Below are 72089 nucleotides of genomic sequence, written 5' to 3' on the forward strand. Positions count from 1 at the left end.
CTCGTCAAACGAAATTATACTTAATAATTATTTACAGCAATTATTTAAGAATTGCATTATTTGTTAAATTTGGCACCGATATCTAGCATTGCATTTAAATGGACCGGGGCGAAAGAGTTAAAGTCGTGTCGAGTCTATTTTCAAATTGCCCCCCTTAACTATCGAATTGCCCACCTGTGGGGCATGGGCCCCACGTTGGGAAACACCGGGATAGAGCATCAAACTGGGATGCAGAGGACCCAGGTTCAAAACCCCAAGCTCGCTAGCTTGAGTGTGGGCTTATCTGGTTTGAGCAAAAAGCTCACCAGCTTGGGTCAAAGGTTGCTAACTCGAGCAAGGGGTTACTCAAACTGCTGAAGGCCCACAGTTATGGCACATGTGAGAAAGCAATCAATGAACAATTAAGGTGTCTCAAGAAAAAACTGATGATTGATGCTTCTCATCTCTCTCCGTTCCTGTCTGTCTGTCCCTATCTATCCCTCTCTCTGACTCTCTCTCTCTGTCCCTGAAAAGAAACAAACAAATAAACAAAAACAGGTAAGTTTTTTTCCTAGGTTCTAGGTATGAGAGAAGGAGATAAAGAGAAACTTGCATTGTAATCAAAATAGTCCAACTCTTGATATTGTTGATGGCTACATGAATTCATAAATGTATTGAAAGCATTGAAATATATGCTTAAAATGAGTGCATCTTATATGTACTTTAGTTTTACCTCAATAAATGTAATTTTAAAACATAAGGTGATTTTTTTACATAATACATATATATATATAATACTCCCAATTGTTAGTTGCCAAAATTTATAATAGTCTTCTTGCTTTTTCTTGTTACTTTTTTATTATTGTTATCAATGTATTTTCTTTTTACAATAATACATTTTTACTATGAATTTCAATTTTTTATTCCATTTACAATGAGTGTTTAGATTTAATTCCAGGGTTTAATAGTTTCCTCAATCTTTGTTAACCATATTTTTATCAAGGTGTAATTGATATACATAACATATTTCTCAACTTCAATATCTTGATTCAATTTTTTGTTAGTTAAAAATAATTTTCAATAATAAAAACAATAACAAAAATAACTAAAATTTATTGTCAGGTACCAAAATATTTATTTTGCATTTCTGTTCTAACACAAAAGAATAAAATACATAAGAATTAATTTAAGAAAGGATGTAGAGGAATTACGCATTGAGACTACAAAACATTATTGAAAGAGATTGAAAAAGACACAAATAAATAAAAAGAAGTTCCATGTTTATGGATTGGAAGAATCAACATGATTTAAATGTGCATATTACCCAAAGCAATACACAGATTTGTTTTTAAGATTTTATTTATTGATTTTAGAGAGAGGAGAGAAAGGCAGGGAAGAGGAGGAGTGGGAACCATCAACTCGTAGTTATTTCTTGTATGCGTTCTGACTGGACAGGCCTGTGGTTTTGAACAAACAACCTCAGTGTTCCAGGTCAAAGCTTTATCTACATTTTATTCACAGGTCAATCAGCAATATACAGATTTAATGCACTTCCCATCAAAATCCCAATGAAATTGTTTAAAGAAATAGAACGAAAAATCATCAGATATCTATGGAGCTACAAAAGACATCTAAGAGCCCAGGTTAAATAGCATATTGCTCACTGATATCCATGATTTCTTAGTCTGTTCTATTGTTTCATAACATTAGTGAGTTTTTTAGAATTCTGTACTTTATTATTTTTTAATTTTATGGTGCTATACTTGACATAGTATATTATTTTCAGATGTACAACATAATGATTAGATATTTGTATATACTATTAAATAATTGCAACAATAAGTCTAGTTAACTTCTATTATATTACATAACATACATAGTTACACAATTTTTGTGTGTGATAAGAACTTTTTTTTTTTTTTTGCATTTTTCCAAAGCTGGAAACGGGGAGGCAGTCAGATAAACTCCCGCATGCGCCCGACCGGGATCCACCCGGCATGCCCATCAGGGGGCGATGCTCTGCCCCTCTGGGGCGTCTCTCTGTTGCATCCAGAGCCATTCTAGCACCTGAGGCATAGGCCACAGAGCCATCCTCAGCACCCGGGCCATCTTTGCTACAATGGAGCCTCGGCTGAGGGAGGAGAAGAGAGAGACAGAAAGGAAGGAGAGGGGGAGGGGTGGAGAAGCAGATGGGCGCTTCTCCTGTGTGCCCTGGCTGGGAATCGAACCTGGAACTCCTGCACGCCAGGCCTGTGCTCTACCATTGAGCTAACCGGCCAGTGCAAGAACTTTTAATTTGATTATTATTGTCTTGTTTACAAAAGTTTCAGCACTAAAATAGCATGAAATTCTGTCTCATTGGTCTAATAATGTCTGATATAAGGGAAGGATTAAAGAAATAAATGAATGAGTAAATATAAGCTGTGATATAGTGTCTATATATTTAATACTTCTGATAAAAGTATCAATATGTTTTATAATCTTTATAGTTGTGCCATATCACAAGTAGAAATTATATCTTTCTGTTTTTACTTATATGATTATTTCTTATCACTTTGTCTTATTTTTAGGAAAAAACTGTTTAGTTATTTAATTAATTACTTATATTTAAATCCATTTTTATCATATCTATAAAATAAAGTCTACATAAGTGACATCTGTAGGCATTAATAGGAATTGAAAGAGAATTTTCACAAATTTTGTCTGATTATTAGAAAACTAAAAGTCTTTTCTGCTTCCAGTATCAGCCTGAGCCAACCTTCAAACCTGCCACCCAACTTCAGACAGTAAAGTAAGAATAAACACATTAAACAAAGTCAGTTTTTTTTTTGTTTTGTTTTGTTTTTTTGTATTTTTCTGAAGCTGGAAATGGGGAGAGACAGTCAGACAGACTCCCACATGCGCCCGACCAGGATCCACCCGGCACTCCCACCAGGAGCGACGCTCTGCCCACCAGGGGGCGATGCTCTGCCCCTCCAGGACGTTGCTTTGCCGCGACCAGAGCCACTCTAGCTCCTGGGGCAGAGGCCAAGGAGCCATCCCCAGCGCCCGGGCCATCTTTGCTCCAATGGAGCCTTGGCTGCAGGAGGGAAAGAGAGAGACAGAGAGGAAGGGGGGGTGGAGAAGCAAATGGGCGCTTCTCCTATGTGCCCTGGCTGGGAATCGAACCCGGGTCCCCCGCACGCCAGGCCGACGCTCTACCGCTGAGCCAACCGGCCAGGGCCAAAGTCAGTTTTCAAACAGAAGTTTCAACCTGTTTTAGCTTTGAGCACCAATGGATCTCTCATTTCCAATAGTGCCTTGGAATACATTCATTTTAAAGAAATTCTGCATTTGTGATTCTAGCTAATCTCTCATTACCTTTTCTAGTACCATACCAAAGGAATAGTGTTAACAACATAGTCCTCCACAAGGCTAATGTTGGCTTTAAAGTTTTTTTCAGTTTTATTATCCAATAATGTTGTAGAAAGTCTGAGTATTTTCAGAGCTTGGATTTTTAGATTCTCAGTTTCTAAATTACTTTGAACTAATAAATTTTCTACAGAAAAGGAATAAATTTTGAATAATCTGATATGGAAAATCATGCAAACTATGACTTGAAATATTAGAAATGAAATATTGTCCTATACATTCCACTGTAAAATTATAGTATTCATTTAATTAAGATTGTATCATATTTTACAGTTTATATTTCTCATTTGATTATCACCTAAACCTGTGAACAGAGATTTTGTGAAATAAGACATTTAAAAAAGTGGTTTAGACCTATGGAGAAGCAAGTTGTCTCTAATCTTCATGTTTATTACATCAAAATACACTTGTTCCTCTTGACATTGAATGGTGATTTTGCAGTTTAGGTCCTCTGGAAACACATATCAGGATAAAGTGTGAACCATAAGCTATTTACCAAAAATAAATGTGTGAAAGAAAGGGAGAAATAGAATCAGGCATAGGAAGAATCTGAATGGGATGCTAACAGGCAACCTGGCTCAGAGAAAATTAGGACTCATCCAGGTGTCCCAGGTTGGGCCTTTTACCCGCACCTCCTTCAGCCTTCCTAAATGGCTGGACTTCAGGATAGCCAGTTCTCCAGCTGAGGCATACCCCAAGGGAGATGCTGCTGCAGACTGTAGGCTGAATACATTCCCAAGCCAGTAGGCAGCCCATCCTTCCCAGAAGGGTCATTTGGACAGTGGAACTCAATGTCTAACACAGATGTAAACGGAAACTGATTATTTCTTAATTCTCTTCAATATTTCCTATTTTCCACATCCCCAAAATGGGCTCTTGGGGAGAAAGTAAATCTCCTGGAAGTGACTCTAATTACATGTAAACCCTATAAAGACTCAGAATCTAAAAATGATAGATACAAATAAAAAACCTATTTAGAAACCAACTGCCATAGCTGGTCTTCATTTTTGATAATGAACACTTCCTAATCCCTTAATATAATTTAGTTAGCACACTGAACAATTCCTATTATTTGACTTGCTGCCATGTTTTATTGTAATTTTTAAAAAACTTTTGTGTCTTTAAAAGTTCTTGGGGGTTGAATACCATGTCTTACTCAGTTTTGTAAGGCTACAGTAATGTCTAGCACTTGAAAAGTGCTAAATGTTTTATTTTTTTTGAGTGAGAAGTGGGGAGGCAGAGTAACAGACTCCCACATGTGCCCCCACTGGGGATCCACCCGGCAAGATCCCTATTGGTGTATGCTCTGCCTAACTGGGTCTGATGTTCTGTTGCTTGGCAACCAAGCTATTTTAGTGCCTGAGGGAGGTCATAGAGCCGTCCTCAGTAGCCATGGCTACAGGAGAGGAAGAGAGAGATCTAGAAAGAGAGAAGGGTTGGGGAGGGATGGAGAAGCACATGATTGCTTCTTCTGTCTGCCTGGATAGGCAGTCGAACCCAGAATGTCCATATGCTGTGCCAACGCTCTACTACGAAGCCAACTGGCCAGGGCCTTCTAAACGTTTTCTGAATGCATGTCTAAATTTTACATCCTTCTTTCTCTACAATCCTAACATTAGGATTTCTCATTTAATCTTTTTCTTCTTGGCTGTATAAAAGGTATAGTGAAACCCAGAAATAAAAAAAATCAATAATTAAAATAAAATTATTTGTGTAATTTCACATAGAGGTGTCATAAACTAGGTAGTTCATAGATACTCAAACAATAAAGTAAACCACTTAGTAATAAAATTTCAAGTATTTCAACATAAGTAATTTCTATTAATTCTTTATTCTCCCAGAGTGTATCTTTATATTTAGCTGTAGACAACAGATTATAAGAAGCAATAATAAATGGAACCAAATTATCACATTTCTCCTTAAAGAAGGAAGAAGAAGAATATCTGAAAAATATAAAAGTGAAAACTATATATATTATTAAAACAAACAGTAAATTAGAGTAATATGAATCACATGAAAACTTAATATGAAGGTTTAAATTTGCTACTAACCTGGAATCAGGCCAATTTTCATTTTCCTGTCTCAACATATATACTATTTCTAGATTATTTTTACAGCCTAAACCTGAGGTATGTCTTTAATTTTATCCATTTTATTTTTATTATACTACTCGTTAGTTTTCATATTCTGACGTGTATGGCACACGTCAGACTTCTTTGATGTATAACTTTACCTCCTTGTCTCTCTGGTCATCTGTGTTGGGTTTTTTTTGTTTATTTTTGTTTTATTTATTTATGATTTTAATTTGTGTTTACATAGATTCAAGTGTGTCACCAAATATATCTCCCCCCACCCCCTTATTCCCCTCAGCTCCCCCCATGCCTCCTTCCTCCAATGTCTTCCTCCCTTCCCTCCAGGATTTGCTGTCCTGCTCTCTATAACAGAGAACTATATGAATTCATATGTAGATAGGACATGAATAGACCTGGAAACTATTATGCTAAATGAAATAAGCCAGACAGAGAAAGAAATTATATCATACGACCTCAGTTATTCTTAATTTCCAGATCTTGGCTATTATAAACAATGCTGCCATACACATGGGGGTGCATTTTTTCCTTTGAACAAGTAATTTGATATTCATAGGATATATTCCTAAATGTGGGATAGCTGGGTCAAAAGGCAGTTCGATTTTTAATTTTTTGAGGAATCTCCATACTGTTTTTCACAATTGCTGCAGCAGTCATCATTCCCACCAGCAGTGCAGGAGGGTTCCCTTTTCTCCACATCCTCGCCAGCACTTATTATGTGTTGTTTTGCTAATAAGCGCAATTCTGACTGGTGTGAAGTGTTATCTCATTGTGGTTTTAATTTGCATTTCTCTGATGATTAGTGATGTTGAGAATTTTTTCATATGCCTACTGGCCATCTGTATGTCCTCTTTGGAGAATTGTCTATTTATTTCTTTTGCTCATTTTTTGATTGAATTGTTTATCTTCCTGGTGTTGAGTTTTACAAGTTCTTCATAAATTTAGGTTATTAACCCTTTATCAGAGGTATTGGCAAATAAATTCTCCCATTGTGTGGGTTGTCTTTTTATATTGTTAATGGTATCTTTTGCTGTGCAAAAGCTGTTTAGTTTCATATAGTCCCATTTGTTCATCCTGTCCTTTATTTCACTTGCCCATGGAGATAATTCAGCAAAAATATTGCTACAAGAGATATCAAAGAGTTTACTGACTATGTTTTCTTCCAAGATGTTTATGGTTTCATGACTTACATTTAAGTCTTTTATCCATTTTGAGTTTACTTTTGTGAATGGTGTAAATTGATGATTCAGTTTCATTTTTTTGTAAGTACCTGTCCAATTTTTCCAAAACCATTTGTTAAAGAGACTGTCTTTACTCCATTGTATGCTCTTACCTCCTTTGTCAAATATCAATTGTCCATAAGGCTGTGGGTTTATTCCTGGGTTCTCTGTTCTGTTCCATTGATCTGTATGCCTGTTACTATGCCAGTACCAAGATGCTTTGAGTAGGATGGCCTTGTAGTATAATTTGATATCAGGAAGTGTGATACCACCCACTTTATTATTCATTTTCAGGATTGCTGAGGCTGTTTTTGTTCTTTTTTGGTTCCATATAAATTTTGGAATATTTGTTCTATATCTTAGAAGTATGTCATTGGTATTTTAATAAGAACTGCATTGAATTTATAAATTGCTTAGGGTAATACAGGCATATTGATGATATTTATTCTTCCTAACCATGAACACAGTATATGCTTCCATTTGTTTGTATCTTCCTTGATTTCTTTTATCAATGTTTTATAATTTTCTGAGTACAAGTCTTTAAGCTCCTTGGTTAAATTTACTCCTAGGTACTTTTTTTTTTGTAATAGTGAAGGGAATTGTTTTCTTAATTTCTCTTTCAGACACTTCATTGTTGGTCTATAATAATGCCACTAATTTCTGCATATTGATTTTATATCCTGCTACCGGCTGAATTCATTTATCAGGTCCAGTAATTTTTTTGATGGAGACTTTAAGGTTTTCTACATACAGTATCATATCATCAACAAATAATGATAATTTTACTTCTTTTTTTCTAATTTAGAAGCCTTTTATTTCTTCTTATCTGATTGCTGTGGCTAGGTCTTCCAGACTATATTGAATAAATGTGGTGTTAGGGGGCACCCTGCTTTGTTTCTAATTTTAAGCAGATTTCTTTTTTTAATTTTTGCCCATTTATTATGTTGGTTTTGGGTTTGTCATAGATGGCCTTTATCATGTTGAGGTATGATCCCTGTATCCCCACACTGCTGTGAGATTTGATCATAAATGGGTGCTGGAATTTATCCAATGCTTTTTCTTCATTTATTGATATTATCATGTGATTTTTATCCTTTCTTCTGTTTGTGTGTTGAATCACATTGGTTGATTTGCGGGTATCGTACAAGCCTTGTCTCCCCAGAATAAATCCCACCTGATCATGATGTATGATTTTTTTCCTGTATTGCTGAATCCTGTTTGCTAATATATTGTTGAGAATTTTAGCATCTATGTCCATCATGGATATTGTTATATGCTTTTCTTTCTTTGTAGTGTTTTTGCCTGGTTATGGAATCAGTATAATGCTCATCTCACAAAAAGAGTTTGGAAGTCCTCCCTCCTCCTAAATTTCTTGAAATAGCTTGAGAAAGATAGGAGTTATTTTTTTATTGAATATTTAGTAAAATTTTCTGTAAAGCTATCAGGCCCAAGAGTTTTTTCTTTTTTTTCTTTTTTTTCTTTTTTTTTTTTTTTTGCACTTTTCCAAAGCTAGATACGGGGAGGCAGTCAGACAGACTTCCGCGTGTTCCCGACCGGGATCCACCTGGCATGCCCACTAGGGGGCGATGCTCTGCCCCTCTGGGGCATCACTCTGTTGCATCCAGAGCTATCCTAGCACCTGAGGCAGAGGCCACAAAGCCATCCTCAGTGCCCGGGCAAACTTTGCTTCAATGTAGCCTTGGCTGCAGGAGGGGAAGAGAGAGACAGAGGAGGAAGGAGAGAGGGAGGGGTGGAGAAGCAGATGGGTGCTTCTCCTGTGTGCCTTGGCCGGGAATCGAACCCAGGACTCCTGCACGCCAGGTCGACACTCCACCACTGAGCCAATCGGCCAGGGCCCAGGAGTTTTGTTTCTTGGGAGTTTTTGATAACTGTTTTAATCACATTTGATGAAATCAATCTGTTTAGGTTTTCTGATTCTTCTATATTGATTTTTGAAAGATATGTTTTGAGGAATTTGTCCATTTCTCTTTGAGGAATTTGTCTAATTTTATGTCTTCATAGTATTTTCTTACAATCCTTTGTATTTCTGCTGTGTCAGTTGTTACTTCTCCTCTCTTATTTCTAATTTTATTTATCTGAGTCCTCTTCTCTTTTTTTCTTGTTAAAGGTTCATCTATCTTGTTAACTTTTTAAAATAACCAGCTCTTGGTTTAATTGATCCTTCTGTATTGTTTATTTTAGCCTCTATGTCATTTATTTGCACTCTGATTTTTATTATTTCCTTTTTTCTACTTCTTCTGGGTTTTACTTGTGGTTCTTTTTCTAGTTTTTTTAGATGCAGGGTTATAATGTTTATTTGAGCTTTTTCTAGCTTCTTAAGGTATGCCTGTAGTGCTATGAACTTCCCTCTCAGTGCTGCTTTTACTGTGTTCCATAATTTTGAGTTGTATGTTTGTTTTTATTTGCTTCAAGGATTTTTTTTTTATTTTTACCTTGACCTCATTGTTAAGACACTGGTTATTTAATGACATGTTATTTAGTTTCCAAGTGTTTCAGTATTTTTCATTTTTTCTATTGTAGTTGAATTCTAATTTCATGACTTTGTAATCCAAGAAGATGTTTAATATTATTTCAATCTTCTTAAACTGATTGAGACTCATTTTGTGTCCTAACATGTGGTCTATCCTATAGAATGTACCATGAGAACTTGAAAAGAATGTATATTCTGCTGCTTTGGGGTAAAATGTTCTGAAGATGTCTATTAAATCAAGTTGATCTAGTGTGTCAAGTCTGCTGTTTCTTTGTTAATTTTTTTCTTGAGAACCTATCCAGTGATATCAGTGGGGTATTAAATTCCTTACTATTATAGTATTGCTATTGATCTCGCCCTTTATGCCCATCAAAATCTGCTTTATACATTTAGGTGCTCCTATATTAGTTGCATAGATATTTATAATGGTTATATCATCCTGTTTGGTTGCTCCCTTTATCATTATGTAGTGATATTTTTTATCCCTTACTATAATCTTTGTTTCAAAGTCTATTTTGTCTAATATAACTATTACTACCCTAGCTTTTTTTTTTCATTTCCATTTGCATGAAATATTTTTTTCCATCCCTTTACTTTAAGTCTATGTGTATCTTTTGTTTTGAGGTTGGACCCATACATAGATAGCATATGTATGGGTCCTGTTTTCTTATCCACACAGCTACCTTATGCCTTCTGATTGTAGCATTTAATCCATTTGCATTTAAGGTTTATTATTTACATGCAGTTGTTTATTGACATTTTATTCTTTAAATTCACTTTCCTCTTTTACTAGATTTTTCTCCCCTTTGTTCTGTTTACAGCAGGCCTCTTAATATTTCTTGTAGCCTTGGTTTAGTTGTAATGAATTCCTTAAATTTTTTTTTTTTTTTTTGTCTTGGAAGCATTTTATTTGTCCTACAATTTTAAATGATATTCTTGCTGGATAGAGAAGGCTTGGTTGTAGGCTTTTGTTTTGCATTACTTTGAATATTTCTTGCAATTCCTTTATGGCCTCTAATGTTTCTGTTGAGAAGTCAGATGTCATCCTTTTAGGGGCTCCTCTGGAGGTAATAAACTGCTTTTCTCTTACAGCATTTAATATTCTTTCTTTTTGTATTTTAATTATGATGTGTCTTGGTGTTGGCCTTTTTGGGTTCATCCTTAATGAAACTCTCTGTGCTTCTTAAACTTGTGTGACTTTTTTCTTCATCTATTTAAGGAAGTTTTTAGCTATGATTTTTTTCAATCAAATTCTTTATTCCTTGTTCTTTCTCTTCTCCTTCAGGAACTCCTGAAGGAGATGTTATTTCTCTTCATGTTCTTATAGAGCTCTCTTAGAGTTTCCTCAGACTTTTTGAGCTATTTTCTTTTTGCTGTCTGTTTCTGTTCTTTCATTTATCTTGTCCTTTACCTCACTAAAGCTATCCCAGCTTTATCCCTACTGGTTTTAATTTCTTCATCTTCCAGTGTGGTCTTCATTTCTGATATTGTATTTGTCATTTTTGACAGATTCTTTTTTATTATCTCAATGTCCTTTTTAATAATGCTATCTCTTTATTTAGATGTTCATTATGTCCATCCATTATTGCTCTAAGATCTTTGAGCATTCTAGCAATCACTATTTTAAACTCTGCATCTCTTAATATGGTTATTTCCATCTCATTTAAATCTTTTTCTGGGAATTTCTCTTGTTAAATCATTTGGGTTGCATTTCTCTCTTCCCATTTTGTCTGTGTATAAGAAGGCTGTGGATACAGGAATCTGGTGGGTGTGGCCTCTGTGTTCTCTGTGTGTGGTTTGTCTGCTGGCCTGCCACCATTTCTGTGGCTGGCACGGGTGTTGCTGGCACTGGCCCCTGTGGCAATCACTGCGACTTTTGCCTCACCTCCATGGGTTGGTCTTTGTTCGTGTGCTCAGGCTGCAAGCCTTGGCCAGCCCAGACTCCTCACTACCCCCAAGGGTGGGACTGTGTTTGTGTGCCTGGGCTGCAAACCTTGGCAGGTCCCCAGCCTTCACCCCACCCCTGTGGGCTGGACTGAGCTCATGGCCAGCCACAAGTCTCAGCCAGTTCCCCAGCTTTTGCCTTGCACTATGGGAGGAACTGCAGGTGGTACAACTCTCACACACCTGGCCAGCAGCCACGAGTCGTACCACTTTTATGTGACCCTTCTGCTGCCATGGCCACCCTTGGCTTTCACCCCTGCTGGGTGGGACTGCACTCACACCCAGCCTCAGTCATGGCTGGACCTGGCTTCCACCCCTGCAGGCAGGACTTTGCTTGCACCTGTTCCACAGTGTGGCCAGCCCTCGCCTTTGGCCCCTTTGATGGGACCGTATTTTTGTGTCCCACTGCCACCTGCCCTCTGGCGAGCGCTCTGCAGTGCAGTGGTGGCAATGCAGCTCAGATCTTGGTACTCAATACTGTATCACTGATGGCTCCCTGCTTCTAAGCGATTCTTTGCTCTGACTGCAGCAGGAGAGCATCTGTTGGTGACCTGCTTCCCTATGCTGGTATTGCTGGTTCCAAGAAAAATATTCACTTTAGATTTGGGGAGTGACTTGGCCCAGGAGTTAGGGTGGCTGTCCCTCAAGGTGTTTCTTCCTGTGACTTCTAGATTGCACTCTCTTCTTGTTACTCCAGTCCTCTAAGGTCTCCCCATCTCTCTGAGCCCCAGGTGAGTGGCTGTGAAAGAGGCATTCTGTGCAGACCCTTTAAGTTGAATCCTGGGTCTGAGAAACCTGTCTCTTTCTTTCAAACAGTATCCTGGCTTGTTTCCCAGCTAAATACTGTCTGTATGCCTCTTCTAGGCTCTGGGGTTGCAGGCTGGGACTTCATTCCTAAGGCCCAGGACCCTCCTCTCTATGATAAACTCACCTTTTGCCACAGAAGTCCCTCCAGGCTGCTGCATTCTCCCAGGAGCTGGGTAGCCCTCTCTGCATTTCCACTTTTCCTATCAGTCTTAGTGTGGCTTCTTCAGTGATCCTTGGTTAAAGAGTGCTCTTAGTTTAAGTCCAAAGTTGGTGTTTCAAGATGATTGTTCTTAAAATTAAGTTGTAATCCACTTTGGTTCTGGGAGGTAGAAGTTGGTATGTCCACTTACTCCTTCGCCACCTTGCCACCCTGCCCCTATATCAAGTTAATATTCAAATTGATGAGTTATCTAAATTCAATCTCATAGTAGTTGACATTTTAAATTTTTCACTCAATATTAAGTTTGTGAGATGCATTGATGTTAAAATGTTTAGCTGGATTCTGTTTTTGATAATATGAATATATCAAAATTTACTTTGACATTGTTCCATTGTTGGGCATTTGGTTTCTTTCCAGTTCTTGGCTACAATTATCAAAACTGCTTTGAATACCTTTTGCATGTATATCATAGGTCAGTCATCCAAGAACTACTGTAATTATACACACACACACACACACACAAAATTGAATTGTAGAAATATGTATTATTAGATGTATTATATAATGCAAAGCTGTTTTCCAAAATGATTATAATATCTTACCCTTCCAGCAGCAGAGTATGAGAGACTTATTGCTCTATATCTCTGCCACAGTTTGTGACAAATGGACTATAGATCCTGCCAACTTAACACTGTAATATATTAGATGGTATATCCTTGTGGTTTTAGCCTTTATTTATGGATAAATAATCACTGAGTATCTTTGTTTTTTGTCTATAACAAGTTGTCTGCTAATGAGATTTGCTCACCTTCTATTGGTTGTTTATATTTAACTTATTCATTTTTAGTGCTTCTTTAACTATATGAACAATAACAGTGGAGAACAAAATTTTTGCTGCATCCAGAAAAACATTTGTTCTTACCTAACTTGAGTATGCTCATTTCAAATCTGACATTTGTTTTTCTCTGTAAGCTATAGATTTTTTGCAATTCAAAATTTTATGTTGGACTGTAAGTGGTAACACCTAGCTGGCTGAGAAGACTACTGATATCATGACAGTAAACAAAGTGTTTGTTTTCGGAAAAAAAGTCCACAAAAATTTGTTCCTGCTTCCTGAAATGGGATACTTTAGCTGACGTATGAGGCTAATAACTCAGCTGCTTTCTTTGATAGGCCCAAATCTATTACTAAGTCATTCAATTCAGGATGGCTAAACTACTGAGTGGTTAATGACTGCTTGGCATCAGAAGAAGACCCTTCAGATTCTACAACCATTTCCTTATGCATCTTATCAAAATATACTTGATCACCATGTTCACTTTCTTCATCCTTAGAAGAAATATAACCATTGCAAACTGGAACTGGGAGTGTCTCCGAGTGTGGGATAGGTCGTATTGCTGAAGGAATATTAGGATATGCAATCATATGCTGTTTTTTCTTGCTGATGCCCATTGTATAGATCAGACAGAAATAACAGTCACTGCTGTGGTCCTTAGGTTCATGCCAAACCATGGGAATACCAAAAGGCATTCCTTTGCATTTTCCTTTTGTCCAGTCACAAAACATTTCCTCACAATTATGACACACAGTATGAGGAGCCCAATTCTTGTCTTGATCACCAAGGGGAACTTGAAAATAGGCAATATATGCATGTGTCACAAATGATGAAATATTGCACCTTTGATGTTGAAGTGTGTAACAGCCACATATATAACAGAATGTGTAAGGACTATTCTTATATTTATGCCTACTTGAAGAAGCCATGAATCAATCTTAAAACAAAATAAGAGGGTGTTTTTATCTGATAATAATTTTGTACATTTAAACACAACTACAATTTTGTAAAAGTGATGTTTGTGAAACAGTAATTGCCTTGTGGTTATGTTCAATCCTAGAGTTGTTGCCCTTTAACTCCAATTTAAAAACCAATGCATGCCATTAACTATAACAAAAAGAAATTACAATTGCATAAAAACTAGAGCATGCACCAAAAAAAAGATTTCGGATTTGGAATCAGCGATGCAGGAATATATAGAAAAAGTTTTAAAACCTCATGCAACAGAAAATGAAAAAAAAAAGTTGTTCCCCAGTGTACATCATTTTTTATAGAATATGTTTAAAATATATATTTCCAATTTATTAAAATGCTTTTTAATTCAATTAATGTTATTTTTAGAAAAATACAATTTTTTAATTTTAGGTTAGTAAAACATCAATTTATGTTTCTTCAAGATTAGTAATATTCTTTATATTTCTTTATATTTTTCTTAATTTATTGATTGATTAATTTTAGAGAGAGGAGAAGGATGAGGAAAAAAAGAGAGATGAATTTGTTGATTTACCTATTTATTTAGGCATTGGTTTATTCTTGTACATGCCCTGACCTAGGATCATACCTCCATTCAAACTTGGCATATTGGGATGATACTCTGTCTAACCAACTGAGCTACCCAGTCAAAGTGATTATGTTTTTTAAAGAAGTTTTATTTTCTCTCAAGATTTTAAATGATTTTCTTTTTTTATAAAATATTGACAGTTTTTTCTTTTAAATTTACATATTTGTCTAAATGTATTAATTTATTATTTTTAGCTATATGGATATCAGTATTACTAGAACATATTATTTGCAAATTTATTGTGGCTGATTATACTTATAAAAGATGATTTTAACAACATCCTCTCTCCTGTATGATTTTTTTTTAATTTAGAAAATATAATTTAATAAGATGACATTGGTCCATCAGAATACATAGTTTTAAGACAAACTTTTCTGTAGCCTTTGAACTGTTGATTGCATTGTAGACCCATCACCAAAGTCAAATCATTTTCAGCATCACCATATATTTGTCCCTCTTTACTGTCATCCCTCCTCCATTCCCTGCCTCTGGTAAGCACTCCACCATATGATTTTTTAAAAATAATTTTATTGATTTTTATAATTTTTAAATTGATTTTTGAGAGTAAGAAAAGAGAGAGAGAGAAAGAGAAACATGATTTGCTTTCCACTTATTTATGTGCTCATTGTTTGATTTTTGTATGCACCTTGAACAGGATCAAAACTGCAACCTTGTCATATCTAGTCAATGCTCTAATCAACTGAGCTACCCAGCCAGGACTCTAGTCATGCCTCAAAATGTGTGCTCTACATTTTCTCACCTTGAATCTGGGTGAACTTGCAGCTGTTTGATCAATAAAGTATGGCAGTCATGATGCTTTGTGTCTTCAGAAACTGAAAGATCAGAAATATAGCTTCTATCTTGTGCTTTTAAACACATAAGGTTGGAGTCTTGAGCCCCAGGGTGCTATGTAAAAAATCTTTTACCTTAAGGCTATCAGGCTGAGAGAAAGCCACTTGGAGAAACTACATGTACATATTTAAATTGATAATCTTAGTCTTTGAGTCACCCCAGCCCCCCAAAAAACCAATGAGAGAACAAACATGGGTTCTATAGTTAGTTCCGTTAATTCTTTTATTTCTTACTTCATTTCTATCACACATTTAAAAAATTAATTTAGTTTTTTTAAAAAACTTTTATTTTTTTCTTTTCATTTTTAAACAACTTTACAGAGATATAATTCATATACTAATAAATTTACCCCTTTAAAATACTTTTTATTTTCATATATTTTTAAGATGATCTTTACAAATTTCTATAACATGTGGATTTAAAATTTAAATCAGAGTACTTTACATCTTGAAATAAAGTTAAGAACAGTTACCATCTTTATAATATTGAGATATTTTATTTAAAAATAACACATATATTATAGTTATTATTTAAATTTTTATTTATATTTCTTATTAGAGGGTTTTCATTTTTTTCTAACACCATAGATTAATATTCTTCTTTTTCTTTCTTTTCTTTCCTTTCTTTCTCTCTTCCTTTTTTCCTTCTTTCTTTCTTCCTTTTTTCATTCTTTCATTTATTCTTTACTTTGTATAACTTTTAAATTTGTTTTTTTAGTTGAGAATATATTTTTTACAAGTAATTTTAGGTTCATAACACAATTAAAGGGTGAGACAGAGATTTCCCATATATTATCTGCCCCTACACAAATATAACCTCTCTCATTATCAATATCCACCACCAGAATGGTACATTTTATAAAACCAATGAGCCTATGTTGTTACATAATAATCACTTAAGTCCACAATTTAGAATATGGCTTACTCTTGCTATTTTATACATTCCCTGGGTTTGGACTAATGTATAATATGTATATATAATTTTGGTATCACATATAATTATAGAATATTTTTGCTATCCTAAAATCCTCCATGTACTACACATGAATCTTTACTTTTTTTATCTCTGGCAATTGCTAGTTTTTTTTACTGTTTCATAGTTTTCCCTTTGCTAGAATGTCATATTGTTAGAATCCTACAGTTGTAATAATTTCAGATGAGTTCTTTTATTTAGTATGTATGCATTAAAGGTTCCTCCATGGTTGTATGTGGCTTGGGAACTCATTTGATATTAGTGCTGAATAATATTTGATTATCTGAATGTATCAGCTTATTTATTCACTTGTCTACTGAAGGTCATTTTGGTTGTTTCTAAGTTTTGGCAGTTGTAAATAAAGATATTATAAACATTTATGTGAAGATTTTTGTGTAGAAATATTTTCAACCCATTTGGGTGATTCTAAAGGGTGTGATTGCTGGATTGCTGGATTATATGGCAAGAGTAAATTTAGCTAAATAAGAAATGAAAAATTACCTTCTACAGTGGCCATGACATTTTGCATTTCCATCTAAAATTAATGAAACTTTTTATTACTCTATATCTTTTGGTATTGTTAATGGTTTGAATTTTAGCTATTCTAAAGATGTGGTGGTATCCTACTGTTTTAATTTGCATTTCTCTGATGAAATATGATGTGGGATATCTTTTCATATTATTTGCCATCTATACCTCTACTTTGGTGAGGTGTTGGTTAAACATTTTTTTCACATTTTTAATTGAAGTTTTTTGTTTTCTTATTGTTCAATTTTAAGAATGCTTTGTATATTTGGGATAGTGATGCTTTATCAAATGTACTTTTAAATTTGTTTTTTTCTCCATCTATGGCTTGTTTTCTCTTTCTCTTTACAGTGTCTTTCACAGCACAGGTATTTTTAATTTTAATGAAGTCCAGTGTATAAATTATTTATTCTATACTTTGCCTCTCTATGTTCTAGGGCCATGATGGTAAACTTTTTTTTATAAAAACAGCCCACTTTTGCAGTGCTGGTCAACCTGGTCCTTCCCGCCCACTAGTGGGTGTTCCAGCTTTCATGGTGGGCGGTAGTGGAGCAACCAAACAGTGCCACAATTGGCCCACCCTGAAAGCTGGACTGCCCACTAGTGGGCGGGAGGGACCAGGTTGACCAACACTGCAAAAGTGGGCTTTTTTTTTAAATCATTTTATTTTCAGCTTCCAACATTTTTTTTTTTTTTTACAGAGACAGAGAGAGAGTCAGAGAGAGGGATAGATAGGGACAGATAGACAGGAACAGAGAGAGATGAGAAGCCTCAATCATCAGTTTTTTGTTGGGACACCTTATTTGTTCATTGATAGCTTTCTCATATATGCCTTGACCGCAGGCCTTCAGCAGACCGAGTAACCCCTTGCTCAAGCCAGCGACCTTGGGTACTGGTGAGCTTTTTGCTCAAACCAGATGAGCCTGCGCTCAAGCTGGCAACCTCGGGGTCTTGAACCTGGGTCCTCTGCATGCCTTTCCGACGTTCTATCCAGTGCGCCACTGCCTGGTCAGGCACGTGAGTAGTTTTTATAAAAAGATTCACCATCACGGTTCTAGGGCAACAATTTGCCCAGTGGTTTTATGTCTCTGATGAATTTCAAACAGTTTCTATTTTTCACTGATTTCTGATTTCACTGACTACTACCAACCTTCTTACATGCTGGACTGAAAACTAAAAGTCAATTTATTTACTTTTATTGACAAATTTTAGCATTCCATTTTATGGATATCAGATCCCAGAAGATTTCAGAGAGAGACAGACAGACAGACAGGGACAAACAGGCAGGAAGGGAGAGATTAAAGAAGCATCAACATATTGTTGTGGCACCTTAGTTGTTCATTGATTGATTCTCATGCTCAAAGTTTTCATGATTAGATCATTTCAATGCATAAGGCCCTCAGCTTGCCTTAGAGAAATATTTAAGCATTATTGTTTTTTAATTGACACATCAAAGTGAATTATCTATAGATATACTGACTTTGTAAATTTTTCACTGTTTTCTCTTCTAGATTAAAAATTTAGAAATGACTGACCAATATTAGGTTAAATATTAGAACAAAAGTATTACTTAGTCTAGGGTAATTTTGTATCTCCCCAAAGCGCATTTAGTAATGACTGTTCTAAATATAGCAAAAAGGTTGAGATATTGTTTAGTCTAAATTAAAAATAATGAATTGGTCAGTACCCACATACTTTTCTTCCTGTATTCTGTGTAATATAGTCTTGGCCATAGGTTTATATTTTGGCCAAAGGATATAATAGGAACTAATAATGTATGTGACTTCCAGGCCTACTCACAAAATTCCTTCGATGATAATATCATACTTGTTCTCTTTTTCTTATCTGCAACATGTTTGGGGTCCAGCTGTTTAAGATGGAATGGCACAAGGATGGGAAAATGATGAATCCTGGAGATATTGCTTGAAGAGCCATGAAGAGAGTCAAGCAACCTGAAATGAATGAGGATATAAATAGGAAATTAACTTGAATTTGATGAGTTAAAAAGGGATTTTGAGGTTTATTTATCAAGAAAAAATAGTCTGACCTAATCTAATACTTAGACCATGAAAATGCATGAAGCAATCAAATGTTTAAAAAATGGTAAGACAAACAAAATATGGCAAGCAGGAACAATAAACAAACAACCCTTAAATTCTCAACTATTTTGGTAAGGAAATTTTACTGCACTGCCATAATGGAAATGATGTATTCCAATAAATTTGATGTCCTCTTGGGTATAATACCAACCTGAGGGCACCTGACTTATCATTTCTGATGGAATTTTGGACACTTGGAAAAAGCAGTAGCATGGCTGAGAGACAAACCATGCCTAGTCTCTATGACATCTATTTATTAATATATGCCCATTCAGTGGTAGGGTGGTTGGAAAAAAAGCTTACTGATATCCACAGAGTAAGCAATGTTGTTGATATAAATGCCTCCTTTCAGAATGTTCAGGGAATATTTACTAGTGGAGTTCATATCCTCCTAATTTGGGCTTCATGCCTCCAGATGTGCCCACATTTACACTTTAGTGAAATTTAACACCTATTTTGTAGTGAGTCGCTCAGAAACACAAGTCCTTGGTGTGTTGTAATCATCTACTCAGTTTCTAGCAGTGACAAGACAGACGCTACTTTTTAAAAGGAGTATATTAACTTGCTGAGGAGAGAATGGCTCTGCTCCACAACCGCAGACCCTCTGCTATGATTGTAATTCTCCCATTGAGTTTGCCACAGATCAATAAAGTATCTCTATTTTTCACAGTCACTCTGCACATTTTCTGTTCTCTATCTGTCAGCTCTTTCCAACTCCTGAAACCTGTTTCTTCTGCCCTATGGGATTCATCATTCATTAACAGTAAAACACTTTAGATTCTTAGTCAATTCTTCAAGCACTTCTCTTACTTTCCTCCTTCAATGAAATAAAAAGACAAAAAACAAAACAAAACAAAACAAAAGAACACCTGGCTCTTCCAGAGGACATCGCTTGCCCTGCAGCATTCTAACTTTTTTCTCACAAGCACTGGTACAGGACCCTACAACTGGAGTGAATGTGTGGAAAAAAATGGGAAGAGGGTAAATACCATTTTTGCTCCTCTGTCAATTTTGAAATTTCCCTTCTCTGCTGCTCATTAGTACCCTAAAGTGGTTTCTGTATGTCAGAAGGTCATCGACCTTTATTGTATCTATCTCCCAACCCCTGGAACATTCCCCTTTGCTCTTTACAGTATTAATGTTGGTTCATAGTCATTCTTGCCAAACACATTTCTGTCTTAATTCTCTACTCATTTTGTCTTCCACTCTCCATTAAACACTAATTTTACCTCTCTATATATACCTTGCATCTTTACAGAGCATTCACTTCAATGCCTCAGTATCGATATTCTTTGATCACATCAACATATATAAAAATTTTACCACCATATTTTTATTACCTCTCAAATATCTGATTTTTAACTTCTATTATTAGCCATGTTAAATTTCTTTTGATGCCTGACCTGTGGTGGCGCAGTGGATAAAGCATCAACCTGGAATGCTGACGTCGCTGGTTCAAAACCCTGGGGTTACCTGGTCAAGGCACATATGGGAGTTGATGCTTCCTGCTCCTCCCCTCTTCTCTCTCTCTCTCTGCTCCTTCTCTCCTCTCTAAAATGAATAAATAAAGTCTTAAAAAAAAAGAAGCCTCAACTCTTAGTTGCAGCATCTTTAAAAAAAAATTTTTTTTGATAATATTTAATCATTTATTTGATATATCCTTGATCACTTTATTCATTATAAATATATGACTCCAGTCAGCTGAAAAATTAATTTCTATTAATGTTTTTTGAAATCTGACTTAAATTTATTTTTCAAGATTTTAAAAATAATCATGGAGATTACATTTATTTGGTATACAGACTGGCTCAATCATTAAATTACACTTCTGAATCACATGACTAATACATTTGGGGAAAAGAAATGACTTTCCTTCAGATATTAATTTTGTTTAAAAAATGAGAATTCATCATCAATAATGAAGTTAGAGGCAATTAAAAAGAATAAAAACTTTGAATCAAATTAGGGTTATAACTAGTTTCACTGATTTTTAGTGTCTACCTAATGAAGAAGCATGAAAAATGAATGTTTGTTCTTACTGATATCTTAGGTTCTGAATGCAAATAAAGGAGTCACTTATCCAGCTTTTATGGCTGAACTGCACAGTTGCATACTCAACAGATGGCCAACTGAGAAGCTCACAGCTGCTCTTGAGAAGATGTCTAAACAAAAAACTGAAAAAAAAAAAAATTTTGTGTGAACTTACCCACTATAGATTAGGAAAAGATTAGTGGCTGATTGGTTATCTATTCTCCTGCCTTTAATGGAAGATACCTTGTAAAGAGAGAGAGGTGACCCAATAAAATCTTTTTGTAAACACGAGAATGAGAGATCTTCGCAAAGACACTGTAGTTATGTTTTGGTGGGTCTATCTTTAAACAAAAAATGCTTTAGCACAGAGGTCGGAAACCTATGGCTCGCAAGGCAGATGTGGCTCTTTTGATGGCTGCATCTGGCTCGGAGACAAATCTTTAATAAAAAAAATAATAACATTAAAAATATAAAACATTCTCATGTATTACAATCCATTCATTTCCTACCACTCATGTTCATGGTTGTGGGTGGCTGGAGCCAATCACAGCTGCCCTCTGGGACAACACCAAATTTTTATTGGATAATGCATAACATACACTGGTTGTTATATGGCTCTCATGGAATTACATTAAAAAATATGTGGCGTTCATGGCTCTCTCAGCCAAAAAGTTTCCCAACTCCTGCTTTAGCAGAAGGAACTTAGCTTGTTGAAAAATACTTGTGGTAAAGAAATCTGAAATCTATCAATTTGTGGGATATGACTTCATAAAAAAAATCACATACTTTGTAACTAACAGAGTATAAAAAGAAGTTTTGTGACCATAATGCTTCCTTACGTGCAAGTGATAGCTGCACATATTCTCTTAGAGACCTTGTTTGTTAATCTTCACCTGAGCCTATCCTAATGTGACAAGAAAAAACCTAGAAAGCTGCAAGTTAAGTGGTCCCAAATTCTCCCTCATATGCCTATGTTGTTCAGTTATGTATGCACATGAAATTAATAGAAGGCTTAATATTAAATAAGATCACTGATCAGCATCTGATTTGACAATCTAGTCATTTGTGTTAGCTCACATTGTTGCTGAGAGAATTATACTTCAGAACCTTGAGGCATAATAACTAAAACAAAAGAGAGATGAAAAATATGAGAATCTGATGTTCTTTGCCTTATCTCAATCATGCTGAGATAAATCTGCCCAATTTTTATAGCTGTTAATATAATTTAACTTTCTGTTTAATTATTAGCCCCTGAAAATAAAGCTTTCAACAATATGATTCAGAATAGTTTTATAGATCTTGTTCTGTTTAAATCTTTTAGGAAATATATGTTCTGGAAGATCACTTGGGTCTAAGAGCCAAACCTACTGGTAGAAAATGAAGTAAGCTAAAATCTGTAACAAATTATATAGCAATTTTTTTCTTTTTTTCTTTTTTCTTTATTTTATTTTTTAATTAATTGTGTTTACATAGATTCTAGGGTCACCGCAAATGCATCCCCCCTCCCCCCCATTTCCCTCAACATCTCCATTGCCCCCCTCCCTACAGTGCCCTCCACCTTCCCTTCAGGTTTATCCCATCCTATCACCCCCTTTGCCCTCTGTTCTCTTTTACTCTGGTTCGTTTGATCCCTCCTGTCTCAATTCCGTTCCTCAGTTCTCATTATTCCTTGGATTCCTCAAATGAGTTAGGTCATATGATATTTTTCTTTCTCTGCCTGGCTAATTTCACTCAATAGTTTCCAGGTCCCTCCATATTGTTACAAAAGGTAATATTTCCTTCTTTTTTATAGCCCCATAATATTCCATTGTATATATTATTTATATATCTCACTGCTTTTTTTTTTTTGTATTTTTCTGAAGTTGGAAATGGGGAGGCAGTCAGACAGACTCCCACATGTGCCCGACCGGGATCCACCCGGCACACCCACCAGGGGGCGATGCTCTGCCCATCTGGGGCATCGCTCTGCTGCAATCAGAGCCATTCTAGCACCTGAGGCAGAGGCCACAGAGCCATCCTCAGTGCCTGGGCCAACTTTGCTCCAATGGAGCCTTGGCTGTGGGAGGGGAAGAGAGAGACAGAGAGGAAGAAGGGGGGAGGGGTGGAGAAGCAAATGGGCGCTTCTCCTGTGTGCCCTGGCCAGGAATCGAAGCTGGGACTCCTGCATGTCAGGCTGAAGCTCTACTACTGAGTGAACTGGCCAGGGCCTGTCCCACTGCTTTTTAATCCATTTGTCCACTGATGGCCATTTGGGCTGTTTTCAGACCTTTGCTATTATGAGCAATGCTGTCATAAACATGGGGATGCATTTTTTTTCAGTCAGTGATATGGTGTCCTTGGGATATATTCTTATAAGTGGGATGGCTGGGTCAAAGGGCATTTCCATTTCTAATTTTTTGAGGAATCTCTATACTGTTTTCCACAGTGGCTGCACCAGTCTGCATTCCCACCAGCAGTGCAGGAGAGTTCCCCTTTCTCCACATCCTCGCCAGCACCTATCCTGTGCTGTTTTGTTAATGAGCACCATTCTGACTGGTGTGAGTTGGTATCTCATTGTGATTTTAATTTGCATTTATATAATGATTAGTGATGTTGAACATTATTTTTATTTATCTATTGGCCATCTGTATGTCCTCTTTGGAGAAGTGTCTATTTATTTCTTGTGCCCATTTTTTGATTGGATTTTTTGTCTTCCTAATGTTGAGTTTTACAAGTTCCTTATAAATTTTGGTTATTAATTCCTTATCAGATGTATTGTCAAATATGTTCTCCCATTGTGTATCTATAAATTCAATACAGTTCCAATTAAAATGCCAAAGACAGCCTGACCTGTGGTGGCACAGTGGATAAAGTGTCCACCTGGAAATGCTGAGGTTGCCGGTTCGAAACCCTGGGCTTGCCTGGTCAAGGCACATATGGGAGTTGATGCTTCCAGCTCCTCATCTCTCTCTCTCCTCTCTCTCTCTCTCTCTGTCTCTCCCTCTCCACTCTAAAATGAATAAATAAAAAAAAATTTAAAAAAATGCCAAAGACATATTTCAAAGATATAGTACACATATTCCAAAAATTTATATGGAGCCAAAAAAGAACATGAATAGCCCCAGCAATCTTGAAAAGGAAGAATAAAGTGGGAGGTATCACACTTCCTGATATCAAGTTATACTACAAGGCCATTGTACTCAAAACAGCTTGGTACTGGCATAAAAACAGGCATATAGGTCAATGGAACAGAACAGAGAACCCAGAAATAAACCACAGCTTTATGGAAAATTGATATTCGACAAAGGAGGTAAGAGCATACAGTGGAGTAAAGACAGTCTCTTTAACAAATAGTGTTGGGAAAACTGGACAGCTACCTGCAAAAAAATGAAACTAGACCACCAACTTACACCATGCACAAAATAAACTCAAAATGGATCAAGTACTTAAATGTAAATTGTGAAACCATAAGCATCCTAGAAGAAAACTTAGGCAGTAAGCTCACCGACATCTATCACAGCAATATCTTTGCTGATTTATCTCCACAGGCAAATGAAATAAAAGACAGGATAAACAAATGAGACTATATCAAAGCAATTTTTATTTTATTTTATTTTATATTTTTGCATTTTTCCGAAGCTGGAAATGGGGAGGCAGTCAGACAGACTCCCACATGCACCCAACCGGGATCCACCCATCATGCCCACCAAGGGGCGATGCTTTGCCCCTCTGCGGTGTTGCTCTGTTGCATCCAGAGCCATTCTAGCACCTGAGGCAGAGGCCACAGAGCCATCCTCAGCGCCCAGGCCAACTTTGCTCCAATGGAGCTTCGGCTGCGGGAGGGGAAGAGAGAGACAGAAAGGAAGGAGAGGGGAAGGGGTGGAGAAACAAATGGGCGCTTCTCCTGTATGCCCTGGCCAGGAATCAAACCCAGGACTTCTGTACGCCAGGCAGACTCTCTACCACTGAGCCAACTGGCCAGGGCCTCAAAGCAATTTTAGTTAATGAAAAATTCACTGAGTTGTTATGAATGAAGTGACTGTTATACTCTGTTGGCCCAAGTTCTAAGTTTATATTATGTGATATTAAAATAAGAATGATGTTTATAGTACACTTGGTAATATTCACATCACAATGAGATATCGTGTTTTTGCCACCAAATAGGCATGGAAAAAAAAGATGATCCACAAGAAAGGCACTGATATGGAGCTTGTTATGTTAATTAGGAAACATGAGATCATATGTGGTCTGAAAACCAGGGCCATTTTACAAGAGGAGGAAGGCTTTGAGGTGATTCCTGTAACGTAAGTCATGTGTGGTAAGTAAAACTATGGGGTAGATTTCTATTAGATTAATATACATACAAAATCATGGAGAAAAAATGTAGCAAACTGTGAAGAAACAGTGAAGAGTTTGGCTATTTTAGAGAAATAGATCTGGATATGTAAAACTAGATGTTATAGTAAAAATTACTTAATGTTTTATTTTCTTAACAAATAAAGAACAGTGTGAGAAATAGAAAACAACTTTAACAAATCAGAATAACAAATTTTCTTTTTCTTCTTGGGGAAATTAAGACCTTACTGATTCTTTGGATCTGAGAAAAAGCTCAAACATTAGCAAAGTTAGAGAAAATGAGAAAGAAAGTGAACGAGAAGGAAGGACAATGCTCTGGAGAAATATGACACAGTAGTAAGATATTTTATTTTACTTCTGTCACACTCAGGTCACAGTCAGAAGATGCTCCATTTCAAACTGATGGAGACAAAAGGTAGATCTTAATGTAGATGAGAGTTTGGTTACCTCACAACAGACATCTGCAGAAAAATTTCTTTTTTTACAACAGACTTTTGAAAGAAAAATGTCCTTTTTATATACATGTCCTTTAAATAGACTAAAAATATTTAAAAACTTTCCTAAGGAGTGAAGTTCTCAACCATACCTGTAAGACTATGATGTTTTATGGGTTGATTTCTGAAGAAATGCCTTCTTCTCTCTCCCACCATTTTTTCCATATCATGGTTAAATATAAGTTGTTTGTGTTGTTTTTATGTGTGATACATACATATACACATATATACAGTATGTATATATGTGTGTGGGTATATGTTTGTGTATGTGTGTGTGTGCTCACAACAATTAAGAGATATTTCAAAATAAATATGAAGCAATAAAATATGCCCTATTTTTTTGTGAGCAATATATTTGTCTTTGAAAAATCATAAAAATTCTCAGTGTAGAAACAACAATTTTGTAACCTCAAGTCTTTCTTGGTTTTATTGCCATAGATTGTTGTTTGGGACTCCACCTCTTCCCCTTACATTCTTCCTAAGGGTAACACTTGGGAACAACTGTATGGCTCCTCAGTGCCACATGCCAGGTTAATTTATCTGAGCCCTTGTTTTTCATCAGGTCCCAACTAGTAATGTTTGCTTGAAATTGTGTTTCAGTAATTCTTTTTTTTTTTTTGTATTTTTCTAAAGTTAGAAACAGGGAGGCAGACAGACAGACTCCCGCATGCGCCCGACCAAGATCCACCTGTTGTGCCCACCAGGGGGCGATGCTCTATCCACCTGGAGCATTGCTCTTTGTGGCTGGAGCCATTCTAGCACCTGAGGCAGAGGCCATGGAACCATCCTCAGCACCGGGCCAACTTTGTTCCAATGGAGCCTTGGCTGCGGGAAGAGGAGAGAGAGATGGAGAGAAAGAAGAGGGGGATGGGTGGAGAAGCAGATGGGCTCGTCTCCTGTGTGCCCTGACTGGGAATCAAACCCGGGACATCCACATGCTGGACTGACACTCTACCACTGAGCCAACTGGCTAGGGCTCAGTGATCCTTAAAATGTTACTTGAGTCCTCTCTAGCTTCTAAAGAATAGCTACAGGAAAGAAGCACCTTTATTCTTGGTGGTATGTCAAGATTAAATATTGTAGAAAGCATCTCTTTAAAGACTCTTAAAAACTCAAAACTGGTAGTGTAACACCTAAATATTATTCATAAATTTAATTTGTCAATAGAGACATATCTTCAGCATTCTATTTGTTAGTCAGAGTTAACCTATACATAGTTTTTATTAAAAAGTATATTTAGATAAACAATAAAAATTAATAGATTACTGAAAAAATAATGCTTTGATAGCAACATTTCTTAATATTTTTGAATCCATAATGGGTATTTTTTTGTCCATGGGGTGATTTTCAATTGTTTATTTCTCAAGTTGGCTTTCTTGATTACACACAAACAGAGATGTAGTGAGTGGTAGGGTAGCCCGCACCTTCAGTTTTATCAGGTTTCAGACATAGATGTTCAAACTGGGAGAAAAGGTTCTAACTGATGACCCCAATATGAAAACTTTCAAGTGCAAAATATGCCAGTCATTAGCATTCGGTTATCCTGACTTCATGCAGAACTAGTTCTGGAACCCTTATCAAAAAACCATTCTGCATCAAGATAGAGTCCTCAGTATGGAATCTTTGGTCTTTTCCTTTGGATACCAGCACAGTTTTAACAGTAAATCAGTATAAAATGTCATAATCTGAAAATTGTAATTATTTGAAAAATCTTGTACACCATAAGAGTTTCAAGAATAAATTGATTGATCAGTTATTAGATCTGCATGTGATTGAAATAAAAAATAAAAAACAATGCAAAACAAAAACTTCATGTCTGCCTCAAATGGCCTCTTGAGCTTCAGAAATGGTTTTGTAATAAACTTCTAGGAGTAGATTTATTAAACAAAGGGTTATAGAAAAGCTTATACCAGTCTTTGAATGTCTTATACCATTCTATTTTGGAAAATAGAAGGATTTTTCTTTATGGAAATTTCCATAGTTTTCAAAAGATTCTTAAAGAATCAATTACTGATGAGTATAAAAGAGATTTACTTTCTCTGTGTGTCTTTCTAATTCTTTCTCTCACCACAAAACATGACTTACACTTTTTTTTTTTGTATTTTTCCAAAGTTAGAAGCAAGGAGGCAGTCAGAAAGACTCCTGCATGCGCCCGACTGGGATCTACCTGGCGTGCCCACCAGAGGGTGATACTCTTCCCTTCTGGGCCATTGTTCCATTGCAACTGGAACCATTCTAGTGCCTGAAGCGAAGGCTGTACAGCTGTCCTCAGTGCCTGGGCCAACTTTGCTCCAAGGGAGCCTTAACTGCAGGAGGGGAAGAGAGAGAGAAAGAGGAAGAAGAAGGGGAAGGGTGGAGAAGTAGATAAGTGTTTCTCCTTTGTGCCAGAACCAGTAATCAAACCAAGGACCTCCACACACCGGGCCAACACTCTAATGCTGAGCCAACCAGCCAGGGTCTACTCACACTTTTAAATAAATAAATACAGATATACAAACATGTGTGTAAAATATGCATAATTATATGTTAATGTATGTTTATAAGTATCAAGAACTATAATTCAGTGACAAAGCACCAACCACTGTATGCCTGAGACTGGGTTAAAACTACATTTTTCTTTTTGAAGTAAATTGTTGAAATAACCCTGAAACAAAGTTTTTATATTCCAGTTTTATAAATATAAAAAATGAGACCAAGAAAATTTAAATATTTGTTCAATATTGCATAGCTAGCAAATGTTAAATCTGTCTATAAAAGTTATATTTGTTCCATTTTCAAATCAAAGTATGTAAAGTCATAGTCTAGGTTAATGCTATAGGTATAAAAAGGTAAGCAAAACAAAGCCCACTTGTAATATTTACATACCAAATAATATAGTTAAAATTACACAAATCTTTTATTACATAATTTATATTTTTCATTTTTAACATAAAATTATACAAAAAGTATAGCAGCTTTATTTTCTAATTTATTTTTATTTTATATCCATTATGTTTTGATAGATTATTTTGAGTTAGGCACTTGGTTAAGCATTATATATACATATATTTATTTGATTTCAACTACAAATCTATAAATGGTCTTATTTCTTCTGTAAAGAAACAAATCAAATCTTAGAGAACTTAAGTAATATCTTTGATAATGGTCATATTATTTCTATTTTATAAGTAAGAACACTGTAGTAGAAGATAATTAGTAACTTGCTCAAGGACACACAATTATTAAGTGATAAAATTGGGACAGAAACCTATGCCTATCTAACTGCATAATATTGAACTGGACAATTACTATGTAAGGAGTATAACCTAATAAATTAATTCTCAGGCTCTTTCACCAGACTATCAAATTTAGATTACCATTATTTCACTTGTTAGTTGAGTAAATTTGGGCAAGATAATTTACATTTCTCCTTTAATTTCATTATCTTTATGAGGAATATTGACAATACCTACTTCCTAGGGTATTTGTAATAAACTCTACATGTTAATTAATGTAAATATTTAGAAAAATGCTTAGCATCTAAGTGAATACTCAGTTAATTAACATGTTAACAAGTTTATAATCATTGCCATTGTTGTTATTATAATTATATTATAGTTATTTTTATTATTATATTTATGAATTTTCTGTTTGAATTTGTGGTAAAACAAACTAATAAGTTGAAAAATATTACCTCTAAACAGCCCCTTGTTATAAAGCATAGTAAAATGTTTAGTTTAAACTGCTTTAATAAAATATTATAAATTGGGTGGTTATGTTTTCAGAATAAGCTGGGATTCATGTTGCCCATTACTGCAAAGCCAATCACAGAGATGAGAACCAAGTAGAACAGGGGCTGGGAACCTATGGCTTGTGAGCCAGATGTGGCTCTTTTGATGGCTGCATCTGGCTTGCAGACAAACCTTTAATAAAGAAAAATAATGTTTAAAATATAAAACATTCTCATGTATTAGAATACATTCATTTCCTACTGCTCATGTTCATGGTTGCAGGTGGCTGGAGCCAATCACAGCTGTCCTCTGGGACAACACCAAATTTTTACTGTACACGGGTCATTGTATGGCTCTCATGGAATTACATTTTAAAATATGTGGCATTCATTGCTCTCTCAGCCAAAAAGTTTCCTGACCCCTGAAGTAGAATATGAGTGTCTCTAATCAAATTGCCAACAACCTGAGAAGGTCGGGACTTAAGTCCAAAGAACTGCTTTTATATCTTTAGCTTGAAGGACTCTTTTATAGGATTCAAGGATTGTTCATAATGGTACAAGGGCCAAATACTGTGTAGTCATCTAGACAAGGAAGTAAAGAGGTGCTCTGTTCTTGAGATAATAGACCACCTATCTGTCTTTGCATTTCTCCCATGACAGAGGAGCTCAAACTGGCTGCCTTTTTTCCTAAACTTCAGGATCCTCCCAGAGGCTTGTTTCTAAGGGCACTTCCCAGGCCTTCCTGCAAAGATTAATTTCTCCCCTTATTTCCAAAGGGAAAGTCAGGGAGCCATTAAGAGAGAATAGCCAGCAAATTAACTATTTCCTATCCCTTACATAATCTCTGGATTACAACTAAAAGCTACTACAATTGAAGCCAAATATCTAACTCTTGTGTTTCTCTATCGATTTATCAAGAATAGTTTTTCCCCCCCATAGTTTTGGAGACTAGAAGTTTGAGGTTATGGTGCCAGTGTGTTGGCTTTAGCTGAGGGCTCATTTCCTGGTTGTATACCGTCAACTTCTTTTATTTTCAGATGTCAGAAAGAGAGTTAACTATTTTTCACACATCTTTTTATGAAGACACTCATGCCTTTGATAAGAGCTGCACCTTCATGATCTAATTGCATCCCAAAAGTTTCAACTCCTAGTATCATCACATTGGGATTAGAGAGAGGAAGGGCAGAGGTTCTGACATTTTCTAGGTTCTGAGCTTTGTCATTATGTACCTCATTACAATAAATATTCTGTCTTTATCAAGTTCAAGAGATAAATGAGATTTAGTTATAGAAAATTTAAATGACTTGAATAACTGTAACCCTTGGTCTGTAGCTGAAAATTCTTCCATTGTTTACTTATAGTACATTAATCAACAAACAATTATTCTCATTACTTAGTAATGAGGATTTGCCATCCCTACAGAAAAATACACTCCACCTGATCATTGAGTGGCCAAGGCTGTTTAGTTAATCATTTTGATGTAACAATATGTTCTTATGAGCTGATCACATGATCCACATGTGTTGTCCATGTGCTGTCCACATAATGCCCACATGCTGCTCACATGCGGCCCACATAAATGCCTGAGTATTGACCTTGGGTCACATTCTTATATGATAAAATCTGTTCTTGTTTCCCTGGTGCAGTATTGGAATAGTCCAGGGAGCAGATTCCTGGGCCTCAGTCCAAGCTTGCTGAATTAGATAATCTAGCAGAAAGCCTGGAAACAGGCATTTTATTAATGTTTCGGATAATTCTTCATGTGTACTTAAATTAACATTATGTTTTTCTTTATAATAGTAATGATCTGAGACACAAAATGCATAAGAAGATTTATATTTGCAAGATTTAATGTTTTACAGAAATAAGATTCTATTTATATTTTAAATAATTGCTTAAATAATATTCTATTAGGACAGGATTCACTATCAAAAATTTAAAATTTAAGGTCAAAAGTAAAAATCGTCAGGAAATCTTGAAACAGTTCACATCATATAATTTCAGCCTTAACTTCAGCTCTTGATGTTACAATACTTTGAGATGTATTGTATAATACTATTTAACCATCTTTTAGAACTTCTGTAAGCCTAGTGTAGAATGATTAAAAGTTAAATTTTATATGAGAAAAGAAATGCACCATTAGTAAATGTGATATATTCTCTTAAGAGCTTATTAAATTAAACATTTTTTATTATCTCAGCTGTAGAAACTTGCCCCTGTGCTTGATCAATGAATCTGTTATTTAAATTTAATGTTAATCTTTTTATTTTTCTCATTAAATATCCTAATAATTAGAGCCTCATAACTTCCTCTTCAACATCACTCGTTATTTGCCTCTGTTAATAACAAATCTTTGTATGTAATTGTGTTTATAACCACTTACTCCCAATGGATTCTCTTAAGTTATTTCTTATATTAAGAATAATTTTTACAGGGAAATAGAGTGAATAATTAACATATATACAAGATTAAGCTAATTCCTTCAAATTTGATTATTTTATGAAGATACTTCTATCTTTATTATTTTAAGTTAATGATTGTAATTGTTTCTATATAATCCAGAAGTTTAGATATATATAGAAGCAATAAATCATATACAAATAGTGCTATTTATTTATTAATAACTTTATTATCAAAATTATATGAAATTCCTATAAACACTACAATACCAGGAAGGACGAGATAAGTGTTATTGTTTTGATTTGGAAAAACAAGAGAGCCCTGTGAAAAATTTGGTTTAAACTTGACAAGTACAAGAGAAGATCAAGTTTTAGTAGAAACACTGTGTGACTAATTCATGGAGGTGAATAGTTACAAATAGGCAATTATGAGTTAAGGGTTTATTTGGAACAGAGTATGAGAGAGAAAGAGGAGTCAGAGATGAATAGGTTTGAGTCAGACTAAAAAAGAACTGTTTAAAGAATTGGGGAATTATTCTGCAAACTGAAGTAATCACTAGTTAGTTGCACACCTATGAAATTTGATTTGCAATAAGCACATTTCATATATTTAATAGCATCTTCAACATCAAAACTCTATGAACTCTTGATCCAAGACCTTTGCAATTAATTGTTTCATTCTCTCAAGGTAAAATAAAAATATTTTTGAGCACAAATTATAATTTTTATTTCTATTGTGAATAGGCTGAACTTAGAATATCTGGTGAAGAGAAATTTCTATTTTTGAAAGACCGAACTATGTTAATGTGGTTTGTTACCATGAAGAGTAAATAATCAGGCTAATGAAGACTACTGAGTAGATATAATTATCAAAAATAAAAACAATTAGTGTTAAATTCAAGGCTTACATGAAAAACCATTTAAAAAAGTCTTTGATGTAAACTAAAATAAATCATACTTTCATAACACAGATTACATTTTCAGTTTAAACTGAGACAATATTTTTACTCATAAACTCCATACATGTCAAAACTTTTTTACATATCATTATTTCCAATTTAATGACATAAATATGACAAAAAGACATAAATATATTTTAATTTTGAAAAACCTAAAATTTTCTACAAAGAAACTGAGCAATACAGAAAGAGTTTATTCCTCCAATAGCACATGCCATAATGTGAATTTATAATATTTATAGCATCTTAGAAGTACTCATTAACTTAATTAAGTTTTTATAATATTTCTGAGAATAGTGAAGTTACATTATAAAAACTCATGACATAAGTTAGAGAATTAAGTGTCCCTTTCAGAATCCAAGCTGAAGCAGATAAATACAAGTCTCAATTTAAATAAAATCTATTAAATCAGCCGGCATCCTTGTCATAAAAGTAGACATTTCAAATTTTTTTTTATTTAGACAATTAAATTAAACAGCGTGACATTGGTCAACCAGAGTACATAGATTTAGAGAAAACATTCCGCATCATTTGGACAGTCGATTATGCTGTATACCCATCACCCAAAATCAAATCATCTCCTGTCACCCTGTATTTTGTTTCTCTTTAAACCCCTTCCCTGATCCCCACTTCCCTCCCTCTCATTCTTTCTCCTCTCCCTGGTAACCATGGGAATTTTATCTATGTCCATGAGTCTCAATTTTGTGTCCCACCTATGTATGGAATCATACAATTCTTAGCTTTTTCTGATTTACTTATTTCCCTCAGTATAATGTTATCAAGGTCCATCCATGTTGTTGTAAATGATACTATGTCATCATCATTTCTTATGATTGAATAGTATTCCATTATATATATGTACTACATATTTATCAATCCTCTATTGAAGGGCATTTTGGCTGTTTCCATGTCTTCCCCACAGTGAACAATGCTGAAATGAACATGTGGGTACATGTGTCTTAATGTACCACGTTTTTGAGTTTTGGGGGTATATACCCAGTAGGGGGATTGCTGGGTCATATGGTAGTTCTACTCTTAATTTTTTGAGGAACCACCATACTCTCTTCTATAATGGTTGTACTACTTTACATTCCAACCAACAGTGAATGAGCGTTCCTTTTTCTCCACAGCCTCTCCAGAACTTATTACCTGTCTTGTTGATAATAGCTAATCTGACAGGTGTGAGGTGGTATCTCATTGTAGTTTTGATTTGCATTTCTCTAATAACTAAAGAAGATGAGCATCTTTTCATATATCTGTTGGCCATTTGTATTTCTTCCTGGGAGAAGTGTCGGTTTATGCCCTCTTCCAATTTTGTATTGAATTTTTGCTTATTTGTTGCTGAGTTTTGTAAGTTCTTTATGTATTTTGGATATTATATATCCCTTATCTGAGCTGTTGTTTGAAAATACCATCTCCCATTTTATTACCTGTTTATTTGTTTTGTTAACAGTTTTGGGTTTTTCTTTGCTGTTTTGTTTTTTGCTTTTGGTTTTTTGTTTGTTTGTTTGTTGCTGTACAAAAACTTCTTTTTTTTATTTTATTTTATTTTATTTTATTTTATTTTATTTTATTTATTCATTTTAAAGAGGAGAGAGAAAGGGAGAAAGAGAGGGAGAGAGAGAGGAGAGAGAGAGTGGGGAGGAGCTAGAAGCATCAACTCCCATATGTGCCTTGACCAGGCAAGCCCAGGGTTTTGAACCGGTGACCTCAGCATTTCCAGGTCGACGCTTTATCCACTGCGCCACCACAGGTCAGGCACGTACAAAAACTTCTTAGATTGATGTAGTCCCGTTCATTTATTTTTGCCTTTAATTCCCTTGCCCTTGGGGTCAAATTCATAAAGTATTCCCTACTGCCAAGGTCCATGAGTTTAGTACCTATGTTTTCTTTTATGTAATTTATTGTTTCAGATCTTATATTTATGTCTTTGATTCATTTTGAATTAATTTTTGTGCAAGGAGACAAACTCTAATCAAGTTTCATTCTTTTGCATGTGGCTTTTCAATTTTCCCAGCACCATTTATTGAAGAGGCTTTCTTTTTTTTTTTTCTTTTTTTTTAATTTTTATTTTTTTATTTTTTACAGAGACAGAGAGTGATAGGGATAGACAGACAGGAACGGAGAGAGAGGAGAAGCATCAATCATTAGTTTTTCATTGCGCATTGCAACACCTTAGTTGTTCATTGATTGCTTTCTCATATGTGCCTTGACCATGGGCCTCCAGCAGACCGAGTAACCCCTTGCTGGAGCCAGCGACCTTGGGTTCAAGCTGGTGAGCTTTTTGCTCAAACCAGATGAGCCCGCGCTCAAGCTGGGGACCTTGGGGCCTCGAACCTGGGTCCTCTGCATCCCAGTCCAACGCTCTATCCACTGTGCCACTGCCTGGTCAGGCAAAGAGGCTTTCTTTTCTTTTCTTTCTTTTTTTTTTTTTTTTTTTGTATTTTTCTGAAGCTGGAAACGGGGAGGCAGTCAGACAGACTCCCGCATGCGCCCGACTGGGATCCATCCAGCACGCCCACCAGGGGGCAATGCTCTGTCCATCCAGGGCGTTGCTCTGTCGAGACCAGAGCCACTCTAGCACCTGGGGCAGAGGCCAAGGAGCCATCCCCAGCGCCCGGGCCATCTTTTGCTCCAATGGAGCCTCGGCTGCAGGAAGGGAAGAGAGAGGCAGAGAGGAAGGAGAAGGGGAAGAGTGGAGAAACAGATGGGAGCCTCTCCTGTGTGCCCTGGCCGGGAATCAAACCTGGGAATTCCGCACGCCAGGCCGACACTCTACCATTGAGCCAACCGGCCAGGGCAAGGCTTTTTTTTCTTTATTGTGTGTTTTTGGTTCCTTTATCAAAGATGATTTGACCATATATATGTGGTTTTATTTCTGGGCTCTCTATTCTGTTCCATTGGTCTGTATGTGTATTTTTCTGCCAGTACCATGCTGTTTTGATTATTGTGGCTCTGTAGTATAGTTTGAAGTCAGGTATTGTAATGCCTCCAGCTTCGTTTTATTTTCCTTAGGATTATTTTGGTTACTCTGGGTTTTTTATGGTTCCACATAAACCTGATGATTTTTTATTCCATTTCTTTAATAAATGACATTAGAATTTTGATGAGAATTGCATTAAGTTTGTATATTTCTTTTGGTAATATGACCATTTTAATTATATTTATTCTTCTTATCCACAAAGAATATTTTTTTCATTTTATTGTCTTTTTCAATTTCTTTTAATAATGTTTTGTAGTTTTCAGTTTATAGGTCCTTTACATTCTTTATATGTTTATTCCTAGGTATTTTAATTTTTTGTTGAAATTGTAAAAGGGATTTTTTTTTTGTTATTTTTCCAAAATTTCATTGTTGGCATATAAGAAAGAAGTAGATGTCTGTATATAAATTTTGTATCCTGTGCACTTACTGTATTGATTTATTTTTTCTAACAACCTTTCTGTGGAGTGTTTGGGGTTTTCTATATGCAGTATCATATCATCTGCAAAAAGTGAAACCTTTATTTCTACTTTCCCAGTATGAATGCCTTTTATTTCTTTCTCTTGTCTGATTGCTCTGGCTAGAACTTACAGCACTATGTTGAATAGGAGTGGAGAGAGTGGGCAACCTTCTCTTTTTCCTGATTTTAGAGAAAAAGTTTTCATTTTTTATCATTTGGTATGATGTTAGCTGATGGTTTGTCATAAATGTCCTTTATTATGTTGAGGTATTTTTCTTCTATACATTTTGTTGTGTGTTTTAAACATAAACGATGTTGTATTTTATTGAATGCCTTTTCTGCATCTATTGATAGGATCATATGGTTTTTGTTGTTTGTTTTGTTGATGTGATGTATTATGTTGTTTTTACATCTGTTGAACCATCCTTGTGTTTCTGGGATGAATCCCACTTAATCATTATGAATTATTCTTTTAATATGTTGTTGTATTTGATTGGCTAGTATTTTGTTTATGATTTTTGCATCTGTATTCATTAGAGATTTTAGTGTATAGTTTTCTTTTTTGTGTGTGTTATCCTTGCCAACTTTTGGTATGAAGGTTATGTTGGCCTCCTCATAAAATGTGTTTGGAAGTATTGCTTCTTCTTCAATTTTTTGGAAGATGTTGAGAAGGATAGGACCCAAATCTTTCAATGTTTGGTTCAATTCACTAGTATAGCCATCTGGCCCCAGACTTTTATTTTGGGGGAGGTTTTTGATAGTTGTTTCTTTTTCCTCCCAGTTTATAGGTCTATTTCAGCTTTCTACTTCTTCATGATTCAATTTAGAAAGATTGCATTGTTCTAGTAGTTTATCAATTTCCTCTAGATTGTGGAATTTGGTGCCATACAGTGTTTTCATAGGGTTCTGCAATAATCCTTTGTATATCCATGATATATGTGGTAATTTCTTCTCTTTCTTTTTGGATTTTGTTTATATACGTCCTTTCTCTTTTTTCCTCAGTGAATCTTGCCAGGGATTTGTGAATTTTGTTGATCTTTTCAAGGGACCAGCTCTTTGTTGTTTTAAATTTTTTATATACTTTTACTGTTCTCTATTTCATTTATTTCTGCTCTGATTTTTATTATTTCTTTTATTGTGTTGATTTTGGGTTGCCTTTGTTTCTTTTTTTGTTTGTTTTTTTTAGTTTCTTAAGATGTGATGTTAGATTTTTTTTATTAGGCTCTTTCTTGTTTTTTCATATAAGTCTGTAATGATATGAACTTCCCTCATTATTGTTTCACTGCCTCCTAGAGATTCTGATATGTCATGCTGTCATTTTCATTTGTCTGTATATATCTTTTGATCTCTTCTTTTATTTCTTCTTTGACCCAGTCATTGTTTAGAAGTATGTTATTTAATTTCCACATTTTTGTGGATTTGTTTACTTCTTTTCTGCAATTAAATTCTCGTATCAAATCCTTATGGTCAGAGAATATGCTTGGTATAATTATCATCTTTCTTTTTTTTTTTTGTATTTTTCCGAAGTTAGAAATGGGGAGGCAGTCAGACAAAGTCCCACATGTGCCCAACCAGGACCCACCCGGCATGCCCACCAGGGGGTGATGCTCTGCCCATCTGGGGCATTGCTCTGTTGCAACCAGAGCCATTCTAGTGCCTGAGGCAGAGGCCATAGAGCCATTCTCAGCACTTGGGCCAACTTTGCTCCAATGGAGCTTTGGCTGTGGGATGGAAATAGAGAGACAGAGAGGAAGGAGAGGGGGAAGGATGGAGAAGCAGATGGGTGCTTCTCCTGTGTGCCCTGGCCAGGAATCAAACCCAGGACTCCTGCACGCCAGGCTGACACCCTACCACTGAGCCAACTGGCCAGGGTCAAATGAATTTGTTGATGTTAGTTTTGTGGCCCAGCATATGGCCTTGAGAATATTTCGTGTATACTGGAGAAAAATGTATACTGTGATGTTTTGAGATGACATATCCTGTAGATGTCTATTTTGATTTGTTCTAGTGTTTCATTTAAGAACAATATTTATTGATTTTCTATTTGGATAAATGATCAAAAACCATCAATGTTGTATTGAGGTCTCCAAGTATGATTTTTTTTTTTAAATCAGTTAGTAGATGTCTTATATATTTTGGTGCTCACTGGTTTGGTGCATATATATTAAAAAGTGTTATAGCTTCTTGATACAATGTCCCCATATCATTATGAAATGTCCATCTTTGTCTCTGGTTACCTTTGTTGTCATGCAGTCAGCATCATCAAATATGAGTATAGCTACACCTGTTTTTCTTTAGATATTATTTGCTTTGAGAATTGTTTTCCAACCTTTTACTTTGAATCTATTTTAATCCTTGTAGCTTAGATGTGTCCCTTGAAGGCAGCATATTGCTGGTTTTTTCCTCTTAATCCAATTTCCTACTGTGTGCTCCTTTATTGGTGAGTTCAATCCATTTACATTTAGTTTACTGGCACTTGAGGATTTTTCTATTGCCAATTTATATACTGCTTTCTGATAGCTTTATGTATTGTTTGGTTCTTTTTTCTTATTTTTCTATCATTTGTTTTTGTTTGGTGGTATTCCATACTCATATCTTCTTTTTCTACTTTTTTAAAGCTATGTGTTTCAGTAGTGGCATTTTCAGCAGTGGTTACCATAAAATATTAAAAGAACTATTATCATATTTATTAGTCTCTATTATTCTGAGTGTTTCTGCACTCCATCCTTTTTTGCTACTGCTTATCTTTATCTTCTCCCCTTTTATCTTATTGTTGTCACAGATTATCCTTGTTTTCATTGTGGTTTTGTTAAAATTTTTTACTTGTAATTTTGTTTTGTTTTGTTCATTGTATCTGATCAGATAACCCCCTTTAGTATTTTCTGAAGTGGAGGTTTTATGGTGATAAATTTCCTCAGCTTCTTTATTTCTGTAGATGTTTTCATTTCCCTTTCATATTTGAAGTATAGCTCTGATGGGTATAGTATTCTTGGCTGGTAGTTTGTGTCTTTCAGTACTTTAAATGTTGGGGTCTACTCTCTTCTGGCTTGTATAGTTTCTGCTGAGAAATCTGGTGATTGCCTAATGGGCCTTCCTTTATGTTATATTCTTCTTTTCCCTAGCTGTCTTGACTATTCTTTCTTTTTCATTGATTTGTGGTAATTTCATTACAATGAGCCTCAGAGTAGGTCTGTTTGGATTGAGGTTACTTGGTGTTCTGTTTGCTTCTTGGATTCAAGGTTTTAACTCTTTCCATGGGCTTGGAAAGTTCTCATTGATTATTTGTTTCAAAATGCTCTTCATTCTCTTTTCCCTCTCTTCTTCTAATATGCCATTATTCTTATATTGCTCTTCCTGATGTAGTCAGACAATTCTTGTAGGGCTTTCTGATTTTTTTTTAATTCATGAGTCTCTTCTTCTCTCTGTAGTATCTCTAGTTGCCTGTCTTCAATGTCACTGATTCTCTTTTCTAACTGGCCTGTTCTATTGGCAAGCTGGTTACTTCATTTTTCAATTTTTGTATTGATTTTTTATCTGTTTGGTTTTCTTTTATAGTTTCAATTTCCTTGGTGAAGTACTCTTTCTGTTCATTAAATTGTTTTTTGAGCTCACTAAATTGCCTTTTAGTGCTTTCTTGTATCTTATTGAGTATTTTTAGAACTTCAATTTTGAATTATCTCTCCTTAAGCTTTAAGGTTTCCATGTAATTGTGATTTTCTCCTGGAAATTTTTTATCATTTATCTGAGCTTGTATATCCATATTTTAATTTATTTTTCCTTAATGGCATTTGCGAATGGTGTTAATAATCCCAAGAGATAATTATTTCTTTTTCTGGTAGGAGGCACTACACTATAAGATTTGTCTCTGCAAGTTCTGCTGAGGTGTTACCATCCCAGTGATGCAGGCTAGGCCATCACATTGGTAGGAGGGGCTTGTTGTTAGAGCTTTGCAATTTTATGGCTCTAGCAATGGCCAACCAGGGTTGCTCTATGGCTCTCCCCTACATCCCAGCAGAGTAGGAGATCAAGCGCTCAGGCATCCCTGCCTCTCACAGGAGAGAGCGTCCTGGAGACCCTGTTGATTGTGGTCCACCACTGCCACTGTTCACACAGCAAGGGGAGCAATGTAGGACCAGGAGGCTGAAGTGACACAGTCCAGTCCCTTCTCAGATACCTGGACAGGGTAGGGGCTGTGTGTCATGAGCTGGTGTCCAAACTTTGGGAGCATTTGTGGTAGAAATCACAGATCAAGTGCGTTGGGCACCAAAAGGCTAAACTCCACTAGTTGTGCGGGCAGATCAAGTGAGCTCCAGTGCCCCATGGGCTGATCTCCACAAGCTATTTGCACGCAGTTCTTGGGAACACACCACAAACATTGCTCCCATTGTCTGCAATCACAGCTGTGGAAGAAGACAGAAAATGGCGCAACTCCTCATTCCTTGTCATCATGCGTATCTCAGCTCCTTCCCACCAGGCTTTCCTCTTCTAGGTTTGGCTCTGAGACAAAGCCTGCACCAGTTGTGCCTCCCTTTCCCTGGTCCAGAAGGAAAGAGAAAGACTCAGTCCTCTGGCATTTTTTTTCTTCTCTGTGAGCAGATTCTGTTTTTGACCCACCTTCCTGTGCAATCATACATTTATCTATCTGGTGTGTGTATATTTTAGGTTCATCTGGGTTTTTTTCTCTATGTATATTTGTAGAATTTGTTAAAATTTCAAGGGGAGAGATCCAGAGTATCTCTCACGATGCCATTTCTGTAACGTCCTATCCACATTTCACATTCCACATTTTACATTTCAAAAAATATAGGTACAACAGAGCACCTAGATTGATAAAAATAACAGTAAATATTTATATATGATAAAAAACTATTCTATTTCTAAGATCACATGAATAATTGTGTAGCTATGGTAATGGTAGCCACCAGCACTAGTTTTAACATTCTTAATTAATAAATTAAAATTTTATATTTATGATAATAGGTAGCCACTGGAAACATTTTTTAAAATGGATTAATCAATAAAAAATATTTCACCTCAGTAAACACACTTTTGCATGCTTACCAATCAATGAGGACTCCTTGCTTCTAAAAGTCAAGCAATTAAACTTAATCTTTCTTATAAATACCAAACACTTAACAGCAACTTCACTCAAAATAAATTATGGCAATGCACTTGTTCATAAAATTCTTGTAGTCCATACTTTCAAAATGTTCTACAGAAAGTCAGCAGACTGCTCTCTTCAAAGAGACTATGCTTGTCCAGCAAACTCTTCTTAACTATAGCAAAAACACATTGAGGTTTGTGTTCTTTCTTTAAAATATTGAGTAAGAATTTCTTTTAAAGTTCTAAAAATTATGCCAAGATCATGTTGAAGATCTTTGTTCTTTAGAATTTTAAGGGAGTCTTGATTCAACAAGCATGCACATTATGCTCAGACTCCAAATTCCATTTGTCCTTATATTTGCTTTTGAAAGAGTCAGTCTCAACAGCAATTTGAGACTTGTCTTTTTATTCTAGAATTTTTAGACCAATATGTCTTTATAATATCATTAGACATAGGGTTTGATAGAAAATAATTAGATCTTTCATAATTTATTCTTGACTATAGTGGTAAGAATTTAAATGTCCCTTTTTTCCTGCTGCATAACACTGTACATATAATTATCTAGTTGGAATTTTAGATGGGTAAGTGCCTGCTTGAGTAACCATTGGCAATTCTTTGTATTTTTCTAATGCTTAGTTTTTCTATATGTGTCATGAGGATAATAATCTTTACTTCAAAATAGGTTGTGTCACTTAAGTGAGATATGCATAAGAAAAATGTAAAATATTACATTAGTAATAACTTTATAAAATCTGAATGTTCATCTCATTGTACATAGCCACAAATTTTAGCCATGTGGATCTCTAAAATGCTGATGTATCCTGTTCCAAATCTCCATCTATAACTATAACTAAGGTTAAGAAAGATTATACTTTTTTACATTTTTAGGTTTTAGGTAATATGTTTGCATATAACATTTGAACATATACTTTTTATTTTTCAATTTTATTTTTCTTGTATTTTGTTGACCTTCTTTTTTATGTTTATTCCTTGAGAGGCTATAAAGTATATAGAGAATGAGGGCATTAGAACATACATAAAGAAAAACAAAAGCCTATATGCAAAGCAACAACAATATGTAACACAGACAATAAGGCTATTATTTAAAACTGTATAATGCAAACAGGTAGTAAAAATTAAATTATTAATGTACTCAATAGGTTTTCTTATGCTAGAAAAAATGAAATTTACTTACAAAGGATAAAAAAATGATAAATATATAAAACTTTTTTTTTTAAATTTATTTATTAAACTTAATGCAGTGACATTGATAAATCAGGGTACATATGTTGAAAGAAAACATCTCTAGATTATTTTGACATTTGATTGTGCTGTGTACCCCTCCCCCAAAGTTAAATTGTCTTCTGTCACCTTCTATCTGGTTTTCTTGTGCCCCTCCCCTCCCCCAACCCCTCTCTCATTCTTCGCCCCATCCCCCTACCCCCTATCCCCCACCCCTGTTGCCATCACATTCTTGTTCACATCTCTGAGTCTCATTTTTATGTCCCTTCTATGTATGGATTCATATAGTTCTTAGTTTTTTTCTGATTTACTTATTTCACTCCATATAATGTTATCAAGGTCCATCCATGGTATTGTAAATGATCCAATATCATCATTTCTTATGGCTGAGTAGTATTCCATAGTATATATGTATCAAAGCTTTTTAATCCACTCGTCCTCTGACGGACACTTGGGCTGTTTCCAGATCTTTGCTATTGTGAACAATGCTGCCACAAACATGGGGGTGCATTTCTCCTTTTGGAGCCGTTCTATGGTGTCCTTGGGGTATATTCCTGAAAGTGGGATAGCTGGGTCAAAAGGCAGTTCGATTTTCAGTTTTTTGAGGAATCTCCATACTGTTTTCCACAGTGGCTGCACCAGTCTGCATTCCCACCAGCAGTGCAGGAGGGTTCCCTTTTCTCCACATCCTCGCCAGCACTTATTCTGTGTTGTTTTGTTGATGAGAGCCATTCTGGCTGGTGTGAGGTGATATCTCATTGTGGTTTTAATTTGCATTTCTCTAATGATTAGTGATATTGAGCATTTTTTCATATGCCTATTGGCCATCTGTATGTCCTCTTTGGAGAAGTGTCTATTCATCTCTTTTGCCCATTTTTGGATTGGATTGTTTGTCTTCCTGGTGTTAAGATTTACAAGTTCTTTATAAATTTTGGTTATTAACCCCTTATCAGATGTATTGTCAAATATGTTCTCCCATTGTATAGTTTGTCTTTTTATTCTGTTCTTATTGTCTTTAGCTGTGCAAAAGCTTTTTAGTTTGATATAGTCCCACTTGTTTATCCTGTCTTTTATTTCACTTCCCTGTGGAGATAAATCAGCAAATATATTGCTCCGAGAGATGTGGGAGAACTTACTGCCTATGTTTTCTTCTAAGATGCTTATGGTTTCATGGCCTACACTTAAGTCTTTTCCATTTTGAGTTTATTTTTGTGAGTGGTGTAAGCTGGTGATCTAGTTTCATTTTTTTGCAGGTAGCTGTCCAATTTTACCAACACCATTTGTTAAAGAGACTGTCTTTACTCCATTGTATTTCCTTACCTCCTTGTCAAATATCAGTTGTCCATAGAACTGTGGGTTTATTTCTGGGTTCTCTGTTCTGTTCCATTGATCTATATGCCTGGTCTTATGCCAGTACCAGGCTGTTTTGAGTACAATGGCCTTGTAGTATAACTTGATATCAGGAAGTGTGATACCTCCCCCTTTATTCTTCTTTTTTAAGATTGCTGAGGCTATTTGTGTTCTCTTTTGGTTCCATATAAATTTTTGAAATATGTGGTCTATATCTTTTTTTTTTTTTTGTATTTTTCTGAAGCTGGAAATGGGGAGAGACAGTCAGACAGACTCCCACATGTGCCCGACCAGGATCCACCCGGCAAGCCCACCAGGGGCGATGCTCTGCCCACCAGGGGGCGATGCTCTGCCCCTCCGGGGTGTCGCTCTGCTGCGACCAGAGCCACTCTAGCGCCTGGGGCAGAGGCCAAGGAGCCATCCCCAGCGCCCGGGCCATCTTTGCTCCAATGAAGCCTTGGCTGCGGGAGGGGAAAAGAGAGACAAAGAGGAAGGAGGGGGTGAAGGTGGAGAAGCAAATGGGTGCTTCTCCTGTGTGCCCTGGCTGGGAATAGAACCCTTTTAATGCCTTTTATTTCTTCTTCTTGTCTGATTGCTCTGGCTAGGACTTCCAGGACTCTGTTGAATAAGAGTGGTGAAAGGGAGCACCCCTGCCTTATTCCTGATCTTAAGAGGATTGCTTTTAATTTTTGCCCATTGAGTATGATGTTGGCTGTGGGTTTCTCATAGATGGCTTTTATCATGTTGAGGTATGTTCCCTGTATTCCCACTTTGCTGAGAGTTTTGATCATGAATGGGTGCTGGATTTTATAAATGCTTTTTCTGCACCTATTAAAATTATCATGTGGCTTTTCTCCTTTTTTTTTATGCGATGAATCACATTGATTGATTTACGAATATTGTACCATCCTTGCCTCCCCAGAATAAATCCCACTTGATCATGGTGTATGATTTTTTCCATATATTGTTGGATCCGGTTTGCTAATATTTTGTTGAGGATTTTAGCACCTATATTCATCAGAGATATTGGCCTATAATTTTCTTTCTTTGTGTTGTCTTTGCCTGATTTTGGAATCAGAATTATGCTCGCCTCATAAAGGAGAATGGAAGTCTTCCCTCCTCTTGAATTTTTTTAAATAGTTTGAGAAAAATAGGAGTTAGTTCTTTGAATATTTGGTAGAATTCCATTGTGAAGCCATTGGGCCCCAGACTTTTCTTTGTTGGGAGTTTTTTTATAACTGTTTCAATCTCATTTGTTGTAATCGGTCTGTTTAGGTTTTCTGATTCTTCCAGATTGATTTTTGGAAGATTGTATGTTTGAAGGAATTTGTCCATTTCATCTAGGTTGTCTAGTTTTTTGGCATACAGTTCTTCATAGTATTTTCTTACAATATTTTGTATTTCTGTTGTGTCAGTTGTTATTTCTCCTCTCTCATTTCTAATTTTATTTATTTGAGTCCTCTCTCTCTTTTTCTTGGTGAGTCTAGTTAAAGGTTCATCAATCTTGTTTACCTTTTCAAAGAACCAGCTCCTAGTTTCATTGATCCTCTATATTGTTTCTTTAGCCTCTATGTCATTTATTTCTGCTCTGATCTTTATTATTTCCTTCCTTCTACTACATTTGGGCTTTACTTGCTGTTCTTTTTCTAATTCTTTAAGATGCAGTGTTAAGTTGTTTATTTGAGCTTTTTCTAGCTTCTGAAAGTGTGCCTGTAGTGCAATGAACTTCCCTCTCAGTACTGCTTTTGCTGTGTCCCATAAATTTTGAGTTGTTGTATGCTCATTGTCATTCGTTTCTAGAAATTTTTTTATTTCTTCTTTGATCTCATTCTTAATCCATTCATTGTTTAACAACCTGCTATTTAGTTTCCGTGAGTTTGAGAATTTTTGAGCTTTTCTGTTGTGGTTCATTTCTAGTTTTATGCCATTGTGATCGGAGAAAGTGCTTGATATGATTTCAGTCTTCTTAAATTTGTTGAAAGCACTTTTGTGCCCTAACATGTGGTCTATCCTAGAGAATGTACCATGAGCACTTGAAAAGAATGTATATTCTGCTGCTTTAGGGGGAAAGGTTCTGAAGATATCTATTAAATCGAGTTGATCTAGTGTTTCCAATGAGTCTGCTGTTTCTTTGTTAATTTTCTTTCTTGAGGATCTATCTAGTGATGTTAGTGGGGTATTGAAATCTCCTACTATTATAGTATTGCTGTTGATCTCGGAATATATAGAACTTTTTAAGGGCATTTTTATTGTAGAATTTTATGACAGAAAAACAAGAGAAGAAAATAAATTAATGTAATTAAAATCAAATCCATTTGTATTTCGCTTAAACTATAACTTATGTAGTAACATTTCCAATTTTTTTGTCAAAAGGAACAAAGCAATGAGCTTATAAAACATTTGTTCATAGTACTGAATTCAAAGATTTAAACTTCACCTTATCCTTAAGCAAAACAAATATTATGAAATAAAATTTCGTAAACTGCAATGCATTTGCATTAACAAAAGATGAGTATTGACATAGATTTTCAAAACTTTATATCAGAACTGAAAATACTGGCTTCATCAAAAGTTCAGGGAGAAAAAATTATTAGAAAATATAAATGATTATTTTTTATTTAATGTATTATGCTACTGTATTATGTAATAGCTATGCTAATTGTACATATACTCATATATTATTACACTCAAAGCAAAGTTTTACCAAGTCAATTTCCAAAGTAACATGTATTATATTACTATTATTAACACATTCTTGATGATAGAATTAAAACTAAAAACAATTCTACAAAACACCTTAGTTTTAGAAATCTTAAAATGAATAAATAAATCTGTTCTTTTAAAATAATCTAGTCATTTGAATTTTCCCAAATATAAAATTATTATAATTCTAATGATTTCTTTGAAATAACTGCTGGGTTAACTGAAACTAAAGTAAATCACTTAACACGACAAGTAAAATCTTTAACATAAAATCAAATTTCTTTTATTTCATAATATTTAAGAGTCTAAAGAATTTTAGTTTATAAAAAAATATTAAACTATACCACGAAGTACTCCTTTAACTCCAAGCCTAGATAAATAAACAAAATTGTTAAAATAAGAAAATGAAATAGCAGCATTAACTATCTCAATTTAAAGAAACCTTTTAAACCATAACCATATTATTTGATAAGCTGTCAGAAAGGGAAAAGTCAATAAAGAATTCCAAGAATCCATGTGTATCTCTTATGCAGACATACAGAAGAAGGAGCAGAAACCACTTACCCTTACTAACTGATACTTAGTTTTTGGTGTACTATATGCAATGTGTGTCCTAAGAAAAAGCCCAGGGTATTCCTGCAGAGAAGCACCGGATAAGGTGAAATCTATGAAAATTTGTTATTTTGCTAGTACTAAGTAAAAATCTTAAAAGAATTATAATATCAATTTATAAATCAGTCTCCAGATGTCAAAGTATGAAGGTAAAAGTGAGTGCAGTTGTTTTTATTCACAAAATTCTTAAATCCTACCAAAAGACCAAAATTATCCTCTGTTCCCACTCCCCAAAAGGTTGGTCAGTGGTTCCCAGCAAAAAGTTGATATTAGGAGTTTTTAGATCATCTTTAATCTTCATTGTAGTGCCAAACAAGATACTGTACTTGGAGGCCATTATATTTGAGTTATGTAGCTTATTTTATAAATTCGCAAGAGTAAAATTATGATAAACATTGGGTAATTATTATAACAAATACTTTATATATTTTACATATATTTATATTAATTTATAGATTAATGAATTGATTCAAGAATTACCCAAATGAATTTTCAAAAATTAAAAGAAAAATCTAAAACAAGAATAAAATTTAAGAAATAAAAACAAAACACCTGTGGACATTTTGTTGACCCCGAAGCTGCTGAAGGAACCAAGGAAGGCAGTCACTGAAAAAGTCAAATGTAAGTCTTTCTTGCTAAAAAAAAAGGAGTCAGAAGAAAGGCTTTTATACAGAAGAGGTAGAAGCAAATTAGATAAATTATTTCACTGGCTATCGCTTAAGTGGTTGCTTTATTTGGGAAAGGCTAATTGGCTGTTGATGATTGGTTGTCCTTAGGTTTTGAATTCCTAAATTTGAGGCATTACAGGCTTAAGTGTCACTTTACTTATGTAAGCCACTAAGGCATTAAAATCACTGCATTATAATGGCTTTCTTATTTAATTTAATAAGAGGGAGATGATTTCTGCCAGTGTAGGCCAGAGATCAATGGCATGAGTGGGGATTGAGTTCATGCCACTAATTTAACTCATTTAACTTTCCCCTCAGGAAGGTAAATCCACTAGAAGAGCTGCTTCTCAACACAGGATGAGTAGTGTGGACTGTGGTAATCATGAAATTTGTGAGTCTCAGATCTTACATTGCAGGGATCATAATAGATAGATAGCTTCAGCTGCTGCACCCAGAATCCATCACCACATTAGCTCTGAAGCACTGCTTCTCACAGTTACTTCCAAAACTTAACTGGTGTGTCAAGAATATAAGGCTGTCCATTCTTGTGAGACTCTGAAATTCCTCTAAAAGATAACAGAGGCTTGAGAACCAAAAGTACCATGCCAAAATTTCCTTTAAACTACTCTACACTCTAAAATTCTTCCTTCCTTTCCTCTTCCACAAAATTTAGATCTGATCAATCCATCATTTCTAGGTTCTCCCTCTTGTTTTTTCTCACAATAAATCTTTCAATATACATTGTACTCTCAATAAATCTCTTGCATTCCTAACAGTATGTTGGCTTTTTTTTTCAGTGACTCTGATTAATGTTCTTGAAACTTTCAAATAGAATGAAATATAGTTAAAAGTTCAATAATGAGTACATAATGAATATAAATACAGAACTGAAAATTTAAAATCTGGAGCAACTATGGTTATAATACAAAATTTTTATTATAACTTACTGTAAAAGTAACAAAATAATAAAACTGAAAAGGAGAAAAACATTTTCATAGAGCCACTAAATATATAAAATTGATAAAGAAAAATTTAAAAGTGTGTGTTAGAGTATAGCTCTCAAAATATTGGTTGATTAAGTAGATACTGTGATTCATTAATGGGTTTAGTAATAAAAGATAATCACATGGATCATAATGTTTTAATCATCATAATTATAGTTCCTAGAATATATGCCTAGTAATTAATATTTTCTTTACTTTTAAAACAAATAGTAGATTTCTGAAATGATTTTTAACTGATATTAGAATAAAAACTAAGAAGACAATATCTATAACTTTTTAGAGTCAGCCAATGACAAAGAGCAATTCTAGAATTTTTTAAAGCATTATGTGGACTGGTCAAACCTTGTCTATTGTCTATCAACAACTCACCATCTTGAGTGTGGGGTCACTGGCTTAAATGTGGGATCATAGATGTGATTCCACAGTCTCAGGCTTAAGCCCAAAGGTCATTGGTTTAAAGCCCAAGATTGCTGGCTTGACCTCAAGGTCAATAGTTTGAGTAAGGGGTCACAGGCTCAGCTGTAGCCCCTCTGGTCAAGGCACATATGAGAAAGCAATCAATGAACAACTAAGGTGGCACAAACAAAAATTGATGCTTCTCCTCTCTCCTTTCTTATCTGTCTCTCATTCTCTCTCTCACACACACACAAGAGTCTATTAGAGATTTAAAGACTAATCATCCTAAATTTTTTGACAGAGACAAAAAAAAGTCAGAGAAAAGTACAGATAGCAAAGAATCAGTCCTTAATCATCAGTTATTAACTTCTGAGTACATGCACTGTGCCCTGTAATTGTTTCTTCTTTTTTCACTCTCCAAAATGCTCAAGTTATACAATGTTTTCTAATTTAGTATTAAATCTTATGACATCTTTTGGTTTTGTTTTTATTTTGTTTTATGAGAGGATAGGTGTGTTGCAAGCTACCAAAACCTTATCAAAGAATTCTTTGTTTGCTGTGAGAAAATTACACTTCACAAAATGTACATTTTAATTGTCTATAAACCAGAGTGTGAACTATATTTCCATATTAATAAAATAGAAATAAGACCAAAATAACTAAAATAATAAAATATGTAATAGAAATAAGGAAATGCATACATGAGGAAAATATTAATAGACAACTGAATAAAAAACTCAACTGTATGCAACATATTTTTTTAATTTCCATCTAATACTTCTAAAATACAAATAATATGCTGGTCTCAGAACTGAATGAATATAAAATTTAATGTTATTGTTTTATAAATTCAACAAAAATTATTAATTATTATCCATTTCTTTTCATCTGCATAACTCATCACTTCTAATAATTTTGATTTTTATGCATGGTTAAGTTATAATTTCTGCTGATTAATAAAAAGTACTATATTTTCATTCTGGAACTCCATTATATGCACATTTTTTTTTTTGCATTACATGGAGACCTCCTGGCAATTTACTGATGACATTTATTTCTTACTTTATACGGAAAAAATTCTGTCAATCCAGGAAAATTAGTTTGCTGTTCCTATCCAGTTTAGTTGTATATGGATATATTATCATTATTAATGTATTATTTGTTTTTCTAGTGCATTTTTTCTTGATATAAAATTTTATCAATATTAGAATTTAATCAAAAATTTTTTATAAAGATTAAAAGTTTATTAAATTAACCTGACCAGTAGATAGAGTCAAACTGGGACACAGCAGATCCAAGTTCAAAATCCTGAGGTTGGCAGCTTGAGCACAGGCTAACCAGCTTGAGTACGGGGTTTCTGGCTTGAGCATGGGAACATAGACATGACCCCATGGTCATGGCTTGAGCCCAGAGGTCACTGGCTTGAAGCCCAAAGTTGCTGGCTTGAACCCAAGGTTGCTGGCTTGAGCAAGGAATCACTTGCTCTGCTATAGGACCCCTCCCCAGTTTAGTCACATATGAGAAAGCGATCAATGAACAACTAAGGTGCCACAACAAAGAATTGATGTTTCTCATCTCTCTCCCTTCCTGTCTGTTTGTCTCTATCTGTCCCCTTCTCTGTCAAGCTCTGTCTCTGTCAACAAAAAAAAAGTCTATTAAATTAAATTAATCAGTTATTTACCATATTTCCCCATGTATAAGACATACATTAATTTTGGGACCCAAATTTGAAAAAAAAAATGTATTACATAAAGTTATTAACTCAAGTTTTATTCATCATAAAATTCATACAACTCCTCACCACTGTAAAACTTCCCATTAGCTTGTCCACATCTGTGTCTGATGATGAGTCACTGTCTTCATATATTGCCTCATCCTCAGTTCCATCAATGGCATCTGAAATGCTACACTTCTTAAATCACTTGACAATGATATCAATCTTGATATTATCCCAGGATCTTTTCACCAAGGTACAAACTTCTCTTATGGTTGATTTCTTCACTCTTCTTGCTGGTGTCAAATATGGCAGCTTTGAAGGATTTGTTAATGCTGACATCAAGTGGTTGGAGCTGAGATGTTAAGCCTCCAGGTAAGACTGCAAGTTTTATTTTTTGATCTGTTGCAATGTTTCTTGTGTTTTTTGTTATGTGTGCTCAAGCACTATAAGGCAGGTTTGCATAAGAACTCACCTAGTCTCCTTCTCCAAACTTTCTCAAACCAGATCTTCATCCCATCCTGATTCATCCAATCCTTGTCATGAACATGGAAAATCACTCCTTGAGGAATGTCTTCTTTTGGCATTGTTTTGCATTTGAAAATCAGCATAAGAGGCTGCTTAGTTCTGTCAGCACAAGCTAGAACAACTGTATAATGGCTCTTTTCATGTCTACTTGTCTTCACAGTTACAGTTTTCACCCCCTTCTTATTAACAGTTCTGTTACTTGGAACATCAAATTGAAGGGGGACTTTGTCCATATTTGCAATCTGTCTAAACTAAAACTGAAGTGTGTTTCTATACTGAATGACAAAACGATGAAATTCAAGGAACCTTTTGCTCATAGCTTTCAGGCATCTTATGGGCAAGTTTGGTGCGTGTATGCATGCTTAGTTCATTCCATTTCATGAACCTGAAGTACCAGTTATGTCTCTTTTCAAATCAGTAAGTTCTTTTTCATCAGCAATTCTTCTTGCCTCATGCTGAACCATCTTTGTGGACACAGGAATTACAATTGCCCTTTGCTCTTCAATCCATATCTTCAATTCCCTCTCTAAATCAGGCCATTTTGCTGACTTGTCTCTCATGGCCGTCTTCTGCCATAGTGTTTTCAATAAAATTTCTTCTTCAAGTAGCCAGTCTTTTTTTTTTTAAAAAAAAAATTTTTATTTTAATGGGGTGACATCAATAAATCAGGGTACATATATTCAAAGAAAACATGTCCAGGTTATCTTGTCATTCAATTCTGTTGCATACCCATCACCCAAAGAGAGATTGTCCTCCATCACCTTCTATCTAGTTATCTTTGTACCCCTCCCCTCTCCCTCCTTCCCTTCCCCCACCCCCCGTAACCACCACACTCTTGTCCATGTCTCTTAGTCTTGTTTTTATGTCCCACCAATGTATGGAATCCTGCAGTTCTTGTTTTTTTCTGATTTACTTATTTCACTCCGTATAATGTTATCAAGATCCCACCATTTTGTTGTAAGTGATCCGATGTCATCATCTCTTATGGCTGAATAGTATACCATGGTGTATATGTGCCACATCTTCTTTATCTAGTCTTCTGTTTTTGTTTTTGTTTTTATAGTGATTAAAGCCTTTACGCAAACTCTTGACGAATACAGCAAGAATCCATAAAAGAGTAGTGTCCTTAACATGTTCACCAAGTCCAAGTTGGCTCAATACCATGCCAAATCCCTGAAAAATGCAAGCAAACCCCAGTTCAGTCTGTTAGGAGCTGTCACAAGGAGCAGGATTCCAGGAAAAGTCTACATTTAGGAAAAGTACACATGGCACTGGAAATGTTGTCACAATTCTATACTTTGCAGCTCACATCCAAGTCCCAATGACCGCTGCTTCTAGCTGGTAATGATTCAGGTAGACTGGAAAAGCCATCTGGAGCATGTGTGGAGATGGAGCTTCTGTTTTCCTCTGCCTGGAGAGATAAGACCAGGTTCCTTTTCTCTGGAGCTCTGTGACTGTGGCTTGGTAAAGAGAACCTTGGGATACACTAAGCTGGGTGGCAAAGGTAGATTCATAATAGAAGTTGGCAAAAGGGGGAAAGAGAGCTCTAAATTAGGAATGTGGGGCATTGAGGTAGGAGGAATAAAGGAACCACTATATATTAAACAAAGCAGCAGAAAATAGGACTATCAACACCCACAACAGAGATCTTCCAGGGAAGAATAACAAACCTGACTGTTCAGGCAAGACATAGTTAAGTGGCCCTTGTGCAAATGAGATCAGTTTACCTGCTTCTTGGAAGAAATACCCTAGGCTTGTCCACAGTGTCATAGATGGGGCTGATGGCCCTGGGCACCTTCAGCCTTCAGTGGCAATCCCCAGCATTTTGGGCAAGGTTAGGTCATAGGTGGCTGGAGCAGGGCTGGAAAAGACTGAACCCTCCCTTAGAGGAGTGAGGGGGAAGCCTACCTTCCAGTGTCCCTGTTTCCTCACAGCAGAGGCATGTAAGTCTGGCAGGCTTTAGCTCAATGACCTTCCTTTCCACTATTGAAGCATGACCCATATGGCATCCTATGAGACCCCTTTGGGGTGTTGGAACCTTCAAGGGTGTATCCTAAAAGCTGGTAGTTCCCCTGATCTCTATTGGGCTTTTTCTGCCTCTAGGTATCTTAAAAGCCATGCTCAGAAGATATTGCTGAGGGGTTTGAGGATCCCCATCTGCCTATATGAATCTTTTCCATTGGGTAGCTTGATCAACAAGGACATTCCTAGGCCCTGGCCAGTTGGCTCAGTGGTAGAGCATCGGCCTGGTGTGCAGGATTCCTGGGTTTGATTCCCAGCCAGAGCACACAGAAGAAGCGCCCATCTGCCTCTCCACCCCTCCCCCTCTCATTCTTCTCTGTCTCTCTCTTCCCCTCCCGCAGCCAAGGCTCCACTGGAGCAAAGCCACCCTGGGTGCTAAGGATGGCCCCGTGGCCTCTGCCTCAGGTGCTAGAATGGCTCTGGTTGCAACAGAGCAACACCCCAGATGGGCAGAGCATTCCCCCCTGGTAGGCATGCTGGGTGGATCCCGGTCAGGCGCATGTGGGAGTCTGTCTGACTGCCTCCCCATTTCCAACTTCAGAAAAATACAAAAAAAAAAAAGAAAAGAAAAAAGAAAAAAGAAAAAAAAAGGGCATTCCCTTGTGCTAAAGCTCCAGGGAGCATGGAGTGAGCTCGAGTATGTCCTATGAAACATGGAGCTCTATGTTGACATACAAGTCTTTGAAGAAGGAGGAACAGCTGAAATAGTTCTTCAGCATTTGTCCCTAAGACAGCAGTCTTTATAGTGGAAATACCATAAGTAAATATTTGCTGTCTGTATATAGATTAAAGCAGGAATATGGCAAATGCTGAAAAGCCATGATAATGGCATATAATTCTAGACTTTGAGCTGATTTTAAGTTGACAGTTTCAGTATAAAGTTGTCCATTGATTTGCAAGAGTGATTTGCTGTTTAGTGGAAGTTCCCCAGAGCCATTGTTGATCCTTTGAAAAAAGGAACAACAATAATTTTGAGGCTCAAAACCGATAATCTGTAAGGGTTGCCTATGCCCCTTGATAATCCAGGAGGCAACAAGATCAAAATATGGAAGTGTATTCCATGGGCTATTAGATGGTTCAATGTGCCCAAGCTGTAGCTGCTCTTGTACCAATTGAGCAGCTGCCCTAAGTTTCTCCTGAGAAAGGGGCCATTGGTCTACCCATACAGGATTATCTGATTTCCAAGTAATTGGGTCTTCACAATGCATTATTGAGGTAGCAGGAGCTACCACGGCCCCTATGCTAAATTTTGATATGCTAATCCACACCTTCTGGTATTGGTTGCCACTTCTATGGGGGTGAGAATTCCTCACTGTTCTTTCCCTAGATCCTTGGTGGGCAAAAATCCCCAATCAAGCATCTGAGTACTGACTAAACCATTAGGACTGACAAGCAACGCTACCATATTTTTTAAAACACCTCTACCTCACAAATTAATTGGCTATCCAGGGAGCACATAAGGCTTAAAAAATCCAGAATGACCTTCTTAATCTTTCCAATGTAGAAAACTTGAACTTTGTTGAGGGAATTTACTCTGCCCTATACCTTGTAATTTTGTGGCTGCTGCATGAGTGGGCCATGAAGGAGGCCAATGTAGCTTAGCAATAACAGATACATCAGCTCCAGTATCTAAAAGTCCTTTAAATGTATGCTCATGTATTGTTAGTTCCATTTCAGGGTGTTCCTGACCTATTTTTTTTTAAATCCAATTGGCAAAATCAGAGGATCCAAATCACCAATTTCCGTGGGGCCCCTTTTGCAGGATGTGGCCTGAGAAGCAGAATTAGAATCCTTATACTAATCTTCTAAGTGTCTGAATTAGCCGTGAGACACAATCTTTTTTTTTTTTTTGATTAATTTTGATGGGGTGACTTTGATAAAATTGTCTTCTGTCACTTTCTAACTGGTTTTCTTTGTGCCCCTCACCTCCCCCAAGCCCCTCCCTCTCCTTCCCCCACCCTGTAACCCCAACACTGTTGTCCATATCTCTGAGTCTCATTTTTATGTCCCACGTATGTATGGAATCATATAGTTTTTAGTTCTTTCTGATTTACTTATTTTGCTCAGTATAATGATATCAAGGCCCATCCATGTTGCTGTAAAATATCCGATGTTATCATTTCTTATGACTGAGTAGTATTCCATATATATATACCGAAGCTTTTTAATCCACTCATCCTCTGATGGACACTTGGGCTGTTTCCAAATCTTTGCTATTGTGAACAATGCTGCCATAAACATGGAGGTGCATTTCTTTTTTTCAAACAGTGCTATGGTGTTCTTGGAGTATATTCCTAACAGTGGGATAGCTGGGTCAAAAGGCAGTTTGATTTTTAATTTCTTGAGGAATCTCCATACTGTTTTCCACAGTGGCTGCACCAGTCTGCATTCCCGCCAGCCGTGCAGGAGGGTTCCCTTTTCTCCACATCCTCGCCAGAACTTATTCTGTATTGTTTTATTGATGGGCCTCATTCTGACTGGTGTGAGGTGATATATCATTGTGGTTTTAATTTGCATTTCTCTAATCATTAGTGATGTTGAGCATTTTTTCATATGCCTATTGGCCATCTGTGTGTCCTCTTTGGAGAAGTGTCTATTCATTTCTTTTGCCCATTTTTAAATTGGATTGTTTGTCTTCCTGGTATTAAGTTTTACAAGTTCTTTATAAATTTTGGTTATTAACCCCTTATCAGATGCAATGTCAAATATATTCTCCCATTGTGTTGTTTGTCTTTTTATTCTGTTCTTATTGTCTTTAGCTGTGCAGAAACTTTTTAGTTTGATAAAGTCCCATTTATTTATCCTGTCTTTTATTTCACTTGCCTGTGGAGACAAATCAGCAAATATATTGCTGCGAGAGATGTCAGAGAGCTTACTACCTATGTTTTTTCTAAGATGCCTATGGTTTCACGGCTTACATTTAAGTCTTTTATCCATTTTGAGTTTATTTTTGTGAGTGGTGTAAGTTGGTGGTCTAGTTTCAGTTTTTTGCAGGTAGCTGTCCAGCTTTCCCAACATCATTTGTTGAAGAGGCTGTCTTTATTCCAATGTATGCTCTTATCTCCTTTATCAAATATCAGTTGTTGATTTATTTCTGGGTTCTCAGTTCTGTTCCATTGATCTACATGCCTGTTCTTATGCCAGTATCATGCTGTTTTGAGTACAATGGCCTTATAATATAACTTGATATCCGGAAGTGTGATACCACCCGCTTTATTCTTCCTTTTCAAGATTGCTGAGGCTATTCGCGTTATTTTTTGGTTCCATATAAATTTTTGGAATATGTGTTTTATATCTTTGAAGTAAGTCATTGGTATTTTAATCGGTATTGCATTGAATTTATAAATTGCTTTGGGTAATATAGACATTTTAATGATGTTTATTCTTCCTAACCATGAGCACGGTATATGCCTCCATTTGTTCGTATCTTCCCTGATTTCTTTTATCAATGTTTTATAATTTTCCAAGTACAAGTCTTTAATATCCCTGGTTAAATTTATTCCTAGGTACCTTATTTTTTTGGTTGCAATGGTAAAGGGGATTGATTCCTTGATTTCTCTTTCTGACAGTTCATTGTTAGTGTATAAAAATGCCTCTGATTTCTGAGTATTGATTTTATATCCTGCCAGCTTGCCGAATTTATTTATGAGGTCTAGTAGTTTTTTGACTGTGACTTTAGGGTTTTCTATATACAATATCATATCATATGCAAATAATGATAGTTTTACTTTCTCTTTCCCAAGTTTGATGCCTTTTATTTCTTATTCTTGTCTGATTGCTGTGGCTAGGACTTCCAGAACTATGTTGAATAAGAGTGGTGAAAGGGGGCACCCCTGCCTTGTTCCTGATCTTAAGGGGATTGCTTTTAATTTTTGCCCATTGAGTATTATATTGGCTATGTGTTTGTCATAGATGGCCTTTATCATGTTGAGGTATGTTCCCTGTATTACCACTTTGCTGAGAGTTTTGATCATAAATGGGTGCTGGATTTTATCAAATGCTTTTTCTGCATCTATTGAAATTATCATATGGTTTTTCTCCTTCCTTTTGTTTATGTGATGAATCACATTGATTGATTTGCAAATATTGTACCAGCCTTGCCTCCCAAGAATAAATCCCACTTGATCATGGTGTATGATTTTTTTCATATATTGCTGGATCTGGTTTGCTAATATTCTGTTGAGGATTTTTGCATCTAAATTTATCATGGATATTGGCCTATAATTTTCTTTTTTTGTGTTGTCTTTGCCTGCTTTTTGAATCAGAATTATGCTCACCTCATAAAAGGAGTTTGGAAGTCTTCCTTCCTCTTGAATTTTTTGAAATAGCTTGAGAAGGATAGGAGTTAGTTCTTCTTTGAATATTTGGTAGAATTTACTTGTGAGGCCATCAGGCCCCAGACTTTTCTTTTTTGGGAGTTTTTTGATAGCTGTTTCAATCTCATTTGTTGTAATTGGTCTGTTTAGGTTTTCTGATTCTTCCAGATTGATTTTTGAAAGATTATATGATTCAAGGAATTTGTCCATTTCATCTAGGTTGTCTAGTTTTTTGGCATACAGTTCTTCATAGTATTTTCTTAAAATGTTTTATATTTCTTTTGTGTCAGTTGCTGTTTCTCCACTCTCGTTTCTAATTTTATTTATTTGAGTCCTCTCTCTTTTTTTCTTGGTGAGTTTGGGTAAAGGTTCATTGATCTTGTTTACCTTTTCAAACAACCAGCTCCTTTGTATTGTTTCTTTAGCCTCTAGGTCATTTATTTCTGCTCTGATCTTTATTATTTCCTTCCTTCTACTAGCTCTGGGATTTACTTGCTGTTCTTTTTCTAGTTCTTTTAGATGTAGGGTCAAGTTGTTTATTTGAGCTTTTTCTAGCTCCTTGAGGTATGCCTGTAATGCTATAAACTTCCCTCTTAGGACTGCTTTTGCTGTGTCCCATAAATTTTGAGTTGATGTATGCTTATTATCATTTGTTTCTAGGAATTTTTTAATTTCTTCTTTGATCTCATTGTTAACCCTTTCGTTATTTAATAAAATGCTTTTTAGTTTCCAAGTGTTTGAATGTTTTTCAGTTTTTTTGTTGTGGTTGATTTCTAGTTTAATGCCATTGTGATCAGAGAAAGTGTTCGATATGATTTCAATCTTCTTAAATTTGTGGAGACTGCTTTTGTGCACGAACATGTGGTTTATTCTAGAGAATGTTCCATGAGTGCTTGAAAAGAATGTATAGTCTGCTGTTTTAGGGTGAAAGGTTCTGAAGATATCTATTAAATCGAGTTTATCTAATATGTCCTTTAAGTCTGCTGTTTCTTTGTTAATTTTCTTTCTTGAGGATCTATCTAGTGATGTTGGTGGGGTATTGAAATCCCCTACTTTTATAGTATTGCTGTTGATATCGCCCTTTAAATCCATCAAAGTCTGCTTTATATATTTAGGTGCTCCTATATTAGGTGCGTAGATATTTATAATTATTATATCTTCCTTTTGGATTGCTCTCTTTATCAGTATGTAGTGACCTTCTTTATCTCTAACTATGGTCTTTGTTTTAAAATCCATTTTGTCTGATAAAAGCATTGCTTCCCCAGCTTTTTTTTCATTTCCATTTGCATGAAATATTTTTTTCCATCCTTTTATCTTCAGTCTGTGTGTATCTTTTGATTTAAGATGTGTCTCTTGTAGACAACATATGTATGGGTCCTGTTTTCTTATCCATGCAGCTACCCTATATCTTTTGATTGGATCATTTAATCCATTTACATTTAAGGTTATTATTGATATGTAATTGTTTATTGCCATTTTATTCTTTAAAACTGTATTCCTCTTTTGCTATATTCTTTTTCTCCTTTGATCTGTTTACAACAGGTCCCTTAGCATTTCTTGCAGCCTTGGTTTGGTTGCAGTGAATTCCTTGAGGTTTTTTTTTGTCTGTAAAGCTTTTTATTTCTCCTTTAATTTTAAATGATAGCCTTGGTGGATAAAGTAGTCTTGGTTTGTAGTCTCTTGTTCTGCATTACTTTGAATATTATTTCTTGCCATTCCCTTCTGGCTTTAAGTGTTTCTGTTGAGAAGTCAGAAGTCATCCTTATGGGGGCTCCTTTGTAGGTGATAGTCTTTTTTTCTCTAGCAGCTTTTAATATTTTCTCTTTATCACTTAGCTTTGGTATTTTAATTATGATGTCTTGGTGTTGATTTCTTTGGGTTTCTTTTTAATGGAGTTCTCTGTGCTTCCTGAACATGTGAGATGTTTTCTTACCTTATTTGAGGGAGGTTTTCAGCTATGATATGTTTGAACAAAATCTCTATCCCTTGTTCTTTCTCTTCTTCTTCAGGAACCCCTATGATGTGGATGTTATTTCTCTTCATGTTGTCAAAGAGCTCTCTTAGAGTTTCCTCAGACTTTTTGAATCTCTTTTCTTTTTTCTGCTGTGCTTCCATGCCTTTATTTATTGTGTCCTCTAACTTGCTGATTCGATTCTCTGCTTCATCCATCCTGCTTTTAATTCCTTCCATTGTATTCTTTATTTCAGATATTATATTTGTCATTTCTGACTGATTCTTTTTTATTATTTCAATGTCTTTTTTTATATTTCCTATCTCTTTATTTAGGTTTTCATAATGACCATCTATTGTTGTTCTAATATCTTTGAGAATCCTAACAATCATTATTTTAAACTCTGCATCTGGTAATTTGGTTATATCTGATTCATTTAGGTCCTTTTATGGGGATTTCTCTTGGTTCATTTGTGTTGCATTTCTCTGAATCCACATTTTCTCTTCACAGGAGTGGTTGTGATCACATGCTCGGGTGTACATGCCTTGGTGACCTTGGCTTTTGCTCTACCCCCGTGGATTATGTTATGCTCCATCCTGAGGGCACTGGTGAGCACCTTTGATCAGCTGTGTGTCTCTGCCTGTTTCCGGGCTTTAGCCCCACCCTTGCAGGAGGAGCTCGCTGGTGGAACGGCTGCTAGCCTTGGCTCTACTGGCCAGGCAGGACTGCGTGCCCATGCTCAGCTCAGTAGTGGAACTCTGCTTGTTCTGTGCTTTTGGCTCCACCCCCGTGGGAGGAGCTGGCTCCCAAGTCAGACCAGAAGCCTGGGTTGCACTGGTGGAGCAAGGCTGTGCTCCTGCGCCCTTGCTCAGGGGCTGGTCTCCACCCTTTCCAGGGTTCCCGCCCTTCTCCCACAAGCTGGATTACAGGCTGCTGACAGCTGGGTTTGACTGCTTTTGCACACCCCCTCCTCCCCAGCCAGGGAAGACTGTGCTCACACCTGAGCCCAGTGGTGGCCAGCTGGTTTCCGCTGAGTGCTGCGGGGGGGGGGGAGCTTGTTTGGCTGCTCTCCTGCTTCCCTTTGCTGGTATTGCTGTTTCCAGGGGAAATATTCACTTCAGATTTGGGGAGTGACTCATCCCAGGGGTCAGGGTGGCTATCTCTCAAAATGTTTCTCCCTGTGCCTCCTAGATTATACTCTCTTCCTGATACTCTGGTATTCTCCTATCTCCCTGTCCCTCGGAGCCCTGGGTGAGTGGTTGTGAGAGAGGTTTTCTGCGCTGTCCCTTTAAGAAGGATCCTGGGTCTGAGAAACCAGTCTCTTTCTCACAAACAGTATCCTGACTTGTTTCCAGCTAAATACTGTCCTTTCACCTCTTCTGGGCTCTGGGGCTACAGGCTGGGGCTTTGTTCCTGGGGCTCAGGACCCCCCCCCCTCTGCTAAACTTACTTCCCGCCATGCAAGTCTCTCCCGGCTGCCGTTCGCTCCGGGGAGCTGGGCAGCCTTCTCCACATTTCAGCTTTTCCTACCAGTCTTGGTGTGGCTTCCTCAGTGTTCCTTGTTTGAAGAGTCCTCTTAGTTTAGTCCAAAGATGGTTTTTCCAGATGATAGTTCTTAAAATTAGTTTGTAGTCCACTTTGGTTCTGGGAGGTAGATGTTGGTATGTCTGCCTACTCCAGCGCCATCTTGTCTTCCTAGTAGCCAGTCAGTCTTGTATTGATTTCTCAGCTGCAGGAGGACCAAACTTATGTTCAGCAGCATGATTTCCATTCACTTTTGCAAAATTGATCACTTTTAACTTGAATTGAACACGGTACAAAGATCTTTTCTGTGCCATTTTTGTGCAGAACATGGAAAAACGTAACCTACTGTAATATACCTGTAACAAGTATGAACCAGTGCAAAGACAGCAAGCATGAAAAAGAAGGAAATGTAAGTAAAAAAATACACAACCACTGTATCAGATGCATCTAGTTTTTAGACACCAAATTTTTCAAAAAAGCATGCATATTATATGTGGGAAATATGGTACTTGTCTTAGTAATACTTTCATCATATGTACTCAGTCAAAAAACAGAATTTAATGGATTTTTTTATTTATTTCAATCCAACATATTTAAATAAGTCTCTTATTGCTTTGCATAATAATAAGCACATATAATATGGCAAAGTCCCTGTCCTCAATATGTTTGAAATTGCATGGTAGTTTAGATGGTCACATATTTATAAAGACAGTATTTATACAGCTTCTAATTGTGGTAATATAGAGTCACATATTATATATATATATATATAATATATATATATAACCTAAATATATAATATATATATATAACCTAAATATATATTTTTAGGTTAAAAATATATTCATGTTATGTATGTATATATTATATACATAGATCTATTTTCATTGAGAAATAGTTTGCATTTTCCAGATTATTGAAACTAACCTTATTTAAAGACCAACAGTAAAATAATTTTAAATACTTAAATAATAAAATTTAATTATTTTATTTGCAGTTAGAGTCAAACAATGATCTACTAAAGGCTAAATACTAGAATATGATAACTTGAAGTAGAATCAGAGAAGTTAGGCTATGTTCTTATGAAAATATTTTCTTATATGAGGAAAAATCCTTCCTTTCTCTACATGTGAAAATAGAAAAAAATATTTTTCTGAGCTAGAGTCCTGAATAGATAACACTGTATTATCCATAAAGTACAAAAATTATTTGAGAAAATAAAATATACACTGGTATTCATAATATGTTAGTTCATTCAAGCCAATATAACAAAATTATCATAAAGCAGGTGGCTTGTAAACAATAAATATATATTTCTCATTGTTCTAAAGGCTGGAAAGTCCATGGTGTGGCTCAGGCCTGTGAGAGTCTGACTCCTTACTGACAGCCATTTTCTCACGTTAACCTTCTGTGCAGAAAGAGGGCCGTCTCTGCGGTCGCTTTTATAAGGGCATAGTTCCATTCAGTAGGGCTCTGACTTAGAAACCTAATCACCTCCTCAAGGCCACACATCAAAGTACCATCATGCTGGGTTTAATTTTTCAACATCTTAATGGGGGAAGGACACCATTTACTCCAAAGCAAACAGCAATAATGAGTAATTAGATATATCTGTTATGAGATTATAGTATATTACTGTGGTGAAGGGAACTGAAGAAAAGCTATGGGAACTAAACTGCACAGACCACCCAGGTGATTTTTTTTTTAATTTTATTTTTTTAATGGGACAACATCAATAAATCAGGATACATATATTCAAAAATAACAAGTCCAGGTTATCTTGTCGTTCAATTATGTTGCATACCCATCACCCAAAGTCCAATTGTCCTCTGTCATCTTCTATCTAGTTTTCTTTGTGCCCCTCCCCCCTCCCCTTTTCCCTCTCCCTTTCCCCCCTCCCCCCATAACCACCACACTCTTATCAATGTCTCTTAGTTTCACTTTTATGTCCTACCTATGTATGGAATAATGCAGTTCCTGTTTTTTTCTGATTTACTTATTTCACTTCGTATAATGTTATCAAGATCCCACCATTTTGTTGTAAATGATCCAATGTCATCATTTCTTATGGCTGAGTAGTATTCCATAGTGTATATGTGCCACATCTTCTTTATCCAGTCATCAATTGATGGGCTTTTTGGTTGTTTCCATGTCCTGGCCACTGTGAACAATGCTGCAATGAACATGGGGCTGCATGTGTCTTTACGTATCAGTGTTTCTGAGCTTTTGGGGTATAAACCCAGTAGAGGGATTGCTGGGTCATAAGGTAGTTCTATTTTCAGTTTTTTGAGGAAGCACCATACTTTCTTCCATAATGGTAGTGCTATTTTACATTTCCACCAACAGTGTATGAGGGTTCCTTTTTCTCCACAGCCTCTCCAACATTTGCTATTACCTGTCTTGTTAAAAATAGCTAATCTAACAGGTGTGAGGTGGTATCTCATCACAGTTTTGATTTGCATTTCTCTGATAACTAAAGAAGATGAGCATCTTTTTATATATCTGTTGGCCATTTGTACTTCTTCCTGGGAGAAGTGTCTGTTCATGTCCTCTTCCCATTTTTTTATTGGATTGTTTGTTTGTTGTTGAGTTTTATGAGTTCTTTGTATATTTTGGATATTAGGCCCTTATCTGTGCTGTTGTTTGAAAATATCATTTCCCATTTAGTTGGCTTTCTGTTTATTTTGTTATCAGTTTCTCTTGCTGAGCAAAAACTTCTTAGTCTGATGTAGTCCCATTCATTAATTTTTGCCTTCACTTCTCTTGCCTGTGGAGTCAAATTCATAAAATGCTCTTTAAAACCCAGGTTTATGAGTTGAGTACCTATGTCTTCTTCTATGTACTTTAATGTTTCAGGTCTTATATTTAGATCTTTGATCCATTTTGAGTTAATTTTAGTACAGGGGGACAAACTGTTGTCCACTTTCATTCTTTTGCATGTGGCTTTCCAGTTTTCCCAGCACCATTTATTGAAGAGGCTTTCTTTTCTCCATTGGGTGTTCTTGGCCCCTTTATCAAAAATTATTTGACTATATATATATATATGGTTTTATTTCTGGGATTTCTATTCTGTTCCATTGGTCTGAGTGTCTATTTTTCTGCCAATACCATGCTGTTTTGATTGTCGTGGCCCTATAATAGAGTTTGAAGTCAGGTATTGTAATGCCCCCAGCTTCATTCTTTTTCTTTAGGATTGCTTTGGCTATTCGCGGTTTTTTATAGTTCCATATAAATCTGATGATTTTTTGCTCTATTTCTTTAAAAAATGTCATTGGAATTTTGATGGGAATTGCATTAAATTTGTATATTGCTTTGGGTAATATGGCCATCTTGATTATATTTATTCTTCCTAAACAAGAACAAGGAATATTCTTCCATCTCATTATATTTTTTTGATTTCTCTTAACAATGGTTTATAGTTTTCATTATATAAGTCCTTTACATTCTTTGTTATATTTATTGCTAAGTATTTAATTTTTTTTTGTTGCAATTGTGAAGGGGATTATTCTTTTGAGTTCGTACTGAGTTGTTTCACTGTTGGCATATAGAAAGGCTATTGACTTCTGTATGTTAATTTTGTATCCTGCGACCTTACTGTATTGGCTTATTGTTTCTGGTAGTCTTTTTGTGAATTCTTTGGGGTTTTCGAGGTATAGGATCATATCATCTGCAAAAAGTGATATCTTTACTTCTTCTTTTCTGATACGGATGCCTTTTATTTCTTTGTCTTGTCTGATTGCTCTGGCTAGAACCTCTAGTACCACATTAAATAAGAGTGGAGAGAGTGGACAACCCTGTCTTGTTCCTGATTTAAGGGGGAAAGCCTTCAGTTTAGTGCCATTTAATATGATGTTAGCTGATGGTTTATCATATATGGCCTTTATCATGTTGAGATATTTTCCTTCTATACCCATTTTGTTGAGAGTCTTAAACATAAAATTGTGTTGTATTTTATCGAAAGCCTTTTCTGCGTCTATTGATAAGATTATGTGGTTTTTGTTCTTTGTTTTGTTGATATGATGTATTACGTTAACCGTTTTACGTATGTTGAACCATCCTTGAGATTCTGGGATGAATCCCACTTGATCATGATGTATTATTTTTTTAATATGTTGTTGTATTCGATTTCCCAGTATTTTGTTTAGTCTTTTAGCATCTGTATTCATTAGAGATATTGGTCTGTAGTTTTCTTTTTTTGTGCCATCCTTGCCAGGTTTTGGTATGAGGGTTATGTTGGCCTGATAAAATGTGTTTGGAAGTATTTCTTCTTCAATTTTTTGGAAGATTTTGAGTAGAATAGGAACAAAGTCTTCTTTGAATGTTTGATAAAATTTGCTGGTATAGCCATCAGGGCCTGGACTTTTATTTTTTTGGAGGTTTTTAATGGTTTTTTCTATTTCTTCTCTTCTAATAGGTCTGTTTAGGCTTTCTGCTTCTTCTTGACTCAGTCTAGGAAGGTTGTATTGTTCTAGAAATTTATCCATTTTTTCTAGGTTGTTGAATTTAGTGGCATAAAGTTTTTCATAGTATTCTACAATAATTCTTTGTATATCTATGGTGTCCGTGGTGATTTCTCCTCTTTCATTTTGGATTTTGTTTATATGAGTTCTTTCTCTTTTTTCTCTGGTAAGTCTTGCCAAGGGTTTGTCAATTTTGTTGATCTTTTCAAAGAACCAGCTCCTTGTTATATTAATTTTGTCTATAGTTTTTCTGTTCTCTATTTAATTTATTTCTGCTCTGATTTTTATCATCTCCTTTCTTCGGCTGGTTTTGAGTTGTCTTTGTTCTTCTTTTTCTAGTCCCTTAAGGTGTGAAGTTAAGTGGTTCACTTAGGCTCTCTCTTGCTTATTCATGTATGCCTTAAGTGATATGAACTTCCCTCTTATCACTGCTTTTGCTGCATCCCATAGATTCTGATATGTCATATTGTCATTTTCATTAGTCTGTATATATCTTTTGATCTCTGCACTTATTTCTTCTTTGACCCATTCATTTTTTAAAAGTATGTTGTTTAGTTTCCACATTTTTGTGGGATTTTTTTTCTCTTTTTTGCAGTTGAATTCTAGTTTCAAGGCTTTATGGTCAGAAAATATGCTTGGTACAACTTCGATTTTTCTGAATTTGCTGATGTTGTTTTTGTGGCCCAACATATGGTCAATTCTTTAGAATGATCCATGTACACTGGAGAAAAATGTATACTCAGTCATTTTGGGATTAAATGTCCTGTAGATGTCTATCTTATTCAGGTGCTCTAGTGTTTTGTTTAAGGCCACTATATCTTTGTTGATTCTCTGTTTGGATGACCGATCTAGAGCTTTCAGCGGTATATTGAGGTCTCCAAGTATGATTGTATTTTTGTCAGTTTTTGTTTTAAGGTCAATAAGTAGCTGTCTTATATATTTTGGTGCTCCTTGGTTTGGTGCATATATATTAAGGATTGTTATGTCTTCTTGATTCAGTGTCCCCTTAGCCATTATGAAATGGCCATTTTTGTCTCTGAGTACTTTTATTGTCTTGTAGTCAGCATTATCAGATATGAGTATTGCTACGCCTGCTTTTTTTTGGATGTTATGTGCTTGGAGTATTGTTTTCCAGGCTTTCACTTTGAATTTGTTTTTATCCTTGTTACTTAGATGAGTTTCCTGTAGGCAGCATATAGTTGGATATTATTTTTTAATCCATTCTGCTACTCTGTGTCTTTTTATTGGTGAGTTTAATCTATTTAAATTTAGTGTAATTATTGATTGTGAGTTCCCTATTGCCATTTTATAGATTGCTTTTTGTCAGTTTTGTGTCCTGTTTGATCCTTCTCTTTCGTTTTTCTATCTTTTGTTTTTATTTGGTTAGATTCCATACATCTTTCCTCTGTTGCTATCTTTTTTATCTCATGTGCTTCTGTGGTAATTTTTTTCAATGGTGGTTACCTTTAAGTAATGAAAAGTGTGCCTACCCTGTTCATTGTAGCGCACTATTTTGTGAGTACTTTTGCACTCCATCGTCCTTTGCTACTGTTAATCTCCATCCTCTCCCCCCCCCTTTCTTTTTGTTGTTGTCACAGTTTAAATTTGGTTTTATTGTGTTCTTCTTGGAGCTTTTACTTCTGGCTTTATTTTTTTTTTGTTCTTTGTATCTGATTGGAGAACCCCGTTTAGTAATTCCTGGAGTGGGGGTTTTCTAATGATAAATTCCCTCATCTTTTCTGTATCTGTGAATGTTTTTATTTCTCCCTCCTATTTGAAGGATAGCTTTGATGGGTATAGTATTCGTGCCTGAAAGTTCCTCTCTTTCAGGACTTTAAATATTGAGGTCCACTCTCTTCTAGCTTGTAGAGTTTCTGCTGAGAAATCTGATGATAATCTAATGGGCCTTCCTTTATATGTTGTATTCTTCTTTTCCCTGGCTGCCTTGAGAATTTTTTCTTTGCCATTGGTTTGTGCCAATTTTATTATGATTTGCCTTGGAGTAGGTTTGTTGGGGTTAAGAAAACTCAAGAGTTCTGTTTGCTTCATGAATTTGAGGCTTTAATTCTTTCCACAGGCTTGGGAAGTTCTTTTTTTTTTTTTTTTTTTTTTTTAAATGAATTTTTATTAATGGTAATGGGATGACATTAATAAATCAGGGTACATATATTCAAAGAAAACATGTCTAGGTTATTTTGTCATTAGATTATGTTGCATACCCCGCGCCCAAAGTCAGATTGTCCTTCGCCATTCTCTATCTAGTTCTCTGTGCCCCTCCCCCTCCCCCTAACTCTCCCCCTGTCCTCCCTCCCCCTACCCCTGGTAACCACCACACTCTTGTCCATGTCTCTTAGTCTCATTTTTATGTTCCACCAATGTATGGAATCATGTAGTTCTTGTTTTTTTCTGATTTACTTATTTCACTCCTTATAATGTTATCAAGGTCCCACCATTTTGCTGTAAATGATCTGATGTCATTATTTCTTATGGCTGAGTAGTATTCCATAGTGTATATGTGCCACATCTTCTTTATCCAGTCTTCTATTGAAGGGCTTTTTGGTTGTTTCCATGTCTTGGCCACTGTGAACAGCGCTGCAATGAACATGGGGCTACATGTGTCTTCACGTATCAATGTTTCTGAGCTTTTGGGGTATATACCCAGTAGAGGGATTGCTGGGTCATAAGGTAGTTCTATTTGCAGTTTTTTGAGGAACCACCATACTTTCCTCCATAATGGTTGTACTACTTTACAGTCCCACCAACAGTGAATGAGGGTTCCTTTTTCTCCACAGCCTCTCCAACATTTGTTATTACCCGTCTTGTTGATAATAGCTAATCTAACAGGGGTGAGGTGGTATCTCATTGTAGTTTTGATTTGCATTTCCCTAATAACTAATGAAGCTGAGCATCTTTTCATATATCTGTTGGCCATTTGTATCTCTTCCTGGGAGAAGTGTCTATTCTTGTCCTCTTCCCATTTTTTTATTGGATTGTTTGTTTGTTGTTGAGTTTTATGAGTTCTTTGTAAATTTTGGATATTAGGCCCTTATCTGAGCTGTTGTTTGAAAATATCATTTCCCATTTAGTTGGCTGTCTGTTTATTTTTATATCAGTTTCTCTTGCTGAGCAAAAACTTTTTATTCTGATGTAGTCCCATTCATTTATCTTTGCCTTCACTTCTCTTGCCATTGGAGTCAAGTTCATAAAATGTTCTTTAAAACCCAGGTCCATGAGTTTAGTACCTATGTCTTCTTCTATGTACTTTATAGTTTCAGGTCTTATATTTAGGTCTTTGATCCATTTTGAATTAATTTTAGTACACGGGGACAGGCTGTAGTCGAGTTTCATTCTTTTGCATGTGGCTTTCCAGTTTTCCCAACACCATTTGTTGAAGAGGCTTTCTTTTCTCCATTGTGTGTTGTTGGCCCCTTTATCAAAGATTATTTGACCATATATATGTGGTTTTATTTCTGGGCTTTCTATTCTGTTCCATTGGTCTGAGTGTCTATTTTTCTGCCAATACCATGCTGTTTTGATTATCGTGGCCCTATAATATAGTTTAAAGTCAGGTATTGTAATGCCCCCAACTTCATTCTTTTCCTTAGGATTGTTTTGGCTATTCGGGGTTTTTTATAGTTCCATATAAATCTGATGATTTTTTGTTCCATTTCTTTAAAAAATCTCATAGGGATTTTGATGGGAATTGCATTGAATTTGTATATTGCTTTGGGTAATATGGCCATTTTGATTATATTTATTCTTCCTATCCAAGAACAAGGAATATTTTTCCATCTCATTGTATCTTTTTCGATTTCCCTTAACAATGCTTTGTAATTTTTATTATATAGGTCCTTTACATTCTTTGTTATGTTTATTCCTAGGTATTTTAATTTTTTGTTGCAATCGTGAAGGGGATTATTTTTTTGAGTTCGTTTTCTAATATTTCATTGTTGGCATAGAGAAAGGCTATGGACTTCTGTATGTTAATTTTGTATCCTGCGACCTTACTGTATTGGTTTATTGTTTCTAATAATCTTTTTGTGGAGTCCTTTGGGTTTTCAATGTATAGGATCATATCATCAGCAAAAAGTGATACCTTTACTTCTTCTTTTCCGATATGGATGCCTTTTATTTCTTTGTCTTGTCTGATTGCTCTGGCCAGAACTTCTAGCACCACGTTAAATAAGAGTGGAGAGAGTGGACAACCCTGTCTTGTTCCTGATTTAAGGTAGAAAGTCTTCAGTTTTATGCCGTTTAAAATGATGTTGGCTGATGGTTTATCATATATGGCCTTTATCATGTTGAGATATTTTCCTTCTATACCCATTTTGTTGAGAGTCTTAAACATAAAATTGTGTTGTATTTTATCAAAAGCCTTTACTGCATCTATTGATAAGATCATGTGGTTTTTGTTCTTTGTTTTGTTGATATGGTGTATTACGTTAACTGTTTTGCGTATGTTGAACCATCCTTGAGATTCTGGGATGAATCCCACTTGATCATGATGTATTATTTTTTTAATATGTTGCTGTATTCGGTTTGCCAGTATTTTGTTTAGAATTTTAGCATCTGTATTCATTAGAGATTTTGGTCTGTAGTTTTCTTTCTTTGTGCCATCCTTGCCAGGTTTTGCTATGAGGGTTATGTTGGCCTCATAAAATGTGTTTGGAAGTATTGCTTCTTCTTCAATTTTTTGGAAGACTTTGAGTAGAATAGGAACCAAGTCTTCTTTGAATGTTTGATAGAATTCACTAGTATAACCGTCTGGGTCTGGAATTTTATTTTTGGGGAGGTTTTTAATAGTTTTTTCTATTTCCTCCCTGCTGATTGGTCTGTTTAGGCTTTCTGCTTCTTCATGACTCAGTCTAGGAAGGTTGTATTGTTCTAGGAATTTATCCATTTCTTCTAGATTGTTGTATTTGCTGGCATATAGTTTTTCATAGTATTCTACAATAATTCTTTGTATATCTATGATGTCTGTGGTGATTTCTCCTCTTTCATTTTGGATTTTATTTATTTGAGTCCTGTGCCTTTTTTCCTTGGTGAGTCTTGCCAAGGGTTTGTCAATTTTGTTGATCTTTTCAAAGAACCAGCTCCTCGTTTTATTGATTTTTTCTATAGTTTTTCTGTTCTCTATTTCATTTATTTCTGCTCTGATTTTTATTATCTCCTTTCTTCGGCTGGTTTTGGGTTGTCTTTGTTCTTCTTTTTCTAGTTCCTTAAGGTGTGAAGTTAAGTGATTTACTTCGGCTCTCTCTTGTTTGTTCATATAGGCCTGAAGTGATATGAACTTTCCTCTTTTTACTGCTTTTGCTGCATCCCAGAGATTCTGATATGTCGTATTTTCATTTTCATTAGTCTGTATATATCTTTTGATCTCTGCGCTTATTTCTTCTTTGACCCATTCATTTTTTAGAAGTATGTTTAGTTTCCACATTTTTGTGGGTTTTTCCCCCTCTTTTTTGCAGTTGAATTCTAGTTTCAAGGCTTTATGATCAAAAAATATGCTTGGTACAATTTCAATTTTCTAAATTTGCTGATATTGTCTTTGTGGCCCAACATATGGTCAATTCTTGAGAATGTTCCATGTACACTAGAGAAAAATGTATACTCTGTCGCTTTGGGATGAAGTGTCCTGTAGATGTCTATCATATCCAGGTGTTCTAGTATTTCGTTTAAGGCCACTATCTCTTTATTGATTCTCTGTTTGGATGACCGATCTAGAGCCATCAGCGGAGTATTGAGGTCTCCAAGTATGATTGTATTTTTGTCAGTTTTTGTTTTAAGGTCAATAAGTAGCTGTCTTATATATTTTGGTGCTCCTTGGTTTGGTGCATATATATTAAGGATTGTTATGTCTTCTTGATTCAGTGTCCCCTTAATCATTATGAAATGGCCATTTTTGTCTCTGAGTACTTTTGTTGTCTTGTAGTCAGCATTATCAGATATGGGTATTGCTACGCCTGTTTTTTTTTGGGTGTTGTTTGCTTGGAGTATTGTTTTCCAGCCTTTCACTTTCAATTTGTTTTTATCCTTGTTGCTTAGATGTGTTTCTTGTAGGCAGTATATAGTTGGATTTTCTTTTTTAATCCATTCTGCTACTCTGTGCCTTTTTATTGGTAAGTTTAATCCATTTACATTTAGTGTAATTATTGACACTTGTGGGTTCCCTATTGCCATTT

This window comes from Saccopteryx leptura, chromosome 8 (genome assembly GCF_036850995.1).
Source record: "Saccopteryx leptura isolate mSacLep1 chromosome 8, mSacLep1_pri_phased_curated, whole genome shotgun sequence".
NCBI lineage: Eukaryota > Metazoa > Chordata > Mammalia > Chiroptera > Emballonuridae > Saccopteryx > Saccopteryx leptura.